This window comes from Nicotiana tabacum, chromosome 1, assembly GCF_000715075.1.
Source record: "Nicotiana tabacum cultivar K326 chromosome 1, ASM71507v2, whole genome shotgun sequence".
In the NCBI taxonomy this organism is placed as follows: Eukaryota; Viridiplantae; Streptophyta; class Magnoliopsida; order Solanales; family Solanaceae; genus Nicotiana; species Nicotiana tabacum.
The window spans coordinates 49,496,908-49,568,996 of NC_134080.1; positions in this window are offsets into that span (position 1 = coordinate 49,496,908).

Consider the following 72,089-nt stretch of genomic DNA (forward strand, 5'->3'; position numbering starts at 1 on the left):
AAACTAATTTTTTAAAGCTCAGCAACGTATTGTTCCTCATCCGAGAATTCTTCGTCCTCACTTGTTTGAGCTTCATCAGTTGATTCTTCGTCCTCATTTTCTATAATTCTTACTTCATTTATATCAACTTCTTCCAATATGTGTTCAGGATGTTCCAAATCATTTTCTAGCTGATCGTCTAATATTTGGTGAACACTGGAGATATCATTTTGATATACAACATCTAACACATTCTCGACTTCCACCTTACCTACAGGCTTAGTTTTTATTACAACCCACCAATCGGACCTATTCCGCCGCAATGGATAAGGAGCATAATACACTTGCCTAACATTATGTGCAATTATGGAAGGATCATAGAGTTCATACTCCCTCGTATGATTAACTTCAATTATGTTGTATTGGTTATGTACTCTTGTACCTCTTGTTGGATTTGGGTCAAACCACTTGCATCTAAAGAATATCAATTTCTTATATGGCCAACCTGTATATTCTAGTTCTATTATTTCTTTGAGCACACCATAATAATCAATATCTCCAACTTGGTTGCCATCACCACCTTGAATCCACACCCCGCTGTTGTTGCTATTTTTATTTTTAGAGCAATCCTCTATATGGAACTTATAACCATTCACTACGTACTTAGACATTGTTGTGACCTGAAGCTCAGGTCCCCAAGATATATCTATCAAAAATTAATTTACACCATTATTTGGATCAATTACCTACATAGTGTTAAAAAATTCATAAGTTGCCATAACTTACAAACATTATTTACCTACATAGTGTGAGAAAATTATCAGGATAAACTTACAAATTGTTTGAACCACGTATCAAATCTCGTGTATACATCATCATGGCCAAATTGAACCACGAAGTGACTGTGACACATCAAATATTTTTAGTAATTGCATTGACATGTAATCACAGTAAATTTTATATTTTGATAACTAATAAATCAATACTTACTCGAGAAATGATACAACTTCGGGACAATTTAGCAACACATGAAGTGTAGCTGACTTGTACTCCATATCACTCAAGCTTCTCTTACTAACATCCTTAGAACATCGGCCTGGTTAATTGAATATGGATATTAGCAGATATAATGGTTCATTCACACATTTGACCGTGTGTTACTCTCAAATAATAAGAACAAAAATGAGCAGTTTTCTTTGCAACATAAGCTTCGCATATAGATCCTTCAATCCTATTCCTCTGCTTAACAAATTGTTTGCATTTGTAAATTGTCCTACACAATGTCATGTTAGCCAAGAACATTCAAATAAAATAGAAAATTACATCAAACTTATAATATTACCTCTCAAAGGGATACATCCATCTGCATAGAACATGCCCTCTAAGTCATGCCTCGTGTACAAGGTGGATTGGAAGGTGTTCCATCACATCAAAAAAACCACATGGAAATATCTTTTCCATCTTACTAGAAGTTACAAGAATGTTCTGATCCATCCGGAGTAGGTTTTTTTCCCTTAAATTGGTAGAACACGAGTTTTTGAAAAACAAGCTAATCTCTATGATGGGTTTCCAGATTCTTTCAGGCAAACCACAAAATGCAATAAGCACTAAGGTCTGCATGAAAACATGACAGTCATGACTTTTCAAATAGCTCAACTTCCCTACGTCCATATCTACTTGTTTTCCAAGATTCGACACATAACCCTCAGGCATCTTCAATTTCGTAACCTAATCACAAATTTGTCGTCTTTCCTCCAAAGTGAATGTGTAACTTGCTTTGGGCTTGAACACCTTACCATTGTTTGTTGTCTGCAAATATAATTCTGGCCGCCTACAATATTCTTATAAGTCCATTCTAGCCTTCGGGTTATCCTTTGTCTTGCCTTTAACATCCATCATTGTGTTGAATAAATTGTCAAAATAATTCATCTAAATATGCATGACATCAAGGTTGTGACAGAGAAGATTATCCTTCCAATAAGACAACTCCCAAAATATACTCTGTTTTGTCCAATTATGAGTAGCACCGTATCCGGGGAATCTATTAGGTGGAGCTTCAATAACTTTACTGAAGTTCTAGACCCTCTCCCAAATTTCCTCACCTGAAAGTATCGAAGGTGGAGAATCATATTTCATTTTATTCTTTTTGAATGCATTTTTCATCCTTCTAAACTCATGATCATGAGGTAAGAATTGACGATGACAATCAAACCATGATTTTTTCGGCCATGTTTCAAAGTAAACACTTTACTATTTTCCATGCAGTAAGGACAAGCTAGCTTCCCAGCAGTCATCCACCCAGACAACATTTCATACGTAGGAAAATCGTTAATAGTACATATTAAATTAGCACGCAAATTGAAATTCTACTTGGTTGATATGTCATATGTTTCAACACCATCACACCACAATTGTTTTAACTCATCAATCAAAAGTTGCAAATATACATCAATGAAACTTTTTGGATTACGTGGACCGGGGATAGTACAATTTAAGAATATATATGGACTAGTCATGCATAACTCGGATGGTAGATTATAAGGTGTAAAAAAGACAAGCCAAGATGAATATGGTGTAGCAGATACAGAAAAAGGCGTGAAGCCATCCACACACAGACCTAACCAAATGTTCCTTAGTTCACTAGCAAAACTTGGATATGTCCTATCAAAGTGCTTCCAAGCTTCTCCATCTGAAGGATGACACATAACACCGGGAGGTCTTCTATTTTCAAAGTACCATCTCATATAAGGAGCATAACTCATCGACGCATAATGCCTCTTTAACCTAGGTATAAGAGGTAAATAATGCATCGCCTTGATAGCGACCATATTCCTTTGGAAAGCCTCTTGATACGAGGATTTTCGCAAAATTTACAACTGTCTAAAGTTGTATCATTTTTATAATATAACATGCAACCATCTTTAGAACAATCAATTCTCATTGACGAAAGTCCTAACTTAGAAACCAATCTCTTTGCCTTATAGAAATCACCAGGTAACTGTGACGACCCGGTCAGTCGTCACATGTGTTATCACTCCGTTTTCCACATTTCAACTTCTTTATGCTTCGTTATCCGTGTTTTATGTGATCGGGTTGATTAGTTCGAGTTCGGAGAGGATTTGGTAAGAAATGAGACACTTAGTCTCTTTTAAGAAGGCTTAAGTTGGAAAAGTCAACCAGATGTTGACTTATGTTTTAGAAGGCTTGGAAGTGAGTTCCGATGGTTCGGTTAGCTTCAGGAGGTGATTTGTGACTTAGGAGCACGATCAGAATGGGTTTTGGAGTTGTAGAGAAGATTTAGGCTTGAATTGGCGAAATTGATATTTTGGCAAATTCCGGATGATAGGCGAGATTTTGATATAGGGGTCGGAATGGAATTTTGAGAGTTGCAGTAGCTTTGTTGTGTCATTTGGGATGTGTGTGTAAAATTTCAGGTCATTCAGACGAGATTTGATAGACCTTTTGATCGAAAGCATAATTTAAGAGTTCTTGGAGTTCTTAGGCTTGAATCCTATGTTAAATTGGTGATTTGATGTTATTGTAAGCGTTCCGAAGTGTTGAACAAGTTTGAACAATGTCATGGGATGTGTTGGTACAATTAGTTTGAAGTTTCAGGGGTCCCGGGTAGATTCCGGGATGTTTTTGGCCAAAAATCATAGTTGTAGCAGGTCCAGGAGGGTTGCAGGCCCCGGAACTCACCCACGCGGTCCGTACAAAAATGAATACGCCCGCGGTGAGTGCTGTGCGGACCGCACAAAAGCGGGTGCGGCCGCGGTGAAGAACCTTCCCGCTGGTCCAATTTCGGAAGCTCATATCTTTTGATCTACAAAGAATTGTAAGGTGATTCAAAAACAAAAGTTGTAGCCCTTCGTGTCTAGTTTCCAGAAGAGTAAAGATATTGTAATTTGGACATCTATAGAAAAGGTTATGGCCAAAATACTAAAGCTTGTCACTGTAGAGGAAGGTTGTGCGGCCGCGGTTGTTTTTGCGCGGACCGCACTGGATTGTGTGGACCGCGTTCGATTTGGTGCGGCCCGCGGTAGCTGAAATCTGAGGGGTACCCTATAAATACGAGGTTTTGTGTTTTATTTAATATTTTGACCTAGAGAGCTCGGATTTTGGTGATATTTTGAAGGTTATTCAAGAAATTCATCGGGGTAATTGAATTTAACTCAGATTTGGCTAGAATACATGAATCTATTACTAAATTCACCATTTAATTCATGATTTGGGAAGAAAATTGTGAAACCTTTCAAAAATGTAAAATGATGATTTGATGGACCAAATGGTATCAGAATTGGATAATTTTGGTATGGTTAGACTCGTGAGGGTATGAGGATTCTGAAAATGTAAATTTTACCCGATTCTGAGACATGGGCCTAGGGCTCGAGATTTGCTAATTTCGGGATTTTTTATATTTTCGAATGTTTTCACTTGGGCTTTGTTCCTTTAGCATATTGTGACGTATTCGTTTTGATTTTGGATAGATTCGACGCACGTGGAGGCCAATGTGAGGGGAAAAGGCGTTGCGAGATTGAGAATTAGCCAGTTCGAGGTGAGTAATGGTTGTAAATGATGTACTGAGGGTTTGAAACCCCGGATTGCACATTGTAGTGCTATACTGAGGCAAGATATGCGTTGGATGATGAGCGTGTGGTCTTTCACTACTGGGAATTGTGACTTGGTCCATCCTGATTGATGATTTTACCGAATATTTGACTAAAATTCATTTGTTATCATCATGATTTTGGCGGATTGCCATATTTGGGCTTCGTGCCAACTATTTGAATCCTTCGGGGATTTTTATCACAGTTCCCTCACTGCTTGACTTATTATTTGAACTCAGTCCGGTTGATATCTACTGTTTTACAAACTCAGCCACTTTTACTCAGATTTGAAACTTAAATGATATTTCTACATCATGTTTTGGGCTGAGAACTACTGTTTTACTAATGCCCAAGGGGCTTATGATGATTTTCGGACTGAGTGAGGCCGACGACCATATGTGAGGATATGCTGAGTGATATGAGGCCGAGGGATTGAGTTACTATTTATGCCACGCGGTGTCTTGAGTGATGTGAGGCCGAGTGATATGAGGCTGAGGGCTTGAGATACTTTATATGCCACGCGGTGGCTTGAGTCATATGAGGATATGTTGAGTGATGATGCCACGAAGTGGCTTGATATAGTGCTTGGGCCGTAAGGGGCCCCTCCGGAGTCTACACACCCACAGTGAGCGTGGGTACCCATTGTTCTGAGTGATTGATGCTATGCCCGAGGGGCTGATATGAGTGATTGAGAGGTAGCCCGAGGGACTAATACTATTCTGAGATTTAGCCCGAGGGGCTGATACTATTCTGGGATTTAGCCCGAGGGGCTGATACTGTTCTGAGTGATTGATACTGAGCCCGAGAGGCTGATACTATGTTGAGAATGAGCCTGAGGGGCTGATACTATGTTGAGAATGAGCCCGAGGGGCTGATACTATACTGAGCGATTGATATTGTGCCCGAGGGGCGGATTTCTACTTGTTATTTACTTGTTAAATTACCGGTTTTACTTGTTTTAAAAGGAATATCATTTGATTTCTTCACTGATTTACTGCTTTAAGTGATTTTACTGCTTGATATGGAATTTCTTTGTGCCTTTACGTGTTTTCATACTTTCAGCCATTATTTATAATTATTACTCACTGAGTCGGAGTACTCACATTACTCCCTACACCGTGTGTACAGATTCAGGCATAGTAGAGTCCTCACCTGAGCGTTGATTCCTTCCAGGCTAGGCAGTGATTTGGAGTTACGAGGTAGCTGTTGACGTCCGCAGCCCCTTGTCTCTCTTATCCTCTATCATTTATGTTTTCTTCAAACTGTTGTATCGGATTCCGTACTTTGTAGACCTATAGCAGATTATGTAGTAGCTCATGACTTGTGACACCCCAGTTTGGGCTGTGTCGGGATGGTTCTTGCGGTTATTATCGTTAAATTCCGCAATTTATGAGTATTATATTATATGTTATTACTGCTTATGATGATTAACTATTTAAAAGAGGTGTTCCGTTTTGGTCTGGCTGGCATTGTCTTTACAAAAGGCGCCATCACGACCGGGTTCGGGTATTGGGTCGTGGCAAGTTGGTATCAGAGCCTAGGTTACTTAGGTCTCACGAGTCATGAGCAGGTTTAGTAGAGTCTCGCGGATCGATATAGAGACGTCTGTATTTATCCTCTTGAGGCTGCAGAAGCTTTAGGAAAAACTTCATATTATTGAAACTCCTGTCGTGCGAACTTGTTGATCCGAGTGCTAAACTTCTGTTATTCGATTCTCTCACAGATGGCGAGGACTCACGCTACTAGACGAGGTGGATGACCACTAGTGCCACCCACTGAGGCCACCAGAGGCCGTGGACGCGGTCGTGGATATGGCAGAGGCAGAGCAGCGGGCAGCACCTATTGATCCACTAGCTGCCCCGGCTCCGGATCAAGCTCCAGCTATGGATACTCCAGCAGCACCAGTTCAAGCACCAACTATGCCCATCGTGATTCCGGGTCTTCAGGAGTCCTTGGCACAGATCTTATCAGTTTGCGCTGGCCTGGCTTAGGTAGTTTCAGCCACTACAGTAGCAACTACTTCACAGGCCATGGGAGGCAATCCGACCCCCACTGCTCGCACACCTGAGCAGGTAGTGCAGGGACTACAGACACCGGGGGCACCTCCAGCTCAGCCGGTTGCACCAACTCAGGAGTTGTTGTGCCAGTTATGCCTGATGATGAGCAGCGTCATCTTAAGAGGCTTGGTAGACTCCAGCCTCCATCATTCAGTAGTGCTGAGGGCGAGGATGCCTAGGGTTTTCTTAATAAGTGTTAGCGGATGCTCCGTACAACAGGGATTCTTGAGACTAGTGGTGTGGCATTTACCACCTTTCAGTTTACTGGGGCTGCCTTCACATGGTGGGAGGCGTATGAGAGGCGTAGGCCGGTTGGAGTAGCGCCCTTTACTTGGCAGCAGTTCTCCACTCTCTTCTTGGAGAAGTATGTGCTGCAGTCCTGCAGAGAGGAGCTGCATAGACAATTTGAGTGGTTGCGATAGGGGGATATGACTGTGTCACAGTATGAGTCGAGGTTTTCTGAGTTGTCTCGTCATGCCATTTGGATGGTTCCGATAGATTGTGAGAGGATCAGGAGATTTGTTGATGGCCTTAACTATCACCTCCATATCCTTATGATCCGAGAGAGGGTGTTGGGTGCTACGTTCGAGGAGGTGGTCGATATCACTCGCGAGATTGAGACGGTTTGTCGTCAGGATCGAGAGGAGAGGGAGGCCAAGAAGCCTTGAGGATCTGGCAATTATAGTGGTGCTTCTTCGAGGGGCCAGTTTCAGCATAGTAGAGGCCATTCTTTCAGGCCTGCTTAGTCAGCCCGCCCAGAGTATCATGGGGCATCTTCGGGTCATGGTCATCATGGATCTCAGTGGGGCCAGTCATTACTTAGTGCCCTTCTAGCACAGAGTTTATCTCGTGCCCCGTCATCTCAAGTTTCTTCTATGCTGAGTGCATCAGCTGGTCACTCCGGTGTGAGGGGTTCCCTTCAGTCCCCTTCTCCAGCACCTAGGAGTTGTTTTGAGTGCGGAGAGTTTGGGCATATGTGGAGGCAGTGTCCTCATCGTGTTTCTAGTTCTTTCTAGTAGAGGGGTCAACCCTCGACTTCTGCTCCAGTTACTTCACCACCCGCCCAGCCAGCTAGGGGTGGAGGTCAGGCAGCCAGGGGTTGCCCCAAAGGGGGAGGTCAATCAGGGGGCGGTCAGGCCCGTTTCTATGCACTCCCAGGCACACCCGACGCCATTGCTTCGGATGCTGTCATTGCAGGTATTGTTTCAGTCTGCCACAGAGATGCCTCTATATTATTTGATCCCGGTTCCACCTTTTTTATGTGTCATCATACTTTACTTGTTATTTGGGTACGCCCCGTGAGTTTCTTGCTTTACCTGTTCATGTATCTATCCCGGTGGGCGATACTGTTGTTGTAGACCGTATGTACCGGTCATGTGTGGTGACTATTGGGGGTCTGGAGACCCGAGTAGACCTATTTCTATTGAGCATGGTGGATTTTGATGTTATTTTGGGCATGGATTGGCTATCTCCATATCGTGCTATTCTAGACTGTCATGCTAAGATAGTCACTTTGGCTATGCTGGGTGTACCGCAGATCGAGTGGCGTGGTGTGACTGATTATATCCCTAGTAGAGTGATCTCTTTCTTGAAGGCCCAGCGTATGGATGGGAAGGGTTGCCTTTCATATCTAGCATTTGTGAGGGATGTTGGAGCTGAGACTCCTAGTATTGATTCTGTCCCAATTGTGAGGGATTTTCCCGATGTTTTTCCTGCAGACCTGCCGGGCATGCCACCAGATAAGGATATTGATTTTGGTATTGACCTGGTGCCGGGCACTCAGCCATTTCTATTCTGCCATATCGTATGGCACCAGCGAAGTTGAAGGAATTGAAAGAACAACTTTAGGAACTCCTAGATAAGGGGTTCATTCGGCATAGTGTGTCACCTTGGGGTGCGCCCGTTCTGTTTGTGAAGAAGAAGGATGGCACAATGAGAATGTGCATCGATTATAGGCAATTGAACAAGGTAACAATCAAGAACAAATATCCTTTGCCTCGCATTGATGATTTATTTGACCAGCTTCAGGGAGCGAGAGTGTTCTCCAAGATTGATCTCCGTTCGGGCTATCACCAGTTGAAGATCAGGGATTCAGATATTCTTAAGACTACTTTCAGGACCATATATGGTCATTTTGAGTTTCTTGTTATGTCTTTCGGGCTAACCAATGCCCTAGCAGCATTTATGCATTTGATGAACAGCGTGTTTTGGCCTTATCTTGATTCGTTCATTATAGTATTCATTGATGATATCCTGGTGTACTCGCATAGTCAGGAGGAGCACGCAGAGTATTTGAGAGTTGTGTTGCAGAGATTGAGGGAGGAGAAACTTTATGCAAAGTTCTCCAAGTATGAGTTTTGGCTCAGTACAATGGCTTTCTTGGGACATATGGTGTCCAGCGAGGGTATTCATGTTACCCAAAGAAGATAGAGGCGGTTCAGAGTTGGCCTAGACCGTCCTCAACCATAGAGATTCGTAGCTTTCTTGGATTAACAGGCTATTATCGCCGGTTTGTTCAGGGATTTTCATCCATTGCATCGCCTTTGATCAAGTTGACTCAGAAGGGTGCTCTATTTGTATGGTCAGACGAGTGTGAGGAGAGCTTTCAGAAGCTCAAGACTGCCTTAATCACAGCTCCAGTGATGGTTTTGCCATCAGCTTCGGGTTCATATACTGTGTATTGTGATGCTTCAAGAGTTGGGATTGGTTGTGTCTTGATGGAGGAGGGTAGAGTTATTGCTTATGCTTCTCGTCAGTTGAAGCCCCATGAGAAGAACTACCTCATTCATGATTTGGAGTTGGCTACCATAGTTCATGCATTGAAGATTTGGAGGCATTACTTATATGGCGTATCTTGTGAGGTGTTCACTGATCATCGCAGTCTTCAGCATTTTTTCAAGCAAAAGGATCTTAATTTGAGGCAGCGGAGATGGTTGGAGTTGCTTAAGGATTATGATATCACTATATTGTACCATCCGGGAAAGGCCAATGTGGTGGTTGATGCGTTGAGCCGAAAGGAAGTGAGCATGGGGAGTTTGGCATATATTCCAGTTGGGGAGAGACCCCTTGCAGTTGATGTTCAGGCCTTAGCCAATCGTTTCATGAGATTGGATATTTTGGAGCCCAGTCGGGTGTTGCCATGTGTGGTGTCACACCTCCTTTTTCATTACACCTTTCATGTTTGCAGCCCCATCAAAGAAAAGTTTCCATCCTGGCTTCTCAACTTGCTCCAACTCTTCAACATACATCACCTCTTCATCAGGGAAATAAGTCCTCAAAGGTTCATAATCTTCATCAACTGGATTCTCGGCCAGATGGTCCGCCAAGGCCTGTGCTTTCATCGCAGTCCGAGTCACGTAGACAATGTCAAACTCTGTGAGCAGGATCTGCCACTTTGCAAGCCTCCCTATGGGCATAGGCTTCTGAAAGATATACTTTAATGGATCCAAGAGAGTTATGAGGTAAGTAGTATAAGATGACAAATAGTGTTTCAGCTTCTGTGCCACCCAAGTTAGGGCGCAACATGTCCTTTCAAGATGAGTATACTTAACCTCGTAGGGCGTGAACTTCTTGCTGAGGTAATAGATGGTCTGCTCCTTCCTGCCAGTGATATCATGTTGACCCAATACACAGCCGAATGAATTGTCCAATACCGTTAAATATAGAATCAAAGGTCGCCCTGGTTCTGGCGGGACCAACACGGGTGGGTTTGACAAATACCCCTTTATCTTATCAAACGCCTCCTGACATTCATATGTCCACTTGACCGCATCGTCTTTCTTTAACAGCTTGAAGATAGGCTCACAAGTTGTCGTGAGCTGAGCGATGAACCTGCTGATATAATTCAATCTCCCCAACAAACTCATCACCTCAGTCTTGTTCCTCGGAGGTGGCAATTCCTGTATGGCCTTGACTTTCGATGGATCCAGTTCAATACCCCGGCGGCTGACTACGAACCCCAACAATTTTCTAGACGGCACCCCGAACGCGCATTTTGCAGGATCAAGCTTGAGATTGTACCTGCGAAGCCTTTGGAGGAACTTTCTTAGATCCCTGACATGGTCAGATTGCCTTCTAGATTTCACTATCACATCATCCACGTACACCTCGATTTCCCGGTGTATCATATCATGGAATATTGTTGTCATCGCCCTCATGTAGGTTGCCCCAGCATTCTTCAACCCAAATGGCATGACCCGATAGCAGTACGTTCCTCACGGAGTGATGAATGACGTCTTTTCTACGTCTTCCTCGTCCATTAAAATCTGATGATAACCCGCATAACAATCCACAAAAGAACCAATCGCATGCTTGGCACAATTATTAATCAAGTTTTGGATGTTTGGCAATGGGAAATTGTCTTTTGGGCTTGCCTTGTTGAGATCCCGATAGTCAACACACACCCTGGTCTTGCCATCCTTCTTCGGCACAGGCACAACATTGGCTAACCAGGTGGGATACCGGGTGACCCGAATGACTTTTGCATCGAACTACTTGGTAACCTCCTCTTTGATTTTTACACTCATATTTGTTTTGAACTTTCTCAGCTTTTGTTTGACAGGAGGGAATGTCGGGTCAGTGGGAAATTTGTGAACCACTAAGTCAGTGCTTAGACCTGGCATGTCGTCATAGGACCATGCAAAAACATCTTTGTATTCAAACAGTGCCTTAATTATCTCCTCCCTAAGTTAAGGTTCCAGATGGACACTTATTTTAGTTTCACGGACATTATCTTGGTCTCCTAGATTAACCGCTTCTGTATCGTTCAAATTAGGTTTGGGCTTTTCCTCAAAATGACTTAGTTCCTTACTAATTTCTTCATAGGCCTCATCATCATCAAATTCCAACTCGTCATCACACTCAACTTCTTGTATTATTATTTCAGAGTTAGATTGGCTTTTAAAACCGGGCCGAAGATTCCTCATGCATGTCATGTCATTGATATCAGCATAAAAAGGACTGTACAAAAGAAGAAAACAAAATAAAATTAGAAGAAATGAAGGAAAATGGACAATTGCATTTCATAGAATTTAAAGATAACAAGGTTTTAACACATCTAACTGGACAGAACATAGTATCTAAATTACAGACCCTGAAATAATCCAGACAACTAAAAGAAAATCAAAACCCACTACCAAGACTCCCTCCGGATAGGAAGAGGAGTGGCTTCCCAGTTGTTGACTTTTGCACGTGGTCCCACAAATTGCATATCTGCCTTGCTTGACCCTTCCCCAGCCTAAACCATGTTAACCTCAGCGAACAACCTTTCGAATCCCTTCTCCAAGTCTCCATCAGCACCAATCAACGATCCAGGAACTTTTTTAACAATTGCTTTCCGACACCCGGCCTGATGAACGATCTGGACAGACGCGGGATTGGCTTTGGCAGTGCCCATACTTTCTATTTCATTTTGCGAGCTCGTCTCATATCTGCAACTGTGGGCTTGAACCCCAGACCAAACGTATCCATATTCTTTGGAAGAGAAACTGGATGCACAATACCTTGCAGTGATGCACCCAAACCCTTTCCTGGTACAAAACCATTTTTCAACATTTCAATGGCTACCATGACTGATGCCGTAGCCATTTTTTGAGTTGGAACGCACTTTCCTTCCGGAATTTTCTCTACCGATACTGTGTCGAAAACCTAATAAACCCACGGTCCCTTGGCGTCGTCAACCTATATGAACGGAACAATGACATCATTGGGCATACATAAATTATCTTCACCATGTACAACAATTTCCTGTCGATCCCATTCAAACTTGATGACTTGATGTAGAGTAGACGGGACTGCCTTGGCAGCATGAATCCAAGGTTGTCCCAACAACAGGTTGTAAGAAACGGCCACATCGAGTCCCTGGAATTCCTTAGTAAAATCAACTAGCCCTATGGTGAGCTCAAGCACTATGTCCCCAACTGAATCTTTCCCTCCGTCGTAGAATCCCCGAACACAAATACTATTCTTGTGAATTCTTTCATCTTCCACTTTCAGCTTGTTCAACGTGGAGAGAGGACAAATGTTTTCACTAGACCCATTATCGACCAGTACCCGAGTAACCACAGAATCTTCGCATTTCATCGTCAGGTAGAGGGCTCTATTGTGCTCAGTACCCTCCACGGGCAACTCATCATCAGAAAAAGTGACTCTATTTACCTCAAATATCTTGTTAGCTATCTTTTCTAGGTGGTTCACCGAGATTTTATCAGGGACTTGGGCCTCATTCAAAATCTTCATCAAAGCCCTACGATGTTCGTCGAAATGGATCAATAATGACAATAAGGAAATCTGAGCCGGTGTTTTCCTCAACTGCTCCACAATGGAATAGTCCTGCACTTTCATTTTTTTTCAAAAATTCCTCTGCTTCCTCCTCAGTCACAACTTTCTTTATCAACACCGGGTTGTCTTTGGAAGTTTTAGCTTTTCTCAACTCTTCGGGAGCAAAGCATCTCCCCGATTGAGTCAAGCCATGGGTCTCACACACTTCTTCTCTAACCTCTTTCCCCTGGTAAGTTACTGTCACTCGTTCATAATTCAACGGGACTGCCTTGTTGTTGATCACTGGAAGCTGAGTTACTGGTTTTATAATAACAGGCTCTGTGAGAGCACCCTTCACGACCACAACAGGTTTACTTGTAACCCCCGGTACCACCACTTTAGCTTTCTCTGGTTCCACTGCAACAATGCTTGACGACCCTTTCTCTGCTACCACAGCTGGCTTATTGTCTACCCCTTTCAACTGGACCACTGATTTCCCACTGGTTACCTTTTCTTTTGAACTGGTTTCACTTGAACGGATCATCATCACCGTCTGCGAGGGCTTCTTAGGCTCCCCTCCCTTGTGTATCAACTCAATCATATGGGTCTCATGGTGAGCTAGTAGCGGATTCTGGTTGATATTTGGTGCTTCTGGGGCCTGAACCTTGATCCGATGAGTATCAATAAGCTCTTGCACAACTATTTTCAGTTTCCAACAATTCTCTGTGTCATGTCCCGGGGCCCCTGAATAATACTCACAACATACCGAGTGGTCAAGATTTCTAGGAAGGGGATTCGGCATTTTCGCCTCGATTGGACTCAACATACCCAACTGTCTCAGCCTGTGGAATAGACTAGTATAGGATTCTCCCAATGGAGTAAAAGTCTTCTGCTTCTGTAACCTCTCATTCTTAAAGGCTTGATTGGGTCGAAAACCTATTCTAGGAGGGTTTCTGTAGGCTTTTGGAGGTGGATAGTTATTTTGTGGAGCTTGGTATGGGTTTTTGAGAGTCAGTGCACGCCATTGTGCATGAGCGGGAGGTTGGGTATAGGTTTGTGCATGATAGACAGAAAAATGGGGATCTGGCGGTGGATAGTAATGTTGTGGTGGGCTATATGGAGTGTGGGGTAATTTTGGGGATAGGGTTGAGGCTGGGTGTAGTAATGTGGAAGGTTACTGGATCTACCCCAAGCTGCTGACTCAATCGTTGCAACGTCCTCTTTCTTCTTCTTTCCAAGTACACCTCGAGTACTGTTTTGAGTGGCCTGGGTGGTTGCTTTGATTGCTGAATAACTCATGATTTTATTGGACTTGAGTCCCTCCTCAACCATGCCTCCCATTTTCACAACTTCATTAAAGGACTTGCCCACGACCGACACCAAATGACCAAAATAAGTGGGCTCCAAAGCCTGCAATAAATAATCAACCATTTCACTTTCTTTCATCGAGGGGTCAACCCTCACTGCTTGTTCCCTCCAACGGAACCCATATTCTCGGAAGCTCTCTCCGGGCTTCTTCTCGATCTTTGTCAATGACAGTCGATCTGGGATGATTTCAAGATTATATTGAAAATGACAGGCGAAGGCTTGGGCCAAATCGTCCCATGTGTACCACCTGCCGTGGTCTTGTCTAGTGTACCATTCTAACACCGATCCGCTCAAACTTTGGCTGAAATATGCCATCAGCAATTCATATCTTCCTCCTGCTCCTCTCATCTTGCTACAGAATCCCCTTTAATGTGCTACTGGGTCGCCATGCCCGTCGTACATATCAAACTTAGGCATCTTGAACCTGGCCGGTAACTGAACATCTGGGAACAGACATAAATCTTTATAGGCCACACATACATGGCCTCCTAACCCCCTCATGTCTCGGAATGATTGCTCCAGGCTTTTGACCTTCTTGATCATCTCCTCCTACTCAGGGTTTTTGGGCGGTTTCTCGGTGTCTGCCGTGAGATCAAGATGAGGGGTGTAAGAGTAGGGTTCTGGAACTTTGAAGGTAGGTTCAGGGGGATAATACTGGTTGTCTTGAGTCTAGAACAGAGGTTCACTAGAAGATCGATGTAGGGTAGCAGCCGGAGGTGCCCCAAAAACGGGAGTGATTGGTGGAGGAGGGTATGAAACTTGTTTGGGTGAAGGAGCCTGTGATGTATGAGAAGTGGTGCCTTGGCATTGTTGGTAGAGGGGAAAGGCTGGAGATGAGTTCACAGTGGGTGTCTCCTGAGGCTGAGCCAATTGTGGGATATAAGCCCCTTCGCCCAGGCTTGGTACATTTCAGCCATCTGTTGCTTCAGCTTATACATTTCCTCCCTCATTGCATGAACGTCCATTTCTTCTACTTCTTTCGATGGGTAAACAATACTCGTTTCTGGTTCCTGATTGGCCATATTCAATTTGTCTTTCTATCGGGTGTTGTATGAATGAGTTGCCAGAATGCCGACCAGCTAACCACCTATCTGGACTCAATTCATCAACAACAACATTGTTAGTGGTTAGGTTTTCAACAAGTTGGTAGTCGCACATTTGAGGGATGAATACACCTAAGCATTTAACCGTTTCTATCATGCATTTGTTCGGCCGCTTGCATCATCCCGGCTTGGTCATTTGCAACTTTCTTTCTTTTTCTTTTTCTTTGTTTTTCTTTGTTTCTTTTTCTTTCTTTATCCTCTCATCGCCATCGTTTCTTTCCTCTCATTTCTCTTATTTTTTTTCCTATTCATTTTCTTTTCTTTCTTGTTTTTCCCCTCTTTCTTTTTTCTTCTTTTGGTTATGGTCGAATCCTATGGAGATTGCCTACGTATCATGACCCCGCATGAATCAGACCGAGCGTAGTTCTGTAAAATAAGTGCGAAACGTAAAGAGACAATTTTTGGAAATTTTCGATTTTTCATTAATAAACATTCTATTACAAACTAGACGCTTTCGGAAAGGAAAATAACAGACTCGAAACCAAACCAAATACAAACTCAAGAACTTCTGACAGACTCTGATGCGAAAGGAAAAACAAACTCTAGCAAACAACAGACTCTAAGGAAGAAGAAAATGCAGACTCGAACTACGAATACATTAAAGTTTTAAATTTGGGTGCCTGCGGGGCGTCATTCGGCCTCGCCGCGGGCTTAGGTGTAAGGCCCCTTTCCAGCTATTCCAATTCATACATGATTTGATTCACAAATATCATTACTGCCGAGAAGAAAGTAGTGCGGGTCATATTTTCACACACCCGACATTTCCTGGTAATAGCATGAGCAATAGTCAAAATCTTGTCCCTGGTTCGGTCTTTCTCTAGGAGTAGGCATTCTATCTGATCCCCTCTAGCCTTCAAAACCCGAGAATCATGCAGATGTTGTTTCTGTAACTGTTGTATTTCATCTTCCATCAAGGCCATTAGATCATAGCAGTGTTCACTTTCGGTTTCAAAAGCCTTGGCTTGTTTAGCGGTCTCGCTCTCTAGGGTGGTCACCTTCCTTTTTAGACTGGCAATGGTCTTTTCATAATCCTTCCTCGCCTGCTGTAAGTACTGTGTGCGCTCTTTTGTTCGTTTTGCCCATTGTGCCTGGAGTTGTGCTATGGTATCCTCAGATTTCTTCAAATCATCCCGGCACTCACTGATTTCCTTTTTCAACCCTTTTATTAACCGCTCATCCGACCGACTCCTTTATTGGTTGTCAGCATCTATCCTCATTTGTCAGATTTGGGCTTTCAGCGCCTCATTTTCTTGGGCCAATTTTTTCTTTTCTCCCTGATCGGCATCAACTTGCAGAATATTTTCAAATTCCAGGTCTCTAATATGTTGCTTCAGCTTGCCTATTTCTGCCTTGTAACTCTCTTCTTTTGCTAACCAACTCCATTGCTCTTGTGAATCATTAGTAAACTATTGGACATGGGCTCTTTTGGCGGGCCTTTGGAGAATCTGGAACCTTTTCCCAAACCACGCATTATACTTCGGGTCCACCTCACCTTTAGCCAGATCTCAGACCATAGTCTTAGGCTCGAGGAACAGGAGACTTGAAACCTTCCTAGTTGGCGTAGTACCCGATGGGGAGCATACGGTTGGATACTCCGAACACCCATTAAAAGAATATGACACTCTCCCGCTGACATATATAGCACCTCGGTAACGGGCAACCACCCAAATGCCCATTCAATTTGATCGGCAGTCAATGACCTCAATCGTATGAGCCAAGCTTAGTACCCTCAGGAAATGCAATACCCCTTACCCGCTTTTCAAATTCTTCGATACAGCTTAACCCAGTTAGCCCATAGTTCATGTACCCCGCCCAGTGGCACAGATGTTCTTGCATCCACAATTGAAGTAATAAATTGCAACCTTGGAAAAAATTTCCTCCCTCCCTGCACACAGTCAATGCTCGGTAAATTTCTAACAAAATCAGGGAAACTATAGTGCTATTTGCCTTTTTAATTGCAACATCAACCATCCCCACGAGAGCTGTCTCTATTTTCTTATCTTCTCATGGACAAATCATGATTCCCAAGAATGCCGTTATGAACGCCAAGGTTCATCTTGCTTCCCATTAACTTCTGTTTCCAGCATGGGTTAGTCCCAGATTTGGTTCTTCGAAACCCCGAGGATTACCATAACGCTGATACAAGAACTGAAGAGTGCAACATCCTCCCGACAAATCATCATTCTGAACATTCCGGCTGATGTTTAGCAAATCCAAAAATTTGTGCGGAGATATCGGTCTTGGTGACAGCAAATATTGACCCCTTAGATTTCCATTCAGACCCGCATAACCCGCGACTTCCTCTAGCGTGGGCGTAAGCTCAAAACCCCTAAAGCGAAACACATTGCGGGTCGGGTCCCAAAATGGTATTAAGGCCTCGATGACATCCGACTTTTGCTTGACATTTAGTAGACCGACAAGACCTCCCAGGATTCTAGCCACTATTTCTTTGTTGTCTTCTCCCATATCATTCCACCACATGTGGAGCTGGAGGGGGACCTCATTAAGTATGGTGAAAGATTCATTTGCATTTGTGCTCATCCTACACATTTATTAAGGTGATTAAGAAAAAGGTAAATTTATTTGATTCAAAACAAAACTGCTATTTTTGTTTTTTTTTCCAAACTAAAACGAAAGACCCGGTTTTTCAAATGCGGCCTTTTAGCACTTCGGAGACGAAGATTTTAAGGCTGTGTGGATTAACAGATCGAAATCTTAAAAATGACCAAAGGTGGCTATTTATGCAAAATTGGCCTTCCGACGTCCCTTTTGGGGACATTCGGCTATTTTTGACAAAAACGGCATCACCCGACTTATTTATGACGAAAATTAAAATTTGACATTTTTGGCTATTTTTGCAAAAGGGGAGGTTGGACCCGATGAGGGTTGCCTACATATCTCACATCCGGTGAGAATCAAACCTGCGTAGTTCGGGCAGAGAAACTATCTATTTTTTAAAACAAGATTCTTTTTCCTTTTTCCCTTTTATGACAAACAAACAAACTATTTTTCTTCTCCGTTTTTGAAAACAAGACAAACTAAAATAAAAGACTCTTTTTCACGCATTTTTGCTTTTTGAGTAAAACAAACAATTTTAAAAACATAAAATATTTTCTTTTTATTTTCTCAAAATTTTGGCAGAGTTTCGACAGTACTTGGGCATTGGTTTTATTCTAAAAATAGGTAATTAACTCTCTATACTGCTATTTCCTCTCTCTCTTTTTTTTTTCTCAAATTTCTGATATTCCCGAGATTCAGAAGCCGGTCAGCATGCAAGTCCGAACAAATAAATGCACAGAAAACAAGTAGAATGCATCAGGATGGTCTTTTTCATTTCAGGTTGCTTGTCCTAGACGGACCCAACCCCTGTGTTGAGTCCCCTAAGTCAAATGCACATGATGAAAATAAGCGTTCCTACTAGGGATCCGGCATGAAGTTGAGTTATTCTAGGTTCAGAACCTGGGTGTTTGTTCTAGACCTTGCTTACCCGAGCGGACAGCTCGAGCCAAGGGGGGCAGCGTACCGGGAATACAGAAGCTTCGCTGGCTTTGCAACTTGCCTGAACCTCGTTCTAAATTTGGGATATGACTCTAACAGAAAAGAAGTCACACGAAGTGCACACTTCTTCATGATTTAGAAGACTCATAGAGAAGAGGGATTTCGCAACAGTTTATATACAGTTCACGGAATATCAAAGCGGTAAAAGCAATCAATTAGCACATTAGGCCCAAATCATGTAACAAAATCAGATAATGGATAAAGCCAACTATAACAATTATTCTAAGCTCGAATTCTTGAACCCTGAACCAGAGATTCTGGGTTCTGTCCCCAGCAGAGTCGCCAGAGCTGTCACACCTCCTTTTTCACTACACCCGCAAGGACATAAAGGAGTTTTTCCACTTAAAGGACAATGGGAACGTGATTTGTTATTAAGATTCAGAGTCGCCACTTGGGAGATTAATGGTGTCCCAAGTCACCGGTTGAATCCTGAACTGAGGAAAATATGACTCTATTAACAGTCCGCGAACCAGAAAAACGAGTAAGGAATTCGGTTAACTCGGGAGAAGGTGTTAGGCATTCCCGGATTCCGTGGTTCTAGCACGGTCGCTCAACGGTCGTATTTGGCTTATTTATCTGATTTTAATACATTTTGAACCTATCTGCCAATTTTAACTTTCAACCGCTTTTACTCAATTTTTAAAAGAAAGTTGAACGTCGTCTAAAACATGTCTTTAGATTGTGTCACATGAAATGCACCCGCAATCCCGAACACATTTTATTCAAAATTTTGGGATTTGATTTGGATCACATGAAATGCACACCCGAGTTTAAGAAAGTAACTTTATTAAAATACGCACCTGAAGCGACTAACGCGTTATTATCTTTGGGGGGCGTGAAATTCGCTAAATGGCCCATCCCGAATTCTAAGTAATTTAATACAGACATTTATTGAGGGCCCCGCGATTTAGGCATTTTATTTAGCGAGGCTCATCTCAGTTTATTATTTAAACGGCAAACCTAAAAGCAACTATGATTTTCTATTTTTATTTGTCTCTAATAATAAAAAAAAAGTCCTAATTAATTTGTTATTGGACCAAATGATAATTCTGCACCACAGTCTAGCCATTGGGCTCCAGGATAAGCCCAACAAAGAGAAATTACATCCAGGTCTGTACCCCAAAATTGGCCAGTCGCAGACCTTGGCCCAGGCCCAAACGTGAAGGGAATTAAAACTGGATCTGGGCCCGCGTTAGAGGAGTTGAAGCTCAAACTGCTGGAAATAGGCCGCTGGGCCTTGATCTTTGTACCAAGCAAACTTAATTCAATTAAAACGAATACTACTGAATTTGCTTCAAGCTATTCCATGTGCACTCTATATTTTGTAACAAGTAAGAACAAGGTACACCTACTCAAATTAGCAAGCACTGATCATTTTGATTCAATTTCAAGCTTGGGTTATGCCTAACTAATGTATTACCACAATATTCCGAAGGCAGTGGAGTGATTAACGACTAAGTTGAGCTATCAAACACACTTCACCAATTTAAGTGCCTATTCCCCGATCTTAGGCTCAAATCACTGGTGTCAAAACTAGAGTGTTGTACTTACTAAATCAATTATTAGGCCCGATTTTAACATTATCATGATCTACATTCTGATTTCAAAGCCAATTTTAAGCTGTAATGAATAATTATCACATGAATTCAAGATACACTACACTAAAACTACTATTCAGAACGAACAAATTCTAATTCAAATTTAACAGTCCAATATCGTTTAAAGTCCAGATTATTACACATTAAATCTGATTTGCATCAAACAATGTACGCACTAACTAACATTTATCTAGCCATTAGTGTACAACACATAGAGAACATGAACATGCTGATCTCATTTCTATTTCAACATCTACATCAAGGTAGTTTTGAGTCGTGTACCTGGAGTATGAAATAACAAGAAGAAAGAGAGAGAGGTCAGCAACAACAAGTGTAACAGCAGTTTGGATTTCAAACAACAGCAAACACAGCCAGTTCAGCCCAGAAACAATTCAGCAGTCCAGAAACATTTTAAAACCCAATAGGACCAGTAGATCTACCCATAACAATACCAGATAACCAGAAAATGAACCCAGCACATCAATATCTTTAGCATATAACCCACAGTCAACTCGATTGAATCAAATTTAATACCCAGATGATTCGAATCACCTTCAGACCTCAAACATCAACTAGAAACAAAAGAATTCAAACAGTTTTGGATCCTAGCTAAGTTAGAAAATTGCGCTAGATGCTGAGGTTCAAAATAGCCTAAGGAAAAGCAATGTAACAGTTGTTGTTGTTTTTTGAGTTTTCTATTATTATTTTTTTTTGGATTTTCTACTGGATTTTTTTTCAAAACTAAAATCTAGAAGAAGATTTTTGAACTTCCATTGATCTGAAATTCAAATTTTAGGCTCAGATCTGCAGAGAGGGTTTTGGGGGAAATTTTTGGGGTTCCAACTTGTGTGTTAAGGCAAAGAGGCATGCCATTTATAGACAAAGATGAGGGCAACCCCTTAATTTCTGTTTACAATTCAGTCCCTTATTTATTTTCAGATTAGTCCTTTAGTTATTGACTTGTTCCTCAAGTAAGTGCAATTATTTTCTGAATTCTCACCCTAAAACCCCTTCTAGAATGCTCTAGGAATTTCAAGTAACAACTACAACATTCTTTACCCTATCATTCCTAAACTACCCTGCAATGCCCGGTTATTTACCCCAAACTGACCAACCCTTCACCTCAGTTAAAACTATGGTTTAATTAAACAAACTCTAAATCAAATGTTCATGAGCAGGTAATCACCTAAAATCAAACTAGCTAGACATATTAAGCTAAATACGAAGTTAAACCTATTAATGAAGAAATTAACTAACTAAAACGAGAATTAAACCTATCATCACAGACTCCAATTGTACATGAAATTTAAAGCAACATCAATCAACTTGAAAAAAAACGAAACATCAAAATTTAAACTAAACTAAACACTGAACAAGAACTAATCCTTATACTAATGACAAAATTAACATTTAACAGAACTCGAACAACAATCAAATAAGAAAAAGTTCAATTACTAACCCTAGATGGATAACACGAAATCCAGATCAATTAATGAAGCAAAATCGTCAAGAAGAGAGGACAATTCGAAAATACAACGAAGAGAGAAACTCACTGATTTCAAACCTTCGACTCGACTGACTTCTCACTTGGTTTCCAAACAATATTATGTGCTTGTTCTTTCCAAGAACACTCACATAATACAACTTGAAACCATATGGGCCCTTGGCTAACCCGAGAAATTCCAGAAACATCGACAGAAACTCTAGATCCAAAATTCGCGGCGGTCCAGTGGGATTCGAAGGAAATTAGTCAAAGGTTTAGGAAAAGGGTGGTGAGAGGAGTATGTGGTGTGAATTTGGGGAGGTTTAGACGAATTTGAATTTTGGCCGGAAAACTTCGCTTCAAGATTCGAACCGTTCGGCTATGATTCGAGGAATGCTATGGTGAGATTTGAGATGAGGGAGAAGAGGAGATTCTAGGGTGTTATTTTGGTCTGGATTGGAGTGGTTACCGTCGCCGCCGCCGGCGAGCTTGACGGAGCATATAGAGGCGGCGTCTCTAGGGTTTGTGTAGGGGTGAGTTCTGAGAGACGAGATAGGGGGTAACGTTTGGACATTAATATACTAAACGACCAAAGCTTCTCGTCTGTTGGATTGATTAACCTCGACGACCCATATTGATTGACGCCAAACGATGTCGTTTCGCTAAGGGAAGGGCAGGCCGGGTTGAGACGGGGTGTGGGCCTGGTCTTGGGTGTGTTTGGTCCTAATATATTTCAAAGTTAAATTAATTAACTACTAAAATTGTTTAAAATCTATTTCATGACAAATTCAACAATTAACATTTAAAAATGCAAAAGCAGACTATTTTTGTTATTTTCTTTATATTTTGTTCCAAAAACAAACTATCCCTTAATTAATCCTAAAATATGAAGTTAAATCCTAAATGCAAATGCCAAATGTATTTTTTTTGTATTTTTATATGAATTAAAATGCACAAAAAATGCAAACAATTAACAGGAAATGACACAAAATTCACAAAATTGTGAAATAATGAAAAAGATCATTTTGTTTGAATTTTGGGAATAATTCATATATAGGGCAAAAATCACGTGCTCACATGTGGTTTCTCGGTCTTCCTTATATGATCACATCAAAGAGCGCCAGTATAATGATCCGCATTTGCTTATCCTTAAGGACAGAGTTCAGCATGGTGATGCCAGAGATGTGACCATCGGTGATGATGGTGTGTTGAGGATGCAGGGCCGGATTTGTGTGCCCAATGTGGATGGGCTTAGAGTGTTGATTCTGGAAGAGGCCCATAGCTTACGGTATTCTATCCATGCGGGTGCCACGAAGATGTATCAGGATTTGAGGCAGCACTACTGGAGGAGAAGAATGAAGAAAGATATCGTGGAATTTGTAGCTCGGTGTCTCAACTGTCAGCAAGTGAAATATGAGCATCAGAGACCGGGTGGCTTGCTCCAGCAACTGGTTATTCCCGAGTGGAAGTGAGAGAATCACTATGGATTTTGTGAGTGGTCTTTCTCGGACTTTGATGAAGTTCGATGCTATTTGGGTGATTGTGGATCAGGTGACCAAGTCCGCGCACTTCATTCCTATGTGTACCATCTATTCGTCAGAGCAGTTGGCAGGGATTTATATCCGGGAGATTGTTCAGTTGCATGGTGTTCCGGTTTCCATCATCTCAGATAGAGGTACTCAGTTTTTGGAGAGCCGTGCAGAGAAAGTTGGGTACTCAAGTAGAGTTGAGCACATCGTTTCATCCTCAGATGGACGGACAGTCCGAGCGTACTATTCAGATATTAGAGGACATATTGCGTGCTTGTGTCATTGATTTTGGAGGTTCATGTGATGAGTTTTTGCCGCTTGCAGAGTTTGCCTACAATAACAACTACTAGTCGAGTAGGCTCCGTATGAGGCTTTGTACGGGAGGCGGTGTATATCTCCAGTGGGTTGGTTCGAGCCCGGCGAGGCTAGGCTATTGGGGACAGATTTGGTTCAGGATGCCTTAGAGAATGTGAAGGTGATTCAGAAGAGGTTTCGTATAGCGCAGTCGCGTCAGAAGAGTTATGCAGACCGAAAGGTTATGGATGTGTCCTATATGGTAGGTGAGAAGGTCTTGTTGAAGGTTTCGCCCATGATGGGTGTTATGAGATTTGTGAAGAAATGAAAATTGAGTCCTCGGTTCATTGGGCCTTTTGAGGTGCTTCGGAGGATTGGGGAGGTGGCTTATGAGCTTGCTTTGCCACCCCCTATCGAGTGTGCATCCGGTATTTCATGTTTCTATGCTTCGGAAGTATATTGGGGATCCGTCTCATGTTTTGGACTTCAGCACAATTCAGTTGGATGATGATTTGACCTTTGATGTGGAGCCAGTAGCTATTTTGGGTTGCAAGGTTCGGAAGTTGAGGTCAAAGGATATAACTTCAGTGAAAGTGCAGTGGAGAGGTTAGCCCGTGGAGGAGGCTACTTGGGAGACCGAGCGAGAGATATAGAGCAGATATCCTCATCTGTTTGAGGCTTCAAGTATGTTTCTTGACTCGTTCGAGGACGAACATTTGTTTAAGTTGGGGAGGATATGACGACCCGGTCAGTCGTCTCATGAGTTACAGCTCTGTGTCCCCTATTTCAGCTTCTTTACGCTTTGTTATCCGTGTTTAATATGATCAGGTTGATTAGTTCGAGTTCGGAGAGGATTTGGGAAGAAATGAGACACTTAGTCTCTTTTAAGAAGGCTTAAGTTGGAAAAGTCAATTGGATGTTGACTTATGTGTTAGAAGGCTCGGAAGTGAGTTCCAATGGTTCGATTAGCTTCGGGAGGTGATTTGTGACTTAGGAGCGCGATCAGAATGGGTTTTGGAGTTGTAGAGAATATTTAGGCTTGAATTGGCGAAATTGATATTTTGGCAAATTCCGGTTGATAGGCGAGATTTTGATATAGGGGTCGGAATGGAATTTCGAGAGTTGCAGTAGCTTCGTTGTGTCATTTGGGATGTGTGTGCAAAATTTCAGGTCATTCGGACGAGATTTGATAGACCTTTTTGATCGAAAGCATAATTTAAGAGTTCTTGGAGTTCTTAGGCTTGAATCCTATGTTAAATTGGTGATTTAATGTTGTTGTAAGCATTTCGAAGTGTTGAACAAGTTTAAACGATGTCATGAGATGTGTTGGTACAATTAGTTTGAAGGTTCAGGGGTCCCGGGTAGATTCCGGGATGTTTTAGGCCAAAAATCATAGCTGTAGCAGGTCCAGGAGGGTTGCAGGCCCCGGAACTCACCCACGCGGTCCGCACAAAAATGAGTACGCCCGCGGTGAGTGCTGTGCGGACCGCACAAAAGCGGGCGCGGGCGCGGTAGGCATCGCGCGGACCGCACAAAAGCGGGCGCGACCGCGGTAGGCGTCGCGCGGACCGTACAAAAGTGGGCACGGCCGCGGTGAAGAACCTTCCCGCAGGTCCAACTTCGGAAGCTCATATCTTTTGATCTACAAGGAATTTTGAGGTGATTCAAAAACAAAAGTTGTATCCCTTCGTGTCTAGTTTCTATAAAGGTAAAGATATTGCAATTTGGACATCTGTAGTAAAGGTTATGGCCAAAATACTAAAGTCTATCACTGCAGAGGAAGGCCTGTGCGGCCGCGGTTGTTTTTGCGCGGACCACACTGGCTTGTGCGGACCGCGGTCGATTTTGCACGGCCTCCAGTAGCTGAAATCTGAGGGGTACCCTATAAATACGAGGTTTTGGATTTTATTTAATATTTTAACCTAGAGAGCTCGGATTTTGGCGATATTTTGAAGGGTTTTCAAGAAATTCATCGGGGTAATTGATTTTAACTCAGATTTGGCTAGAATACATGAATCTATCACTGAATTCATCATTTAATTCGTGATTTGGGATGGAATTCGGGAAGAAAATTGTGAAACCTTTCAAAAATGTAAAATGATGATTTGATGGACCAAATGGTATCAGAATTGGATAATTTTGGTGTGGTTAGACTCGTGAGGGTATGCGTATTCTGAAAATATAAATTTTTCCCGATTCCGAGATGTGGGCCCGGGGCTCGGGATTTGCTAATTTCGAGATTTTTGATATTTTCGAATGTTTTCGCTTGGGCTTTGTTCACTTAGCATATTGTGACGTATTCGTTCTGATTTTGGATAGATTCGACGCGCGTGAAGGCCAATTCGAGGGGCAAAGGCGTTGCGAGCTAGAGAATTAGCAACTTCGAGGTGAGTAATGGTTGTAAATGATGTCCTGAGGGTTTGAAACCTCGGATTGCACATCGTAGTGCTATACTGAGGCAAGATACGCGCTGGATGATGAGTGTGGAGTCTTTCACTACTGGGGATTGTGACTTGGTCCATCCCGATTGATGATTTTACCGAATATTTGACATAAATTCATTTGTTATCATCATGATTTTGGTTGATTGCCATATTTGGGCTTCGTGCCAACTATTTGAACCCTTCGGGAATTTTTATCACTGTTTCCTCATAGCTTGACTTACTATTTGAACTCAGTCCTGTTGATATCTACTGTTTTACAAACTCAGCCACTTTTACTCAGATTTGAAAGTTAAATAATATTTCTAAATGATATTTTAGGCTGAGAACTACTGTTTTACAAATGCCCAAGGGGCTTGTGATGATTTTCGGACTGAGTGAGGCTGAGGGCCATATGTGAGGATATGCTGAGTGATATGAGGCCGAGGGCCTGAGTTACTATTTATGCCACGCGGTGGCTTGAGTGATGTGAGGCCGAGTGATATGAGGCCGAGGGCCTGAGATACTTTATATGCCACGCGATGGCTTGAGTGATGTGAGGATATGCTGAGTGATGATGCCACGAGGTGGCTTGATATAGCGCTTGGGCCGTAAGGAGCCCCTCTGGAGTCTGCATATCCACAGTGAGCGCGGGTACCCATTGTTGTGAGTGATTGATGCTATGCCCGAGGGGCTGATATGAGTGATTTAGAGGTAGCCCGAGGGGCTGATACTATTTTGAGAGTTAGCCCGAGGGGCTGATACTGTTCTGAGTGATTGATACTGAGCCCGAGGGGCTGATACTGTACTGAGAGTGAGCCCGAGGGGCTGATACTATGCTGAGCGATTGATACTGTGCTCTAGGGGCGGATTTCTACTTGTTATTTACCTGTTAAATTACCGGGTTTACTTGCTTTAAAAGGAATATCATTTGATTTCTTCACTGATTTACTGCTTTAAGTGATTTTACTGCTTGATATGGAATTTCTTTGTGCCTTCACGTGTTTTTATACTTTCAGCCATTATTTATAATTATTACTCACTGAGTCAGAGTACTCACATTACTCCCTGCACCGTGTGTGCAGATTCAGGCATAGTAGAGTCCGCACCTGAGCGCTGATTCCTTCTAGGCTAGGCAGTGATTTGGAGTTACGAGGTAGCTGTTGACGTCCGCAGACCCTTGTCTCTCTTATCCTCTATCATTTTTGTTTTTTTCAGATTGTTGTATCGGATTCCGTACATTGTAGACCTATAGCAGATTCTGTAATAGCTCATGAGTTGTGACACCCCAATTTGGGCTGTGTCAGGATGGTTCTTGCGGTTATTATCGTTAAATTCCGCAATTTATGAGTATTATATTATATGTTATTACTGGTTATGATGATTAACTGTTTAAAAGAGGTGTTCCGTTTTGGTCTGGCTGGCTTTGTCTTCACGAAAGGCGCCATCACGACTGGGTTCGGGGATTGGGTCGTGACAGTAACTTGATATTAGGGTCAATTAGTTCACTCATAAGGTCAATGAAAGAGTCCATGGCTGCTTGAGAAATATTCCAATCAGATTTTATACTTAGTAATCTAACTGCAACAGACAGCTCAGAGTGCAGACTTCCTTTACGTAGTGGACGACTAGCTTCCTCTAACTGTTCATAAAAACGTTTTGCGTCATCATTAGGAGTTTGTTCAACATTTTCATTGGGCTCACCCCCGAAGTGCATCCCAAAAACATCCGTAACCATATCATGAATTCTAGAATCACGATTTGTATTCTCCACCGACCTACTACTTTCACCAACAACCATGTTATGAAATATCCCACGGCAACCATTGATCTCTCTATGATTAGTCCACACAAAGTAATTCTCTATAAACCTCTTCCTATAAAGATGAAGCTTAACTACATCCGGTCTTTCAAACTTCATACAGTCACCCGTGACACAAGGGCACCTAATTACTCTTTCACTTTGGTATGGTGGAAGTGACATTGCATGTCTAATTAAGTCATCAACCCCTTCTACAAAATCCTCCCGCAATCCCCTGCGATTAGGATAATTCCTATTGTACATCCAAGTACGATGTTCCATCTATACAAATAAAACAAGAGCTAATTAATTTAGTTAATTCATATCATAATCTTTTTTTAGTAAATTCATATCCTAAAAGTTCCAATTACAACTTATTTTCTACGAGTGTTTTCGAATAATATATGCCAGATCCTATGGGTTTCTGCCCTAAGATACGCATATGTGTATTCGTTTGCCATCTATGTTAGATTCTTATATAATTCATGTATATCTACCCCATTTTATACATACATTTTAATTAAAGGCCACTTAGCTCAACAAAATATATGTTGATAACTGATAAGTCCTTGGAACTAGCTATATTTCTGTCAGGCTGATTTATAATTTATTTTTGTATTTTTTAAAACTTGAATGTTAATGTAAATTAAAAGGGAAATATAGCTATCGCAAGAAGAAATTAACCTACCAAAGCATAGAAAAAGAAAAAGTTGAAAAGGAGAAAAAGATTGAGTAAATCCGTAGTGGGTATTCCTTTCATTTTATTTAGGTAATAGTATTAACTAAAATTATAGATACCACACACTATATTGTAGCAACTAAAAAATCACTCATTTACTTAAAATTACCAAGAATTCAATTAAATTTTGAAAAACTGTATCAAATCAACTCACGTAAAAAAAATCCACCAGAGACAGAGAGCATGAACAAAAGAAAAAGAGCTTACGATTCTCCCCTGGAAGAACCAACTACATTGACTCTCAATGACACATGCTTAAACTTTTGATCTTTTCTCAGATTTTCAGTGGAAAAAACACAAAAGTAAAAAACTATATAATTATTTTCTTAAAAATACACTTCTGTCATTAAATTAGTGTATTCCCTTTATAACTTTTAACCCATTTTTGACCATCTAAAAATTATGCGTACTATGAAAATTCTAAAAGATCAATTTTCGTAAAATATTAACTCAATATTAGTTGATTTTATAGCTTATATTGTCACTTATAATGTTTTGTAGGAGCTATAGGCCAACTTCTCCATTTTTGTGTCTATAAAAGGCCAAAATATGGTTTTTTTTTTCAAGTTTTATTATTTGACAAATCACTGTGATAAACGTATTCTATTTTTATTTAGTTATTGTATTAGAGTACAAAATAACAATATTTTTCACAGGATATTCCTATAAAAGTCTGAGAACTTCAATTGCCTGAATTTTATCTTTTATTAAGCTAGCTAAATAAAATTTATAAACATATTTCAAAGGTTATAATTTTATTTTTATTTATAACTCAAATACATCTTTTAATACCACTAACTTGTTTATCCAAAAATTATTAACTCATTAGTAGGAAACACGCGCAAAACGCGTATCCTAAGACTGATTTTATAATAACAATGAAGTTTCAATTACTAAGGAGATATTCGATAATGGCTATAATTATTCTTCTTTTGTTAATAAGTTGAATTATATTTTCTTTGGTTACATTAACTTTTTGTTGCTATATATGATCAATTGTTCCTCCTAAAATGCCTCTAACCTACAATGACAGTTCAACCATGCAATTGCAAAAACTTAATTATGACCATTATTTACCTTGTATTCTACTATAATAAAATATCTTGTTTCCAAATTAATGTGCATAAAAAGGCTACGAAGGACACATTTTCAACTGGCCTTCCCTATTTTTTTTTCTTCTAACTTGTCACTCGGCAAATAATTTTGAACTTTTTATAATCTAGAAGTACTAAAATGACATAAAATAATTTTTTCCACGTATATATTAAAACATTTTCGCGGTGAGGTGTCGAATAATAACCTAATACTTTGTTTAGATATCTTGATCCCAACATTATTTTCAAAAGCTCCTTTATCTCTTCTTCCCCATTATTACAGTTTAATTAATGTAAAGTATATATACTTTAAGCTGCTTTTGTGCAGTAGAATCTATGGATGGCTGCACGTTAGCGAACCTCTTTGTGTCTATATCTCTTTGGTCAAATATTTATAAACTATTTCTAACTTTATCTTTATCAAAGAATCGGAGAAGGGGCCTCCCATTATATATTGATCCTTTATTTTGTATAGTCCTAGCTTTCACCACAACATTTCATGTGTCATGGCATATTTCCTAGTTCCCTTCTTCTTTGTTTTGTTTTTCTTTTACTTTTTTCCTTTCTCTCTTGGAGTTGGAGGTATGACAAATTTTTATTTTTCTTTAATTGGAAGGAGAAGAGAAGGAGCGATACATATACGTGTCTCGCTAGCTACTTTAGAAACTTGAAACAAGTATCTTTTATTAATTTAATGCTGCATTTTGGAAGGTTAGACATTGAATCCAACCCGTAAACTAATAACCATCTCAAAAATAAATGGGTATATTAGAAGCCATTACGCCACACATAAATTCAAAATTATTGGGTTCTACCAACCCATAAATATTCTTAACATGATATGATACTTTACACTTTACGCCAAGTTCATATGATTTTTTCAAAAGATCTCGTACCATTAGAATTATCACTACACCTATATATAACTTCTTTTGTCTTATTAATTTCGTCTGGGTCTTTATTACTACACGCTGCACGAACATAGCGATCAAGAAATAGGCGTTGTGATTATTTTTTTTAATTACAAGAGGAGTCATTTGTCAAATTAAAATTTCATCTTTGACTTGCACCGCACTTGGAGGGTATTTGAATTGACTTATTTTAATTTTTTTTTTGACTTTTAAACACTTTTCTAATTTTTGTGTTGTTTGACAATGATAAAAAGTGTTTAAAACACATACTTTTAAGCATGAAAAGTACAAAAATAAACCAAAAGGCGAAAGTTGGATATTACCAACTGATGGCTTTTGGCTTTTGGCTTTTAGCTTATAAGCTACTTTTTAAAAGCCAATCTAAACACCCTATAAATTGCGCGTCCCTATTTTTTACTCAGAAAAATAGGTTGATCAAGCATATTAAATACATTATTTTTATGTTGAGTGTTCGAACAAAATCTCACATTGTTAGTTGAATTTATTGGAAGCCTACATATAAACTGTAAGTATCTCTTATTGGTGTCTGGCCTTTTGGGAAAAAATGTGTAGACTTGGCTCAAAGCGAACAATCACACCATGCAAATAGTATCTTACGACTGTTTTAGACGATCAACTAGTATCAGAGCCTAGGTTTGGCAAGACGAATATGGAAATGACTGAGTGATGGTGCAGGGCTCAATTTTTTTTTATCCTTACGAGTTTGGAGACGCTAGTCGCGTGCTTCGGTTGCCATAAGTACTCTGACGATATGGATGAAACACGGTGAATCTCGAAAATTAGTCCATGGATCATGATAGTGGGCCACGTAAAACTTGTTTCATGTGGGTAACCCGTGGATTCTGGCAGTGGGTTACGTCAAACGTAGTTCGAGGAAGATATTGTTGGGTGTGCGGACAAAGTCCCATATTTGTAGTTCAAATGATCGCTAGCCTACGTATAAGGTGTAGAGATCTCATAAAGGTGTAATTTCTTTTGAAAATTAAAACTATGTGAATTTGACCTAAAGCGAATAATATTAGTATAAATGAGCTGGTTGAGCCCTAATATTTTACAAAGACAGTAATGTATGTACTAACTTGTGTCCAACGACTAAGGGCTCTGTTCACTTTACAATTGTATTTATTCCATCTGTCCATCTAATATATATTTAGGTAAACTATAACAGTTTTTTTTAAAAAATAAACTACCCAGATGGAGGTTCTGGGTTATGTTGTATTTCACAAAAACAAACATGAGGGGGGCATAAACTGTACCTCGGAAAAATACAACAAGGGTGATGCCATAACCCAATAAAATGGAGGAGTACTGAGAAAACAAAAACCCACAGATCCTCACTCCAAACACTATATACAATTCTAGCTAACAAAGAAATTAGATTTTTCATGCTTTGTTCTTATTGTAGGCAACTGCCATTTATCAAGAAGGAATACATTTTTAGCCTTGTTTGGGAGTTGTTGGAAGTTCTGGAAAATCGTGGCTTGATTGGAATTAGCAGCGAGTTTAGCCAGACAATCAGCTACCTGGTTACCCTGCCTAAGGCAGTGTTGCACGCAGACATTTGCATCATTTATGATGTTGATGGTATTGTCCACAATCTGCTTAATCTTGACGTTGTTGGCCTCTTTCTTTGTAAACATATTTGCAATGATCAAAGAGTCAAGTTCAAGAACAAAATTAGTGAACCCATGATGGCTACACCATTTCACTTCAAACTCAGCTGCAAGAGCTTCAGTCATATTGTTGCTATTACTTTGTACATTGACTGAGAAAGCCATGATTAAGTCACCATTACTGTTTTTCACAATACCCCCAATACCTGCTACGCCAGTTTCTTTGATGAAGCTCCCATCGGTATTGACCTTGATAGTATCCGCCGAGGATGTTTTCCATCTAACTTGCTTCCAGGTTTGAACCGACTTGAGTTTTTCTATCTTATCACAATAAGAAAGCCACTAGACCTTGCTATCAATACTAGGAATCACCTTCGCAATTGCCTGCTTTATGATCCAGACTCCTTGGTACTTCATAGAGTTGTGGTTGAACTTGTTCTTGTTGTCATATCTACATGAGGTCCATTGCTTCCAAATTTCCCAGCATATGATAGTAGGCACAATCTGCATAATCTGTTTGTATATTATGTTGGTAGTTTTTGCATCCTACCATCTCTTGATGGTTCCAATAATAGGTTCGAGTTGATGCTTCATTCCTAGAGGTTTGCCTATTTCATTCCACATGAACTGTGCTGCATCACTTCCATTGAATACATGTTGCATGGCCTTAATTTGTGCATGATTACAACAAAAATATTTATAAACAATGTTAGTACCAAATTTGCTAATAATATCATCAAACGAGAGTCTTTTCTTGAAAATCCTCCAAGTTAAAAAAGATCATTTAAAAGGGATAGACTGATGCCAAACCTTACTGATGAACTCATTTTTTGCCTACACGGTCTACTAGAGTGCCAGACATAGTTGTTGGAGAACAAACTTGTTTACCGTGAAAATGGTAATAAAAATTAAATTTGATTATGGGATTCTAAAAATATATGATCTATTTTTATGCTAGTTGTTAAGCAGTTGATGCTATGTGTGAGACTTAGAAACGAAATTAAAGTTAAGGATAGGGTGATAACCAAACCGATAAGTTAACAATCGGGGCCTCGAGCTTGCCATCGGGGTCCTCGAGGTCGATTTCGGAATTCGGTTGTGAGCTATTGAAGTTGGGCTAACAGTTATAGTGAAATCAGTAAAGGCTCTTTATGGCCAATGATAAGCAAAAAATGAAGAACAATAATGAAGATAATAAATGTGTTAGAGAGCAAAGAGAATGTTCTTGTATATTTCGTGTGGAGCAACTGAAGCAACAGAGGTTTACAAAATGACAAGGATACCCTTTATATAAGAGGGGAATTCCAACATAGTACAAAATATATTAATGACAAAGAAGCGGAAATGGGACAGCTAGATGACACCTTAATTCAGGTTTAGAGTAGCCCACTAGGCTCTGTCAGTCCTTGCCGTGTACCTTGGGAACTCCCCATTGCCATAATCATCACTACCTCTAGGTCGAGTGTCGACGACCCTCGAGAAAGGATACTCGGCCGTGACCTTGAGCCATCTAGGTGATCTTCTGAAGTGCCTTAATAGCAAGAAATTGGACCCTCCGATTTCATCGTATATAGACAGTTGTTGATACCCAATTTTTCTCTATGTATTTTTTATATACAAAATACTTTCAAAATAACATATATATGCATACATAAGCATACCCAAGTGTTTTAGTATTTTTTCGATCTTTTGAAGAGTTTTCAAAATCAATTTACTATCCATTTTAGCAGTACTAAATCCATAATTATTCCCAAAATCATCAATTTTGGTGAATAATATATTTTATTCCCATATTTATACAAAAATATAGTTAAGTATATTTTTACAAATTTATTTGGTATATAAAAGACTAAATTGCATGCAATTGCAATTATAGCCTATTTTAAGAGTAATAGCATTTTATAATTGTAAAATTGGTTCCAGTATTTTTAAATTGATATTTATATAATTTTAATTGGCCCAGTACTTTTAATTTGCTTTTAAAATCATTTTTAATATTTTTTATAAAATAAAAGGAAACTGGCTATTTAACATTTAACCCCATTTCATTTCAATTACAACCTCATTTCGTTTCAATTTTAGCCCATAAATTGACCCAATCCTAACCCCCAGCTGGACTGGCCCAATTTCGTCTTTTATCTGACCCATGACCCAATTAAAAAAAACCCGCCAGGTTCCCTTTTGATCCAGGCCGTTGATCATTTTGATCAACGACTATAATTCCCCATTTCCTTTTTAATTTCCCAAACACCCCTAACCTTAATCACTTTCACCTAACTAGCCGCCTTTGAATCCATTCGTCTATCAAACTCTCTCAAAGGTTCTTCGGAACCCTAGTCGACCTCCACTCTTTTCAACCGGTACTTCACCGGAATCCATGGCTTCTCAGGCCATGGATGGCCTGTACCCACCCTCTCTCACCATTAAACCTAAGTTGTTCGATGATTTGAAGCCCGACTCTGATGGTTCTCTTTGATCCTGCTCAAATCTGTAGATCTATGGCTTCTCCGGCCGTGCTCCGACATATTCAAGTACTAGAAGCCTTTTCTAACCTCTCCGATTTGAGATCGGACCTTCTTCCAAGCCTTTCTCATTTCTAGGGTTTCTCTGAAACCCTAGCTATTCGAGGTTTTTCTCTGGTTGTTTTCTTAGATCCATGCTATATCTGTGTTCTACTGGAGTTTTAAAATGTTTTCCCTAATTTTCTGTTTCAAAATTTGTTTCTCTTCGATTTAGGGTTTCTGAAAAGTTTTAAAATGTTTTCTGACTCCTCTTCTTCTTTTCTTTGTGTGAATCTTCCTATGCTATGTTGTTATGTTCTCTTTTCTACCTCGCATGACCTTCTTCTATGTTCTTATGTTTGCTTTATTATGCATAATCTTCTACTGTGCTTCGTTCTTTCTTCTATTGGTCCCTATATCATACTTTCACACGTTTATCTTATGTGTTTGAGTTAAGGTTCATGGCCTGACAACATCTAAATTGCTGCCTAGGTCTGAACCTGATCCTCAATGGATCCCAACTCTCAAAATGTGGCTAATAGGCTAGTCAGGGGTGTGCCAGCACTCCTGATTGCTGGGCATGACCACCAGCCTGCCATGGCTTTCCCTGATTTTCCCCCTTTGTGCACTTACACTCTCTCTTAGATTCTAAGTTCTGTCCCCCTCTTATGAGCCTTGCTTTGGGACCTTGAGTTCCCTCTGAACTTGGACATCTGAGGGATGCCATTTCCACACTGCACTGCCTTAATTCTGCAATATATTTGGATTGTAAGAACTGCCCGGAGTCCACTCGAGGCTCTTAGGGAACTTTGGCACATCCCAAATAAGAGAAGGCTTTGGAAATCTGTTCATGGAAATTGATTCTCCTCGTATTGTTGGACTTTGAGTCTGAATTAGGCTCCTTGTTTGTAGCTTAATTTCTGATGTAATTTACCTTTTTCTTAATTCATTCTGGTCTGTAATATGTTGTAACAACTTATGGGGTTCTAGTAAAAAAGAGAGGGTCACTAATATATGCATACGGGTAGACATCATGATCTTAGGTATTTATTCCTGCAATCACAACCTGTTTTTTTTACTTCTGCATTTCATATAGAGATCCTGACTATAGGATTCTGCACTTCTATATTTCATATAGAAATCCTAAGTATAGGATTCTCCACTTATGCATTTCATATATAAATTATGCCTGTAGGCTTTCTGCACTTCTGCATATATAGAGGTCATGTCTATAGGTTTTCTTCACTTCCGCGTATCATATATTTAACTTGTTTATAGGATTCTGCATTTTACATCTATCATTAGGCAAACCGTCATAAGTTAAATAATAATCAATTACATTCTAGATACCATGTCTATAGGACGCCTGCACTTTCATAATCGTTTTAAAACCAACAACACCTAGAAATCATGCCTATAGGAGTAACCTTGAATCTGATTCGCTTATGTCATCTGCAAGTTTAAAATATGTTGCAATATTGTCTAAAATCTACGGAACTTTCATTTTTTCTATAATCAATAAGTTTTCTTTAAAATTAGATCAAGCACTATTAGATATCATGCCTATAGGTCTCACTTAGGCAAAACATTAGGTAATTAATTAATTGCATCAGTCTTTGATAAATTACTACCAGGGAAGGTTAATTCGTACTCATCTAAGAAATATGTGATGAATCAGCCTATCCTACGCTTTAATTTGATTTCAGACCATAACCAGTACTTGTAAGTCATGCTAGCCAATTTGTCTCTTTAAATGAGGAGGTTTGTTTGAGCCCTTTAAACTGTTATGTGTTCTTCCCATACTTGCCCTATTTGTTTTGATTGTCGCCCTAGAATTTTATCTTTTTAAAACTCTGAAAAAGCCAAATTTCCCTTCCCTTTATGACTATTAGTCTCAAATGCCTCCGGGACTGATAGGATTGGGGCGGGTACTAGCATGCAATAAGTAATGACACCATTCTGTGCTTTACTACCTTAACGGGGTGGGAAGGGTAGATATGGATATGATGACCGGTGTGTTAATACCACGTGCAACCACTCTTCTGAGGAGCGATTGCTGGGTATTACGTTGATGTGATCCATATTAATCATAAACCTAGGACCCTCCCCTCCCTTTACCTGTCTTTATCTGCTTTCTTTAGAATTGCTTAAATCTTTCATAAATTTCTGCCCTCTTTGTTGTTCCTCAAAAGTTTTCAATTTATTTGCCATATTATATTCAAGACCTTCTATTTGAGGCCCTTAATTGCTTACTTGATTATGTTAAGTCACAATTGTAACATGGCCGGGAACCACACTAGTGGATCTTGAGGGGTGCCTAAAACCTTCCCTTCGAGATAATTTCTAGCCCTTACCCGAACTCTGGTCCTTCAAACTTAAACCCTTCTTAGTATCCTAATGCACTTAATAATTAGGTGGCGACTCTCCAAGTTCCAAAACTCAATCCCCAAAAGGGAACGAGTTGTCCTCCTAAATGTCACAAGCCCGATTTCGCGAGAAAAAGGTGGCGCGACAGCGTGACGACTCTGCTGGGGAATTTCTTTTAGGCTTTTACCATTTCATGTTATTTTTGACTTTACTGCTTCTTTATTGTCTTTATTTAATGTCTTTATTTCTCTTCTATTACGAAACTGACTTGGCTCCTTGTTTCTTTTCTTTAATGCTTTGCTTTACTGTTTTCCTTTAATACTGTTGTAATTATGAGCACTTATTGTAATCATTACTTTATGAACGTGCAAATACATGACAACTTGTTTCATTCTTGTAACTGCATATTCAACATCATATTCCACTCGTGCCAAACAAAATACCATAGCAACGCTTATAATGAGTGGTTGCGCCCTTCCGATGTCATTACCCCCTAAATTTGGCAAAGGCGTATTTGCGGTAAAACCAGTCGATCAACAGTGTAGTCGATGGTTCCATGCCTTTTCCTCTTGAGTTGTTCGCTCAAGGGTACCAGTCTAATACCTTATAGAAACCCTACTCTGTTCAATTATGCATGCGTCACTGTCTAAACCTAGCCAAGTCAATTATGTTGTCTACATAATGACTCTTTAAGATAGCCTTGTCTAAAGTCCACTGGGTTCTCTGGGAACCCAAACGGATGTTATCATATTTTGTGCATTTATTTGGAGAACTAAATGCTGCTTATGCTAATTATTGGTTTAAATGGTCGAGTCCGGCGGGGTAAGGGTCTAACACTTTGTTTTGTAGAAGTGAGGCACGAAGTCCCCAGATTTGTCATGGTCACCAACATTCACCCAAGGTTGCTAAGCTGGTGGGAGGATCTTCACTCCAGTGATCAAGCCCTTATCCGGAAATACCTAGAAAATTTGCCTTCTCTCCTGGAGGTCCAACCCAACAACAAAATCATAGAAGCTGCTACTCTGTTTTGGGATTGTGATAGGTCTGTGTTTCGCTTCGGGGAAATTGAGATGACACCTCTGCTCGAGAAGTAGGAGGATTAGCTGGTATTCCGTGGGAGACTCCGGGTTTACTTATGCCGGAAAATCATAGGGATAGGGGTTTTCTCAAAATGATTGGACTAAAGAAAAACATAGACTTGACCTGTTTGAAGGATTCCTACTTTCCTTTCGACTATCTGTACGAAAGGTACGGCCATAGTAAGTCCTACCGCACTTACCCAGATGAATTCTTCCTCACCTCATTGGGGCATATCCACAGAAGGGTCTTTGTCTTTATGTTCTGCTTCTTGGGGATGATAGTGTTTCTTATGAAGAAAGCAAGGATTCACACCAGGCTAGCTATGGTCACTAAAACATTAATGGAGGGAATTGGAGGGCAACCCTTTAGCATAATGCCCATGATCGTTGCAAAAATGTACCGAGCCTTGGAAAAGTGTCAACAAGGAGCCCCACACTTCGAAGGCTACAACTTGCTACTCCATCTCTGGCTTATGGAGCATCTCCAAAGGGGTGAATATCGGCAAGAGATTCAGAGGAGAGACTGGGACGATCATATAGCCTTCCATCAACCAAGGCGAATGAACTACATGCCTGACATGTTTGATCAGCCAGAAGATGCCAAAGAGTGGGTGGAACTATTTGAAAATCTGACTGAGGATCAAATACAATGGATGTTTGAATGGTTCCCCACTGACGAGTTCATCGCCCAATTTAGGGACGTACCGTTTCTGATATTGATCGGTTTAAGAGGAACCTACCCTAATGTCCCCCTCCGAGTCATGAGACAGGCTGGTAGGAAGCAGGTTATACCAAGGGTCGACAAGATGAGTCACTTCCGGGCTGATTTCCAAGCTGATGACAGTCCTTATAAGTGCCAAGCTCAGCATATGTGGCATTGCAAGATCATCATGGGAAGAGATACTATCGAGCCAGACAGATACCATGTTGGCTGCACCCCATACTATTCGGGATGGCTGGAGGATAACCACAATGGTCTAGGCCAACCTGGGTGTGTTCGAGGTCACAGGATCATCGATGAAAAGGCTGAAGCATAGGTCAAGTACAACCAATTGTGCAAGAAGATACGGGAATGCGAAAGTGAGCACCAGGAGATTCAAGAAGCCCATCAAAAGTTGATTGAAGAATGTAGAGATATGGTTGTCAGCACCAACAAGCGACTAGGGTATTTGGAGCGGGGTTTAGTGGAATTGGAAAGAAAGTTCATCCAGAGGATTGAAAACTGCCAGAATGCTGAGGGAAGCGAAGGAGGACACTTGGCTAGAGCCTATTTGCTGCTGGGACTGCGTGAGCTGGTAAAGCTGTTCGATGGAGCTAAAAATGCCGAGTTTGGGGAAGGTCCTTCTGGGACCAAGTAGTTAGGAGTCTTCTCTTTTGATTTAAAAATGTAATAAGGCCAACGACCATTAGTAACATTTTATTTTTCTGCTATTTTAGTGTTATTTTGGGATTCGCCTTATTTTTTTATCAATAAAATGAGGCATTTAGCATTATAGGTTCTCCAAATCAACTTGTCGCTAGGCCTACCTCGGGCACAATGAGGCTCCCAAATTAGGACGCGATTTATATTCTTACACTATATGTTTAAATATTGCAACGTTTTCTTCCCAATATCCGCACTAACTTGCTTCCTTTTTGTTTTTACCTTTGTTTATTCCCCTCCCCAAAGGTTAGTTCGTGAAATCTGGCATCGTCATCATACTCCACAAGATCTAAGGGCCCTCCACCTCCTCCTCCTTCGAGTCCTATCAGAAACAAGAACAAGGGAAAAATGGAAGATTTGAGCAACATCAGGAAGGAGAACTCAGTTGAAAGGGTAGAGGTTCCTCAGGGTATTCAGGTTTCCAAGGAAAGTGCCTGCCAGCTCGAACAGAAGTTATGGAAGTTTCAGGAAGAACTGGACCAAGTTCGTAACTTGGCAAATTTGTTATTTTCTCTCACTACCCTTAATGTCAACTTTTCCAACACTCAAAACCCCACACCTCTACAAAGCATCCCGAAACCACAAAACCAACCCGCTCCCCATCACCACTGCAACACATGCCACACTTCAGACAACACCCCACTGCTCATCCCTGAACTACTAAACTCCACAAATGATCATCTCGACAATACCCCCATCTATGTGGAAACCATACCACACTATACTCAACCTATTTCAAGCACACCTGAGTCTGATGACAAAGACTCTATTATCAAGAATCTGGTTGCGGAACTCAAGAAGCTGACTACCAGAGTTTAGGGTGTTGAAGGAAGCAAGGGGATTGAGGGACTGAATTACGAGGACCTTTGCATTCGGCCAGATGTCGAACTTCCTGAGGGGTACAAACCTCCCAAGTTCGAGATGTTTGATGGCACAGGGGATCCTAGAGTCTATTTGAGGACGTACTGCGACAAACTGGTCGGAGTAGGAAGGGATGAAAAGATTCGCATAAAACTCTTTATGAGAAGTCTGCAAGGAGATGCTTTGTCTTGGTACATCAACCAAGACCCTAATAAGTGGTCAAATTTGTTAAGTATGGCGTCCGATTTAATGGACAGGTTCAGGTTCAACGGGGAAAATGCACCAGACATGTTCTACATCCAGAACTTAAAGAAGAAACCCTCGTAGACATTCTGCGAGTATGCTACTCGTTTGAGATCAGAAGCTGCTAAGGTCAAACCGACTTTAGAAGAAGAACAAATGAACAGGTTTTTCATCCGAGCTCAAGACCTACAGTACTATGAAAGGTTAATGCTGATTGAAAGCCAAAAATTTTCCGACATCATCAAGCTAGGGGAAAGGATCGAGGAAGGTATCAAAAGTGGTATGATCACTAACTTTGAAGCTTTGCAGGCCACCAACAAGGCTCTACAGTCTGGTGGCACGTCCAAGAAAAAGGACGTGAGTGCCATGATAGTTGCACAAAGAACGAAATCCCCGATTGAATACCAAACCTACCCAATACCTCCACCCACATATCAACCTACCCCAAATTACCAAGAACCCTCACCCTTTTACCAAACTTCACCACCTGCTTACCAATTACCTCCACCTCCCACATATCAGCCCACTTCACCCAGATATTCCCAGCCCGCACATGTCTATCAAGCTTACAATACTCAACCCTCACTATCAACCACCTCCCATCCACCAAAACTTTCCTAGACCCCGACCAAACTTCGATCGCAGACCCCCCAAACAGTATGCCGCCATTGCCGAACCTATCGGACAGCTGTATGAAAGGCTCAAAGCTACTGGTTACATCACCCTTATCCCTGCCATAAACCCCGAAAACCCCTCCCAATGGGTCAACCCAAACAAAACTGTGCATACCATTTCGGCATGAAGGGGCACACCATTGATCAGTGCCACTCTATGAAGGATAAGATCCAAGCTTTGATTGACAACAAGATCATCATAGCAAAAGAGCCATCTCCGAATGTCCGCAACAACCCTCCGCCTTACCACAAGGGTGGGGCCGTTCACATAATTGAGATAGAGGATGATTGGGACCCCAAAGGGTCGATCGGATTGATCACTGAAGGTGACGAGCCAAAGGAACCAACGGTCACACTTAATCCTATTATGGTCCAGATCCAGCCTTCTGAAAACGCTGAAGTAGACATGTCCATACCACTTGAGTTCAAAGCACCTTCTTCTACAAAGACGCCAGGACCTATTGGGGTCGAGTTTGGGTCTCCAAAGATACCTGTACCATTCGAAGTGGCTGTGTTAACATCCAAGGCAATGGCCATGAAAGCCGTAACACCTTTCCATACAAAGGCCATACCATGGGATTACACCGCCGAGGCAAGAAGGAAAGGGAAAACCAAATCTAGAGAAGCAATTGCAGCATAGGGTATGACAAGAACTGGCATGGTTTATACCCCAAAACACCTAGCCGAGTCCAGTAAGAAGGCCTTTGGACGACCAACCATCACTGAAACTGGGCCTGGTCATCTCTGGAGGAAGATACAAGCCAAAGAGTATTTGATCATTGATCAGTTGAACAAAATGCCAGTCCACATCTTTCCTGGGCTCTGCTACGAAGCTCTGATGCACATAGAATGCCTTATTAAAGGTGCTGAGCGAGGCATATGTACCCAGCAACATAACTGGACAAGAAATGGCAAACATGATGGGGCAAGTATTGGAGAGTCACAAAATCACTTTCCACGAAGATGAGCTGCCACCTGAAGGGCTAAGCCACAACAAGGCCTTGCACATCACTCTGCAGTGCGAAGATCATTTCATCACCAGAGTCCTGATTGACGGAGGGTCCAGCCTCAATATTTGTCCATTGGTGACTCTCAGAACACTAGGAAAGAGCATGCATGAGATCAAGGATGGAGCCATCAATGTCAAATCTTTCGATGGATCCCAAAGTTCCACTATTGGGGAAATCAGTTTGTGTCTGCAAATGGGACCGACTTGGTTCGACGTTGATTTTCAAGTGATAGACATCCCAGCATCTTACAACTTGCTATTAGGACGGCCCTAGATCCATGCTACTAGGGCTGTGGCATCAACCCTACATCAAGCAGTGAAATTCGAGTGGAATCACCAAGAGGTAATTATTTACGGCAACGGTAGCAATCCCATATACAGTCGCCAGACCGTCCCAACAATCAGAGGAAGAAGGAAGATAGGCGGAGAAACCTACCATCACATTGAGAGAGTCAACGCCGTGGCCAAGGACAAATGGTGGGATAGCAAAATTGAAAGTATATTGAATTGGTGCGGATACAAACCTGGCATGGGACTTGGCAAGAATCTCCAAGGAATTGCTAAGCCTATCATGTTGAAGAAACACGGTACCACTTTCGGTTTGGGATATGAATACACTTGGGAGGAATTCAACCACTGGTCGCCATCATGGCTCAGTCCCTACTACCCATTGGAGCATCCAATACCCCACTTGGAACAGACTTTCCAGCCCGCCAATGTCATATATGGGTCGGGAGAAGAGGAAGCATTGACGGTGATGAGGAATTTGTTTTTGGAAGATTATAATATGGACTGTTGTGTCATTTTTGAGAAGGAGAGGGAGGAAAGCCCTTCTATACAAGCTGTGAGCCGAGGAGCACGCCTCAACAATTGGTCCATCAGAACCACCAGGGCCGGGAAAGCTTCAGGGTAGCAATGCTGAACAAAGCACCATGCATTATCTTTATTTCTTCGCTAATTGACTTTCTTTCCGCATTTTTAATATTGAAATAAGAGCTCCAATGTTCAAAACAATTATGAAAGTTATCAAAGCATTTCAGTTTCTTATAAATCTTGCTCTTATTACTTTTTATCATTTACTTTATTTACACAGCATTACTATTACTTTTCTTGATGAACCGACGATTGTGACATACGACGAGGCAACGCAACAAACAGATATGGACCCAGAAGAAGATGATATACCATAAGAGGTTGTTAAGGAGGTTGAGGATTTTGAGAACAGACCTAAGTCTAACCTGGACGAAACTGAGATTGTCAACCTGGGAGATGTAGAAAATGTCAAAGAAACACGAATCATCGTTCATCTGTCGCCATCAGAAAAAAGAGTACACGGAGTTTCTAAGGGAATATGAGGACATATTCGCTTGGTCTTATGATGACATGACTGGTCTCAGTACATCTATTGTAGCTCACAAACTGCCAACCGATCCGACACGTCCACCCAGTAAAATAGAAGCTCAGGAAGTTCAACCCAGACATGAGTTTGAAAATCAAGGAAGAAGTCACCAAGCAAGTCAAAGCCAAGGTTCTCAAGGTGGTAGAGTATCCAACATGGTTAGCCAATATTGTGCTAGTGCCGAAGAAGGACGGGAAGGTTAGAGTCTATGTCGACTACAGGGATCTCAACCGGGCCAGTCCGAAAGACGACTTCCCCTTGCCAAACATACACATTCTAATTGACAACTACGCCAATCATGAACTGCAGTCGTTCATTGATTGTTTTGCTAGGTATCATCAGATATGGATGGATGAGGAAGACGCAGAGAAAATGACTTTCATTACACTGTGGGGGATGTATTGTTACAAGATGATGCCGTTCGAGTTAAAGAATGTTGGGGCCACCTACATGAGGGCCATGACTACTATTTTCTATGACATGATACACAAAGAGATCGAGGTGTATGTAGACGATGTCATCGTCAAATCCAAGAGAGCCACTGACCATATGGAAGATCTAAGGAAGTTCTTCAACAGACTAAAAAGGTACAACTTGAAGCTGAATCCCGCCAAATGTGCATTCGAGGTTCCTGCCGGAAAACTACTCGGGTTCATTGTGAGTCATCGAGGAATAGAACTGGATCCGTCAAAGGTCAAAGCCATCCAAGAATTTCCACCACCGAAGAACAAGAAAGAAGTTATGAGTTTCTTGGGGAGGCTTAACTACATCAGTCGATTCATAGCTCAATCCACTGTCATTTGTGAGCCAATCTTTAAGATGTTGAAGAAGGACGCCGCTACCAAATTGACTGATGATTGTCAGAAAGCCTTCGATAGAATCAAGGAATACCTATCAACGCCGCCAGTTTTGGTCTCGCCCGAGCCGGGTAGACCTCTATTACTCAACCTTGCAGTATTGGATGGAGATTTCAATTGTATTCTAGGGCAGCATGATGAAACGGGAAGAAAGGAGCAGTCCATCTATTATCTCAGCATGATGTTCACCCCGCACGAGGCCCGATATTCTCTATTGGAACGCACCTGTTGTGCCCTGACTTGGGTAGCTCAGAAGTTGAAACACTATTTCTGTGCCTACACCACTTACCTCATATCAAGAATGGATCCTTTGAAGTATATCTTTCACAAGCCCATGCCCACTAGCAAGCTTGCCAAGTGGAAAATCCTGTTGAGCGAATTCGACATTGTTTACATGACTCATAAGGCAATCAAAGGACAAGCACTAGCAGATCATCTTGCTGAAAATCCCGTTGATGGAGAATACGAGCCTCTAAAGACGTATTTTTCTGATGAAGAGGTATCTTTCATAGGGGAAAATATTGCAGAACCCTATGACGGTTGGAGAATGTTTTTTGACGGAGCAGAAAACTTCAAAAGAATTGGCATAGAAGTGCTCCTAGTATCAGAAATCGGCCAGTATTATTCTGTATCTGCCAAGCTCAGGTTCCCATGCACCAACAACGTGGCTGAATATGAAGCCTGCATCTTAGGGCTCAAGATGGCCATTGACATGAACATTTAGGAATTGCTAGTGATCGGAGATTCAGACCTACTTATAAATCAGGTCCGAAAATAATGGGCAACCAAGAACTCCAAGATACTCCCTTATCTGCATCATGTATAGGAAATGAGGAAAAGGTTCACAAAGACAGAGTTCCAATGTGTTCCCAGAGTTCAGAATGAGTTTGTCGATGCACTGGTTACCCTATCGTCCATGATACAACACCCCGACAAGAACTTCATTGATCCTATTTCGGTAAAGATCTATGATCAGCCAGCTTTCTGCACTCACGTAGAAGAAGAAGCAGACAAAAAACCTTGGTTTCATGATATCAAGGAATATTTGACGAAAGGAGAATATCCAAAACTCGCAAATCCTACTCAGAAACACACACTTAAGAAACTATCTAACAACTTATTTTATAGCAGAGGAATCCTGTATAGGAGGACTCCTAATTTGGGGTTACTAAAGTGTGTCGACGCAATGGAAGCATCCACCCTATTGGAAGAAATTCATGCAGAGACGTGCAGTCCGCATATGAACGGCTTTGTCTTAGCCAAGAAAATACTCTGAGCTAGTTATTTTTGGATGACTATGGAAACGGACTGCATCCAGTATGTCTGAAAATGCCATCGATGTCAGATACATGCAAACATGATAAAGGTGCTTCCAAACGAGCTTACTTCAACAAGCTCGCCATGGCCGTTTTCCGCTTAGGTAATGGATGTTATCGGACCTATCGAGCCTGCCGCATCAAATGGGAATAGGTTCATTCTACTGACAATTGATTATTTCACCAAATGGGTTGAAGCAACATCGTACAAAGCAATGACTAAGAAAGTGGTAGTAGATTTTGTCCGTGACCGTATTGTTTGTCGGTTCGGGATCCCGGAGTCAATCATCACTGATAATGGTTCCAATCTCAACAACGACCTGATGAAAGCCATGTGTGAAACCTTCAAAATCAAACACAAGAATTCTACAGCTTACAGGCCTCAGATGAACGGAGCTGTAGAAACCGCCAATAAGAATATCAAGAAGATACTAAGGAAGATAATAAAGAAGCATAAGAAGTGGCATGAGAAGTTAGCATTTACATTATTGGGATACCGCACCACAGTTCGCACATCAACCGGGGCAACTCCCTATATGTTGGTTTATGGTACAAAAGCAGTCATTCCCGCCGAGGTAGAAATTCCTTCATTGAGAATCATACAGGAAGCAAAACTTGACAATGCAGAATGGGTAAGGAGTCACTACGAGCAGTTAGATCTTATAGATGGGAAAAGAATGAATGCAGTTTCCCACGGTCAGCTCTATCAGAACAGAATGTCCAGAGCCTTCAACAAAAGAGTCAAGCCGAGACAGTTTACACCGGGGCAACTGGTGTTAAGAAGATTTTCCCACATCAAGAGGAGGCCAAATGTAAGTTCTCTCCCAATTGGCAGGGTCCATACGTGGTTCACTGGGTCCTCACCGGAGGAGCCCTCATACTTGCAGAAATGGACGGTGAAGTTTGGCCGAAGCCGATCAATTTAGATGCAGTGAAACGATAATATGCGTGACTTTTATTCTTTCCTCATATGATGTAATTTGAACTACGCCTGACCTGATTCCCATTTAAGAGGGGATACATAGGCAGCCCTATGGGTTCGGTCATAATTCAATAAATTTTTCATTGCCCCGCTATTGGAAACTGGGGCAGAATTTTGAGGAGGACCCTCAAAATTCCGAAGTGATTTAAGCCATTCGACACAAGTAGCCGTCGGAAGCAGCCGCCTGGTAAACTGGGGTAGAATTTTGAGGAGGACCCTCAAAATTCCGGAGCAAGAGAAGTTGCAGTATCTTGGACCACATCACAGTCGTTAGTTCATCTAAAGAAAATTATTCTTAATTATGTATTTATTGTTACATTTCATTACTAAATCATGCATGTTTGTTACCAAAGTTGCTACGTTTAGCAACGCTACCCCAATGATACGCCCAAATATCATCGGAACGGAGTCGAGCAGGTCAAGCAGAGCCAGTGGGGATACAAACTAACTTCCCCTATTTACAAATTCACGATTTTTCTTTAGATGTAGGCACTTGAGTTGCAAAATCATCAAATGTACTATACACTCACTCACAAAGTTCAGGAATACAACTCTCCGAACCGTTGCACTTGCTCACAACGGCTATCCGCACAACAGTGTCCAGAGCAGGCACAATATCCCCAGCAATCACGATACCACAATTCGCTATCAGCTAAGAAAACTCTATTGCCTTTGCCATTTTTACTTCCTGCATATGGCTACCATTCTGCCTTCTGAGGTTAAGCATTGTCTCCATCTGAATTTCTCTGCATTGCATAAGGCTACCTTTCTGCCTTCCGAGGTTAAGCTCTACATCCATATGCATTTCTCTGCATTGCATAAGGCTACCTTTCTGCCTTCCGAGACTAAGCATTGTCTCCATCTGCATTTCTCTGCATTGCATAAGGCTACCTTTCTGCCTTCCGAGGTTAAGCTCTACCTCCATCTGTATTTCTCTACATTGTATAAGGCTGCCTTTCTGCCTTCCAAGGTTAAGCTCTACCTCTATCTGCATTTCCCTCCATTGCATAAGGCTACCTTTTTTCCTTCCGAGGTTAAGCTCTAACTCCATCTGCATTTCTCTACATTGCTTAAGGCTACCTTTCTGCCTTCCGAGACTAAGCATTGTCTCCATCTGCATTTCTCTGCATTGCATAAGGCTACCTTTCTACCTTCCGAGACTAAGCATTGTCTCCATCTACATTTCCCTGCATTGCATAAGGCTACCTTTCTGCCTTCCGAGACTAAGCACTGTCTCCATCCTGCATTGCTTTGTATTTCATAAGGCTACTGTTCTGCCTTCCAAGACTAAGCACTGTCTCCATCCTGCATGGTTGAAATATCGCCACTTTATCGCTCTTGCATCGGCTGAAATATCGCCACCTTTTATTTAAGTCTTGCATCGGCTGAAATATTGCTACCTTCTGCATTTCATGGGCTGAAACATCGCCAAATTTTCCAAAGGCATCAGTGTTCGGAGGAACCATTCGCATAGCCCGAGGACGCCATGCCATGGCCTGAGAACCGCATTTTATCTCTTGCATATCTTTATTCAAAGGCATCATAGTTTGGAGGCATCATTATCATAGCCCGAGAACATAATTTCATAGCCTGCGAATCCTTTATCATACGCTTCATGGCCCAGGACGTCATGGTCCGAGGACGTCATCCTAACTGTCCGAGGACAGCATTCATGGTCCAATGGGAACTTACATCACGTTTAAATCTATGCACAATATATGCTCATTTGCAGGTAAACCGGCTAGCAACGACCGTCTTAGCAAGGGCGATCTCGTTCTAGTTCCCGCAACTTATCAGACTCTGACCATCCTTCTCAACCCAAACATTGCGTTCGCTTTTCGAAATCTCCATCGGTATATTCCGCCAATGGATCCTGAACTACATATGGCCTGATTCCTGTAAGACCAGGGATATGTAGGTAGCTCAGGAACCAGAGCTCAGTCAAAATTCTTCAAATCGTTTCATTCGATCAAAATTAGCCATCATATCTTTACCCGATAACTCTTTCCTCCTTCCCGAGTAAAGAGGGTTAGCCGTTGATACCCAATTTTCCCCTATGCATTTTTTGTATACAAAATACTTTCAAAATAGCATATATATGCATACATAAGCATACCCAAGTGTTTTAGTATTTTTCCGATCTTTTGAAGAGTTTTTAAAATCAATTTACTATCCATTTTAGCAGTACTAAATCCATAATTATTCCCAAAATTATCAATTTTGGTGAATAATTTATTTTATTCCCATATTTATACCAAAATATAGTTAAGTATATTTTTACTAATTTATTTGGTATTTAAAAGACTGAATTGCATGCAATTGCAATTATAGCTTATTTTAAGAGTAATAGCATTTTATAATTGTAAAATTGGTTTCAGTATTTTTAAATTGATATTTATATATTATTAATTGGCTCATTACTTTTAATTTGATTATAAAATCATTTTTAGTATTTTTTATAAAATAAAAGGAAAAACTGGCTATTTAACATTTAGCCCCATTTTATTTCAATTACAACCCTATTTCATTTCAATTTTAGCCCTTAAATTGACCCAATCCTAACCCCCAGCTAGACCGTCCCAATTTCATCTTTTACCTGGCCCATGACCCAATTAAAAAAAAACCGCCCGGTTCCCTTTTCATCCAAGTCGTTGATCATTTTGATCAACGACCATAATTCCCCCTTTCCTTTTTAATTTCCCAAACACCCCTACCCCTAATCACTTTCACCTAACTAGCTGCCTTTGAATCCCTTCGTCTCTCAAACTCTCTCAAAGGTTCTTCGGAACCCTAGTTGACCTCCACCCTTTTCAACCGGTACTTCACCGGAATCCATGGCTTCTCAGGTTATGGATGGTCTGTACCCACCCTCTCTCACCATTAAACCTATGATTTTCGATGATTTGAAGCCCGACTTTGATGGTTCTCTTTGATCCTGCTCAGATCTGTAGATCTATGGCTTCTCCGGCCATGCTCCGGCATATTCAAGCACTAGAAGCCTTTTCTGACCTCTCCGACTCGAGATCGGACCTTTTTCCAAGCCTTTCTCATTTTTAGGGTTTCTCTGAAACCCAAGCTATTCGATGTGTTTCTCTGGTTGTTTTCTTAGATCCATGCTATATCTATGTTCTACTGGAGTTTTAAAACGTTTTCCCCAATCTTCTCTTTCAAAATTTGTTTCTCTTTGATTTAGGGTTTCTGAAAACTTTTAAAATGTTTTCTGACTCCTCTTCTTCTTTTCTTTGTGTGAATCTTCCTATGCTATGTTGTTATGTTCTCTTTTCTACCTCGCATGGCCTTTTCCTGTGTTCTTATGTTTGCTTTATTATGCATATTCTTCTACTGTGCTCCGTTCTTTCTTCTATTGGTCCCTATATCATGCTTTCACATGTTTATCTTTTGTGTTCATTTAACCCTGTGTCCCTTTACTGTATTTGCTACTAAGCTCTTAGTTCTTATTTTCCTTCTTCTGAACTTTTTTTGAGATCTTTCTAAACATATTTCATCTGCTGTTCTCTTAAGTGTTATGCTGCCTCTTTTCTCTTTTGAACCTGTTTAAGTTCCAAGTTTTTTCTTAAAACATGTTCTTTATGTTTCAAATCAGTTTCTTCACTATGTTTGCCTCGAACTTGTTATTGTATCTGCTTGCTTTTCTCATAAGTATCTGAAAGAGATTCCTGAGCATGTTTCAATTACTTGCCTCTTCCTCTTTGTATCTTACTCGAGTTGGAAACCCTAGGATTTGGGATTTTTGGGCGAGTTTTGATCTGGTGTTCGGACTAGGGTTCTACTTTGGAACTCTGGGCTTTTTCAGACTCGTTTTGAGTCTATGTACTGAACTTGAATTTCTTTGTTTATGAATCTGAACTTTTCTATACTAGATCGTTCTAATTAGCATGGCAGTTCTTTCTTGTTTGACAGGTCTGTATGCTTTATATAGGAAGAATTCTTCCTTAAAAAAAGGATTTGCCAATTTGTGATTGATTCAGAATTCCTTTTAATAAGGTTCGATTGATTGTTACTGATTTTCTTTAATTAAACCTTTCTTTACCTTTTCCGGTTGGATTCATTTATACCAAAACTCAATTTATAATTTTTACTGGCTGTTGATTTATTGCCTTTCCTTATTTGCTCAAACCGTGTTGCTATCAAAACCTTTCTTTAAATGGTTTGTATGTATCTTCCGTTCTTGTACTACTTTGGAAAAGATTTTTATCCAATTCTTTCCTTAACTGTCTTCTACCCGTTTGAAATCAGAATCCCTTGACCGAAGGGAGATTCTGTGTGATTGATTGCAAACTATTCCCTTACCTTTTCTTACTTGTTTTCTGCACTATAGGAGGGGCACGACCCTTCTACACTTAGATACCTCGAACCTTTAGTTCAACACTTCAAATTCAATACTTTGCACACACACCTTTCAGTTTCAATACTCTTTCAATACTCCACTCTCTTCTAAGAACTTTTGTACTGATTGCTTGCTATTTGGTTTACAAGACTTCAGCTTTCACTTATTTGTTTCCCTGAAACTGGCATGCCTTAATTTCGATTTCAGCACCATCCTTATGTGTTTGTTTTACAGTTACTACACTCCTGCCTACTTTGCTGTTCATGTCCTATATTGAGAATGCTACTCTCTTTTTGCATCTGCTGTTTGTTATGAACTCCCTATACCCCCACCCAATTCTATGTGTTTGAGTTAATGTTCATGGCCTGACAGCATCTAAATTGCTGCCTAGGTCTGAACCTGATCCTCAATGGATCCCAACTCTCAAAATGTGGCTAATAGGCTAGTCAGAGTTGTGCCAACACTCCTGATTGCTGGGCATGACCACCATCCTGCCATGTTTTTCCCTGATTTTCCCCCTTTGTGCACTTACACTCTCTCTTAGATTCTATGTTCTGCCCCCTCTTATGAGCCTTGCTTTGGGACCTTGAGTTCCCTCTGAACTTGGACATCTAAGGGCTGGCATTTCCACACTGCACTGTCTTATTTCTGCAATATATTTGGGTTGTAAACACTGCCCGGAGTCCACTTGAGGTTCTTAGGGAACTTTGACACATCCCAAATAAGAGAAGGCTTTGGAAATCTGTTCTTGGAAGTTGGTTCACCTCGTATTGTTAGACTTTGAGTTTGAAGTAGGCTCCTTGTTTGTAGCTTAATTTCTGATGTAATTTTACCTTTTTCTTGATTCATTCTGGTCTGTAATATGTTGTAATAACTTATGGGGTTCTATTGAAAAGGGGAGTGTCACTTATGTATGCATATGGGTAGACATCATGATCTTAGGTATTTATTCCTGCAATCACAACTTGTTTTTTTTTACTTCTGCATTTCATATAGAGATCCTGACTATAGGATTCTGCACTTCTATATTTCATATAGAAATCCTGAGTATAGGATTCTGCACTTATGCATTTCATATATAAATTATGCTTGTACGCTTTCTGCACTTCTGCATATATAGAGATCATGTCTATAGGTTTTCTTCACTTTCGCGTATCATATAGATAACTTGTTTATAGGATTCTGCATTTTACATCTATCTTTAGGCAAACATTCATAGGTTAAATAATAATCAATTACATTCTAGATACCATGTCTATAGGACGCCTGCACTTTCATAGTCGTTTTAAAACCAACAACACCTAGAAATCATGCTTATAGGAGTAACCCTGAATCTGATTCACTTATGTCATCTGCAAGTTTAAAATCAGTTGCAATGTTGTCTAAAATCTGCGGAACTTTCATTTTTTCTATAATCAGTAAGTTTTCTTTAAAATCAGATCAAGCACTATTAGATATCATGCCTATAGGTCTCACTTAGGCAAAACATTAGGTAATTAATTAATTGCATCAGTCTTTGATAAATTACAACCAGAGAGGCTAATTCGTACTCTTCATCTGAGAAATATGTGATGAATCAACCTATCCTACACTTTAATTTGATTTCAGACCATAACTAATACTTGTAAGTCATGTTAGCCAATTTGTCTCTTTAAATGAGGAGGCATGTTTGAGCCCTTTAAACTGTTATGTGTTCTTCCCATACTTGCCCTATATGTTTTGATTGTCGCCCTAGAATTTTATCTTTGTAAAACTCTGAAAAAGCCAAATTTCCCTTAGTCCCAAATGCATCCGGGACTGATAGGATTGGGGCGGGTACTAGCATGAAATAAGTAATGATACCATTCTGTGCTTTACTACCTTAACGGGGTGGGAAGGGTAGATATGGATATGATGATCGGTGCGCTAATACCACGTGCAACCTCTCTTCTGAGGAGCGATTGCCGGGTATTGCGTTGATGTAATCCATATTAATCATACACCTAGGACCCTCCCCTCCCTTTACCTTTCCTTATCTGCTTTCTTTACAGTTGCTTAAATCTTTCATAAATTTCTTCCCTCTTTGCTGTTCCTCAAAAGTTTTCAATTTATTTGCCATATTATATGCAATCCCTTCTGTTTGAGGCCCTTAATTGCTTACTTGATTATGTGAAGTCACAATTGTAACAAGGCCGGGAACCACACTAGTGGATCTTGAGGGGTGCCTAACACCTTCCCCTCGAGATAATTTCTAGCCCTTACCCGAACTCTGGTCTTTCAAACTTAAACCCTTCTTAGTGTCCTAATGCACTTAATCATTAGGTGGCGACTCTTCAAGTTCCAAAACCCAATTCCCAAAATGGAACGAGTTATCCTCCTAAATGTCACAAGCCCGATTTCGCAAGAAAAAGGTGGCGCGACAGCGTGGCGACTCTGCTGAGGAATTTCTTTTAGGATTTTACCATTTCATGTTATTTTTGACTTTACTGCTTCTTTATTGCTTTTATTTAATGTCTTTATTTCTCTTCTATTACGAAACTGACTTGACTCCTTATTTCTTTTCTTTAATGTTTTCCTTTAATACTATTGTAATTATGAGCACTTATTGTAATCATTACTTTATGAACGTGCAAATACATGACAACTTGTTTCATTCTTGTAACTGCATATTCAACATCATATTCCACCCGTGCCAAACAATATACCATAGCAACGCTTATAATGAGTGGTTGCGCCCTTCCGATGTCATTACCCCCTAAATTTGGCAAAGGCGTATTTGCGGTAAAACCAGTTGATCAATAGTGTAGTCGACGGTTCCTTGCCTTTCCCTCTTGAGTTGTCCGCTCAAGGGTACCAGTCTAATACCTTATAGAAACCCTACTATGTTCAATTGTGCATGCATCACTGTCAAAACCTAGCCGAGTTAGTTATGTTGTCCATATAATGACTCTTTAAGATAGCCTTGTTCAAAGTCCACTGGGTTCTCTGGGAACCCAAACGGACATTATCATATTCTGTGCATTTATTTGGAGAACTAAATGATGCTTATGCTAATTATTGGTTTAAATGGTCGAGTCCGGCGGGATAAGGGTCTAACACTTTGTTTTGCAGAAGTGAGGTACGAAGTCCCCAGATTTTGCATGGTCACCAACATTCACCCAAGGTTGCTAAGCTGGTGGGAGGATCTGCACTCCAGTGATCAGGCCCTTGTCCGGAAATACCTAGGAAATTTGCCTTCTCTCCTGGAGGTCCAACCCAACAACAAAATCATAAAAGCTGCTACTCTATTTTGGGATTGTGATAGGTATGTGTTTCGCTTCGGGGAAATTGAAATGACACCTCTGCTCGAGGAAATAGGAGGATTAGTTGGTATTCCGTGGGAGACTCCGGGTTTACTTATGCCGGAAAATCGCAGGGGTAGGGATTTTCTCAAAATGATCGGACTAAAGAAAAATATAGACTTGACCTATTTGAAGGATTCCTACATTCCTTTCGACTATCTGTACGAAAGGTACGACCATAGTAAGTCCTACCGCACTTACCTAGATGAATTCGCACTCACCTCATTGGGGCATATCCATAGAAGGGTCTTTGTCTTTATGTTCTGCTTCTTGGGGATGATAGTGTTTCGTATGAAGAAAGAAAGGATTCACTCCAGGCTAGCTATGGTCACTAAAACCTTAATGGAGGGAATTGGAGGGCAACCCTTTAGCATAGTGCCCATGATCGTTGCAAAAATGTACCGAGCCTTGGAAAAGTGTCAACAAGGAGCCCCACACTTCGAAGGCTGCAACTTGCTACTCCAGCTCTGGCTCGTGGAGCATCTCCAAAGGGGTGAATGTTGGCAAGAGATTCAGCGGAGAGACTGGGATGATCATATAGCCTTCCATCAACCAAGGTGAATGAAATACATGCCCGACATGTTTGATCAGGCAGAAGATGCCGAAGAGTGGGTGGAGCTGTTTGAAAATCTGACTGATGATCAAATACAATGGATGTTCGAATGGTTCCCCACTGACGAGTTCATCACCCGATCCAAGGACGTACCGTTTCTGATACTGATCGGTTTAAGAGGAACCTACCCTTATGTCCCCCTCCGGGTCATAAGACAGGCTGGTAGGAAACAGGTCATACTAAGGGTCGACAAGATGAGTCACTTCCCGGCTGATTTCCAAGCTGATGACAGTCCTTATAAGTGCCTAGCTCAACATATGTGGCATTGCAAGATCATCATGGGAAGAGATACTATTGAGCCAGACAAATAGCATGTTGGCTGCACCCCATACTATTTGGGATGGCTGGAGGATAACCAAAATGGTCTGGGCCAACCTAGGTTTGTACGAGGTCACAGGATCATCGATGTAAAGGCTGAAGCATAGGTCAAGTACAACCAATTGCGCAAGAGGATACGGGAATGCGAAAGTGAGCACCGGGAGATTCAAGAAGCCCATCAAAAGTTGATTGAAGAAACTCAGGAGGATAGATGGGGCGATTCAGGTGAGATCCAATGTAGATCCAACTTTCGATTCACTTGTGGGATTCGGGCGGGGCGGTCCGGGGGGGACCACCACGGCTCCTCTCTTCTCGAGAATCCATACATCCCTTATCAGTGTATGGACAACTATCTCTCGAGCACAGGTTTAGGTTTGGCCTCAATGGGAAAATAAAATGGAGCACCTAACAACGCATCTTCACAGACCAAGAACTACGAGATCGCCCCTTTTATTCTGGGGTGACGGAGGGATCGTACCATGTGGAAAGATATGGCTGTCAGTGCCAACAAGCGACTAGGGTATTTGGAGCGGGGTTTAGTGAAATTGGAAAGAAAATTCATCTAGAGGATTGAAAACTGCCAGAATGTTGAGGGAAGCGAAGGAGGACACTTGGCTAGAGCCTATTTGCTGCTGCGACTGCGTGAGCTGGTAAAGCTGTTCGAGGGAGCTAAAGATGCCGAGTCTGGGGAAGGTCCTTATTCTCTTTTGCTTTAAAAATGTAATAAGGCCAACGGCCATTAGTAACATTTTATTTTTCTGCTATTTTAGTGTCATTTTTGGATTCGCCTTATTTTTTTATCAATAAAATGAGCCATTTAGCATTATAGGTTCTCCAAATCAACATGTCGCTAGGCCTACCTCGGGAACAATGAGGCTCCCAAATTAGGATGCGATTTATATTCTTGCACTATGTGTTTAAATATTGCAATGTTTTCTTCCCAATATCCGCACTAACTTGCTACCTTTTTGTTTTTTACCTTTGTTTATTACCCTCCCCAAAGGTTAGTTCATGAACTCTGGTATCGTTATCATACTCCACAAGATCTAAGGGCCCTCCACCTCCTCCTCCTTCGAGTCCTATCAGAAACAAGAACAAGGGAAAGATGGAAGATTTGAGCAACATTAGGAAGGAGAACTTAGTTGAAAGGGTAAAGGTTCCTCAGGGTATTCAGGTTTCCAAGGAAAGTGCCTCCCAGCTCGAACAGAAGTTATGGAAGTTTCAGGAAGAACTGGACTAAGTTCGTAACTTGGCGAATTTGTTATTTTCCCTCACTACCCTTAATGTCAGCTTCGCCAACACTCAAAACCCCACACCTCCACAAAGCATCCCGAAACCACAAAACCAACCAGCTCCTCATCACCACTGCAACACATGCCACACTTCAGACAACACGCCACTGCTCATCCTTGAACCACAAAACTCCACAAATGATCATTTCCACAACACCCCCATCTATGTGGAAACCATACCACACTATACTCAACCTATTTCAAGCGCACCTGAGTCTGATAACAAAGACTCTATTATCAAGAATCTAGCTGCGGAACTCAAGAAGCTGACTAACAGAGTTCAAGGTGTTGAAGGAAGCAAGGGGATTGAGGGACTGAATTACGAGGACCTTTGCATTCAGCCAGATGTCGAACTTCCTGAGGGATACAAACCTGCCAAGTTCGAGATGTTTGATGGCACAGGGGATCCCAGAGTCCATTTGAGGACGTACTGCGACAAGCTAGTCGGAGTAGGAATGGATGAAAAGATTCGCATGAAACTCTTTATGAGAAGTCTGAAAGGAGATTTTTTTGTCTTGGTACATCAACCAAGACTCTAAGATGTGGTCAAATTGGGTAAGTATGGCGTCCGATTTCATAGACACGTTCAGGTTCAACACGGAAAATGCACCAGACATGTTCTTAATCCAGAACTTAAAGAAGAAACCCTCGAAGACATTCCGCGAGTATGCTACTCATTGGAGATCAGAAGCTGCTAAGGTCAGACCGACTTTAGAAGAAGAACAAATGAACAAGTTTTTCGTCCGAGCTCAAGACCCACAGTATTATGAAAGGTTAATGCTGATTGAAAGCCAGAAATTTTCCGACATCATCAAGCTAGGGGAAAGGATCGAGGAAGGTATCAAAAGTGGTATGGTCACTAACTTTGAAGCTTTGCAGGCCACCAACACCTCCACCCACATATCAACCTACCCCAAATTACCAAGCACCCTCGCCCTCTTACCAAACTCCACCACCTGCTTACCAATCACCTCCATCTCCCACATATCAGCCCACTTCACCCAGATATTCCGAACTCGCACATGTCTATTAAGCCTACAATACTGAACCCTCACTATCAACCACCTCCCACCCGCCAAAATTTTCCTAGACCCCGACCAAACTTTGATCGCATACCCCCTAAACAGTATATCGATCGTAGACCCCAATAAACTCCGAAACCCCCCCTCCCAATGGGTCAACCCAAACAAAACTGTGCATACCATTTCAGCATGAAGGGGCACACCATTGATGAGTGCCACTCTCTGAAGGATAAGATCCAAGCTTTGATTGACAACAAGATCATCATAGTAAAGGAGCCATCTCCGAATGTCCGCAACAACCCTCTACCTGACCACAAGGGTGGGGACGTTTACATGATTGAGATAGATGATGATTGGGACCCCAAAGGGTCGATCGGATTGATCGCTGAAGGTGACAAGCCAAAGGAACCAACAGTCACACTTAATCCGATTGTGGTCCAGATCCAGCCTTCTGAAAATGCTGAAGTAGACATGTCCATACCACTTGAGTTCAAAACACCTTCTTCTACAAAGATGCCAGGACCTATTGAGGTCGAGTTTGGGTCTCCAAAGACACCTGTACTATTCGAATTGGTTGTGTTACCATCCAAGGCAATGGCCATGGCAGCCGTAACACCGTTCTATACGAAGGCCATACCATGAGATTACACTGCCGAGGCAAGAAGGAAAGGGAAAACCAAATCTGGAGAAGCAATTGCAGCACAGGGTATGACAAGAACTGGCAGGTTTATACCCCAAAACACCTAGCCGAGTCCAGTAAGCAGGCCTTTGGATGACCAACTATCACTGAAACTGGGCCTTGTGATCTCTGGAGGAAGATACAAGCCAAAGAGTATTCGATCATTGATCAGTTGAACAAAACCCCAGACCAGATCTCTATCTTGGGCTCTTCTACGAAACTCTGACGCACATAAAAATGCCTTATTAAAGATGCTAAGCGAGGCATATGTACCCAGCAACATAACTAGATGAGAAATGGCAAACATGGTGAGGGAAGTATTAGAGAGTCACAAAATCACTTTCCACGAAGATGAGCTGCCACCTGAAGGGCTAATCCACAACAAAGCCTTGCACATCACTATGCAGTGTGAAGATCATTTCATCAACAGAGTCCTGATTGACGGAGGGTCCAGCCTCAATATTCGATCTCAGTGTGAAGATCATTTCATTACCTTTCCCTTCACAGATCGGTCAAAGGGATTCGCTGATCGGGCAAAAGAATGTAGAGATCCTCGGGCTGAGGGAACAAAACAAGGTGGCGGCCTTGGAGTTGGCATCGACCCATGGTCTTCTCCAAAATGCTCAAAAAGAGGTTGTTGCGCTGACTGCGGCCAAGTCCAAGATCAAAGGAAAAGTTGCTACTTATTTGTAGGATGCAGCCACGGTGAATCAAAGAGCCCATAATATTTAGATAGAGGCCGAGCTAAACCTGGCTCGGGTTGCCACCCATGCTAGAGCGGAGGAGAGGAGGGAAGCGTTGGAGGGGGTTAGAGCCAAAGGTGTCAATCTTTCAGCCAAAATTGAGGAGGCCCTAGAGTTGGAGAGAAAATCGGCGCTCTTGGTCGCTTTAGACGAAGATCCTGGAGATAGCTCAGAGGATAGTGGCAATGAAGAGTAGGCCTTGTGTCGCTTTTGCTTTTTTCTTTTTTCTTTCTGTGCATGTACTCTTGGGGGAATGAGTCTTCTAAAGACGTCCCTTGTAAATATATTTTTGGCAATGCAAAAGGGTTTTTCTGCCCTAAGTCTTTCCATTCTTTATATCTCGCTGCTCTTGCGGAGTTAATCTTTGAATTTTAACACTAAATGTTTGGAGCCCCTACTTGGAGCGATCGGGATCCCAAAATCGGGTCCTATCTTGAAATTAGGTAGACAACTTCTTTGGGGCCAGTGCCTGTGATAGCGAGAAACCCTCAAGGTCTCGATGCTTGTCGACTTTTGTGGGATAGCAGCATTCGCATGATCAAATAAAGGGACCCCAGGGGTGGTCCTATCAGTACATTTCCCAAGGAAAAATAACGTTATCATGGCCAGAATTAATTGTCCCTCTGGGTAGGCGAGCAGCCGCTGCTTTGCCCCTATATATTCATTCACTTGCTTCTCTAGTGGAGATTCTGCTACTCTGAGTAACTATCCCTTCCATAGAACTTGGTACTTTGTGCTAGTTCTCCCGTCGTTTCAACTCAAAATCTTTGCCCAAATCCTCCTCCTCTTATTTTATTGTAGCCATGACTGCTACGTCAACTTCCGCCCACCAAGGAGAGGGGAGTTCTACCTCTATTCTGTATCCGGTCGGTAGTACACCGCCGATGCCCGGTGAGCGGGCCTCGAGGAGCTTTGTCTCGAGGAGAGACTTTGTGTTGGAGAGACCTCCCAACATTCAAGGACATCAGGAGCACGCGTCAAGGTTCATCTCATCAATAGGGGAGGAACACCTCGAAATGATCAGAAAAGATTGTGGATGGGGAGAAGGAGTGGTGCTGCAAGTACCTTCCTCTGAGGAGAGCATCATGACCTACGTCGAGGGGGTTTTGAGCGTATATACGCACACTTTTTCATCGGGTCCCCTCGATAGGGTCGTGCTTGAGTTCTATCGGAGAAATCAAGTTACCTTGGCGAGGATCACCCATACCTTTGGAAGATAGTGGAGACAATAAGATACTTTGCAGATAAGGCCGGGCTCAAATTTACCCTCAGTCATCTCGTGTGGTTATATCAACCGTTACGTTATCGGGGTTTGATTACCCTGCAGCGTCGATCCCCCCGGTTTCCTGCAGTTGACGATGAAGAGGACGAGGACCGAGGATAGATGAGCCGATTCGTTCGAGAACGGATGATTGATATCATTCTTGGAGAGTTTCTGCCCTTTCCTAAAAAAATGGAATTTCACACGTAAGTGTCATACTTGTACTTTTATCACCCTGTCTGGAGGCAGGCTCCATAACGACATTTTTCTATTTCATTTTTTGTAGTGACTCCTTAGCTACCGACCAAGGTCCCTAATTTGGCCGAGTGGTCTCGTAAGCTGGCGGCTTGTTCGACCTATGATAAGCGTATGTGGCGAGACCTGTCCAAGGGGAGATGGGAGGCAAAGCATTATGGTAGGCGCCTGGTGGCTTGTTTCCCCAAAATGGTGTTTTTCTTTTCAGCGTACTAACTTAGCCACTGCAGGTATTGGAGATTTTTCCAAGATGAGGTTGTGCCCCCTAGGGTAGGACGAGATACTACTGACCTTGGGGTCGAGGGTCGATGATAAACAAGAACAGCCCCCCCGGAAGTGAGGAGGCTCGTAGTGGGACGAGTCCTTCTCAGAGGTTCAAAAGAGGCAATTCAGCCAATCATCCATCTTTGGAGGCCTTCGTTCTCGAAAGAACATTCCCTGTTTCTACTGAGGATACTTTGAAGAGCGAGGAGCATGTGGTGTATTCTTCTTTTCCTACCAAAGGCGCTTAGGGGGACACTAAGACATCGGACATTGGCTCGACCTTTAGTGAGGCTCAGCGGCTCGGCTTTATGGTAAGCTTCGGTAGCTGGTATAGGATTATTCCGGTTTCACACCCCCCTTTCTTATTGGATTTTCTTTCGCATGCCTTTGACAAGCTTAAATCCGAGTTGCTTCGCTATGAGGCTAGATTGCAGAAAGCTTCGGATAGGGAGAAATCCCTTAAGCTTCTTTGTGTGAGAAAGGAAAGCGAGCTGGTATCCCTGTGGTGTGAGGCAGATCGAAGCCGGAGTTGTGAGAGCTACCTCGAGAGACATGTATCTTGTATTTTATGTTGATGTATGCTCCTCCTTTCATTTTCGGCGATTAATGTTTCGATATTTCAGTTGGAAAGCAAAACAGAGGAGCTGGAACGACTTTAGGGCGAAGTTGGCCTGGCCAAACGTTAGTTTAATGAGCTGCAGGCTCATCTAACTGCCGAAGTTGCGGCCAAGGAAAATGCTTTGGCTAAAGCTTCCACCCTTGAGATGTAAAGCCGAACCGCTCGTGCGAATAATTCTGCACGAGCGAACATGATCGCAAGGTTCAAGTTTGAGCCTTCGAAGGCGAAGGCCGAGGCTATGATGAGCAGTGCTAGGCCAGACCAGAAAGCATCAGCCTATTTGAAGAGCGCTGCCACTGATAGAGCTGAGCTGAGGAGAACTCTTAGTCGTGCGAGCAGTAGTAAAGAGTACACAAAGTGTAAATCTCGGAGGGAAACTCTCGAGGAAATTGACGCTAGAGGTTTCAATCTTTCGGAAGAGATTGAGCAAGCAAAGGCATAGGAATATTACTCCAAGTTCCTTTTGTCCGATGCCAAATATGGCGAGAATGGGGCCGTCGGGCCATGGTCCCAAAGGGGGACATTTAATTTCTTTCTCTGTCTTTGTATATAGTATTTTCACAGTATGTTATAAATGGAGTTTGTATTTTATTACATGTGTGTATGAGGGGGAAACCTTATGATTTTGTATATTCTAGGCTTCTGTTTTTGTAGATTTTAGCTAGATCAATTATTCTTTGAGTTGGTAGGAATCCTTTGATTCGTGGTATGGCCTTGGGGCTCACTAGGATGGCCCGTAGGCTCTTACGTGCTTGGTCGATACAACCTTTTAGATAGTTGGCGACAACGGCTCTTATGCCTTGGGTCGGAGCGACCATTTAGTGTAATCTTGCATTTGAGCACTTACGCTTTTACCCTTAGGCAGTTTAGTTAACTGTTTTGGGTTCAGTCTCTGAATCGGGTTTCGACTCGAGCTCATTCGACCCTCAAGTTTTGTATTTGTGCGGGCTGGAAAAAATGGCTCTTACGCCTTGGGCCGATATGGCCTTTTAGTGTGGGCTGATGATAATAGATCTTATGCCTTGGGCCAGTCCGACCTTTCATATGGGCTGGCGACAATGGCTCTTACACCTTAGGTCGATGCAGCCTTTTAGTGAGGGCTGGCGACAATGGCTCTTATGCCTTGGGTCAAAACGACCTTTAATTGGCTTTATTTTTCCCTCGTTAAGGACTTTTTTGAAATAATTTTTGCCTGACTCTTCGATGGTTCGATAAAAACCATGATTACGAGTCGTTATGGGGCGATAATCGAGAACCTTAGGAGGTTTGGCTCGGAGGATGAGTATCTTGAAGCCCATGATTTGTAGCTGACATGGTCGAAGCTCTTTTGCCTATATCGAGGGTAGCCTGTTTAACCGGTTCTTTTTTATATAGATTCGAAGTAATTGAAGGTCTGTGATTTTGTAGTGATGGTCGGACGTCCCCGAGTTGCATTAGTTCGGCTGGTACAGCCTTATGACCGGAGTCATTTGTGTTCAGCCGGAGCCTTTAAGTCCCGAGTGAAGCAGTTTTCGGCATCTATATCTAGGGTATGCCTTTTTAGGGGCCTTAGAAGTTCGATATATAACTGAAACTTTGAGATCAGGTTTATGCCTTTAGTGAGGTATTACAAATTTTAATTTGAGGTCTTACAGTTTTGGATACTTGGTAAAAGTATTGTTCAAACCATTCATGAGGTCTTACAGATATTGTTGTTGCCTTATATAGGTCTTACAAGACGGAGGCTGCCCGCATGTGGCCTTACAACCTCGGGTTTTGATAAGTCGATGGAGGTGGCGCTTGACGGCAGTCCCCGAGTCATCGAGGGTTTCTTGACTCGGGGGTCATTACTTGTAAACTTGGTATTGCCTCATTGAGGGCTTACGATTTCGGAGATTCCGACCCTGAGATCGTGCGATTTTTGAGATTTTGACGCCAGTCCCCGAGTGTTCGGGATACTTTTGACCTTGGAGACATTTCGTGATTTTCATGTTGCCTCATTGAGGGCTTATGAGTTTGGGATCCCAACGCAGAGGTCGTTCAGTTGTTGAATTGTTGACGCTAGTCCCCGAGTGTTTGGGTCGTTTTCGACGGAGGAGTCGCTGTTGCGAAAATGTTGAGTTTCTCTTGGAGTGTGAGATGCTTTGGTAAAAGGTATTCTTTGATTACTTCATACAAGTATTCATGTTTTTGCCATTGGGGGCCCGACTATATGGACACGGTTCGTTAGACCGTTTGGCCCAGTACATCATTTTCCTATTGGGATCCCATTTGGCGTTTCTTGGCTTTTCCGAGTGGATGACCTTCTGGTGGGGATGCCCCCCAGTGTTCGAGGTTGATTGCAAAAGAAGCCTTGAGTACTTGTCGAGTCTTCCTTAGGTAGCATGTGGATGTTGCCTCATTAAAACCTTGCCGGTAAAACCCTTTTAGGGACAAAAACTCGGTCAAAGGAAAAGAGTGCAACAAATGCTTTAAAACCTTAAGGTCTTCGGGCTTGGTTAGTGCTTTGACTGTTTCGGTTAGGCGCCTGCACAAAGGTTAGAATTTAAACATAAAATGAAAAGGGAGATGGTTATAGCTCAGTGGTGATGGCGCTTTTGAACCTTGGCATTTGTTTGGAGAACGTGGTACGGTCCATTATTCAGATACAGCCGAGGGCGTGTATCGTAGTTGCTATCTTATCGTTGGCTTATTTCTTAGTCCCCCTTTGCTGGTGGAGTCTTTGGTGGAGCCTAGTGGCAGCTGCCTCAAAAGATCTTGTGGATGACATGTTGCGGCTCGTCTGCTTTGTTATTTTTGGTTGTTTCCATTTCTCAAAACTGATTTTTGGCTCGGTCGCTATGGAATTCCTGAAGGTGACCATTGTCGAGTAACCAAGTCACTTTCTCTTGGAGTTGCCGGTAATCCCCGGTCCTGTGTTCGTGCATGTTATGAAATTCACACACTAAGTTATGGTTCCTTTATGAAAGATCCGATTGTACAAGCCTGGCCATCTAGCGTCTCTGATTTTACTGATGGCGAACACGATGTCCGATACATCGACATTGAAGTTGTATTCTGATAAGCGAGGTGCCTCTGTCGGTCTTTTGTTCCTATCGAACCTGGCTCTGTTGATGAGTCCCCGAGGATTCTATCCTCGGTCTAACCTTCGATCATTGAGAGGTAGGTTGCGCCTTGGGGCATTCCTTCTGTCTTCGGTGTATGGCTGATATCTTTCTTTGTTTGGCTTTGGCTCCTTCGCCAGAAGCCTGCTTGGGTATACTGAGCCCGAGGGGGCTCCTAGCTGGTCATCTTCGACCTTGATCTTCGACTGCTATTGGTTGTGGACGTCCGACCAGGTTATAGCGGGGTACTCAACCAAATTCTGTTTCAACTGCTTTGAATCCACCGAGCTTCGTTCATTCAGACCTTGAGTGAAGGCCTGCACTACCCAGTCATCGGAGATTGGTGATAGTTCCATCCGTTCCATTTAAAAATGAGATACGAACTGTCACAACATTTCGTTCTCCCTCTGATTGATCTTGATCACGTTAGATTTCCTTGTTGTTACTTTGATGGCACCAGCATGTGCCATTATAAATGAGTTTGTCAGCATGGCAAATGAGTCTATGGAGTTAGGATCTAGGTTGTGATACCACAACATGGCCCCCTTCAAGAGTGTTTCCCCAAACTTCTTTAGTAAGACGGACTCGATCTCGTTGTCCTTTATGTCGTTGCCCTTTACTGCGCAAGTGTAAGCAGTAACGTGCTCATTGGGGTCTGAGGTCCCGTTGTATTTTGGGAGGTCTGGAATTCTGAACTTCTTCGGAATGGGTTTCAGAGCCGCTTCCTCGAACGGACTTTGTATGAACTTCTTCGAATCTACACCTTTTATGGTCGGGGGTGCACCCGGAATTTGGTCAACCCTGGAGTTATAGGTCTTGACCTTTTTGTCATTGGCTTCTATCATTTTCTCACCCGATTTGATCCTTCTAGTGAGATCCTCGAGCATTTTTACGATGACGGGATCTATCATCGACCCGTTATTGCTCGATCTCTCTGGTACCTGTTCGGTTGGGGGAGCTATCCCTTCTGCTACTGTGCTAGGAGTTTTCTGGTAACTTTGCAATTGAGCAATAGCCAGTTCTTGTGCCTGCAACATTTCAAAAATAACATGAAGACTAACCTCCCGTTCTTCCCTGGTTCAACTTTTCTGAACTTCTTGTGGATCCCCTTCGTGCATGCTCCTATCAGTGTGGGAGCTTATTTCGATGTGTTGGGCATCGCGTGACACTGCGTCCACAGGGATTGGTTCCGGTGCATTCCCAGGGTTTTGTGGTGGCACACCAACACCTAGAACACCTACACCGTTTTCTCCATGGTCCTCAAGATTGTTGTTTTCACCTCCATTCACTGAGTTAGACATTTCGACCTGAAATCAAATATCTTGGACAAGAAAAAGCGTGAAAGATAACTTGCATAATGTAGTAAAACTAGAAAGAAAATAATCACTATTATTTTTAGCCCCACTATGGGTGCCAAACTGTTTGCCGTAAAAATGGTAATAACAATTAAATTTGATTATAGGACTCTAAAAATACGTGTTCTATTTTTATGCTAGTTGTTAAGTAGTTGATGCTATGTGTGACACTTAGAAACGAAATGAAAGTTAAGGATAGGGTGATAACCAACCGATAAGTTAACAATCAGGGCCTCGAGGTCGATTCCAGAGCTCGGCTGAAGGTAATCGAAGTAGGGCTAACAGTTATAGTGAAATTAGCAAAGGCTCTTTATGGCCAATGATAAGAAGTAATTGAAGAAAAATAATGAAGATAATAAATGGAAGCAATAGTATCAAAAGAATGTGTTAGAGAGTAAAGAGAATGTTCTTGTATATTTCGTGTGGAGCAACTGAAGCAACAGAGGTTTACAAAATGGCAAGGATCCCCTTTATATAAGAGGGGAATCCCACCATAGTACAAAATACATTAATGACAAAGAAGCGGAGATGGGACAACTAGATGACACCCTGATTCGGTTTTATAGTAGCCCACTAGGCTCTGTCAGTCCTTGCCATGTACCTTGGGAACTCCCCATTTCTACCATTACCGTAATCATCACTGCCTCGAGGTCGAGTGTCGACAACCCTCGAGGGAGGATACTCGACCGTGACCTCGAGCCTTCGAGGTGATCTTACGAAGTGCCTAAATGGCGAGAAATTAGACCCTCCGATTTTACCATATACAAAACCATTTTCCGAGATATTCCAAATTGGGAAATCATCAGTGTTACTATTACCCAGTGTGATCTTAGAGATAATGTCAACAATATGGGTAGGAAGAGTATCATTCAGCTTTATAGTATCCCATGTCCCATTGCAAATATAATGTTTGACTTGAACTTCAGCAGATTTTCTTTGATCCTGAACAACAATGGCCAAAGCCCTATAACCTGTCTAGTTGTCCCACCAAAATCTCGAGTTTCCTGCTTGAATTTTCCAGATGATGTTAGGCTCAACCTTCTTCTTAATCATTATCATACTTTTCCAAGCATAAGAGTCAGAGGAGATAGGAATTTTGTCCACAACATGGGCTCTCTTACAGTATTTATTCCTAAGAAAGGTGGCCCAAAGAGAGGGTTGGGTTCCAAACCTCCACCAACTTTTAATGTTAAGAGACTGCGTAATATCTTCCATCCTTCTAATACCCACACCACTTTCCTCTTTAGGCAAACAAAGGTTCTTCCAAGAACCCCAATTTTTTCCTTCGAAAGTTCACTAGAAGAAATTAGAAAAATGTTTCTCCATGAGTTTAGGCACACTTTTAGGTGGATTCAAGGTAGATAGAATATAAATGGGGAGATATTGTAAAACATGTTTCATAAAGATCATCTTGCCCCTATAGGAGTGAATTTTACCCTGCCACGCATTAAGACTCTTCACAATATTAGACAACAAACCATCGAACAGAGTTTAAACGATCCGGTCGGTCATTTTGAGAGTAATAGTCCTAAAACGGAAGCTTAAGTCTTAGGATTTTTACCGTAGTCGGAACTATGTAAAGAAGAATCCGTAATAGAGTTTTGACAGTTTTGTTAGCTCCGTTGGGTGATATTTTGGACTTAGGAGCATGTCCGGACTGTGAATTTGAGGTCTGTAGCTAATTTAGGCTTGAAATGGCAAAAGTTGAATTTTAGGAGATTTGGACCGAAAGTGGACTTTTTGATATCGAGGTTGAATTTTGGTTCTGAAAGTTGAAGTAGGTCCGTAATATTGAATATGACTTGTATGCAAAATTTGAGGTCAATCAGACGTGGTTTGATATGTTTCGGCATCGGTTGTAGAAAATTTGAAGTTTCAAGTTCATTAAGTTTGGATTGGAGAGTGAGTCGTGTTTTTGTTATTGTTGATGTGTTTTGAGGTCTCGACTAAGTTCATATGATATTTTTGGACTGGTAGGTATGTTTGGTTGAGGTACTGGGGGGCCTGGGGTTGATTTCGGGCGGTTAACGGATCATTTTTGGACTTGTTAGAATTGCAGAAAATTTGGTGTTTCTGTTGATGGTTTCCTTCATCGCATTTGCAAGAGAGGTCTCGCATTCGCGTAAGGCATTTGGGAGGCCATCTAAATTTGCTCTTTGTGTTCGCGATGTGGTTCCCGCATTCGCGAAAATGTAGAACATTGAGACTACGCGTTCACAATATAGACCTCGCGCTCGCGTAGAGAAACTGTCAGAGAGCTCGAATTTGGACTGAAATGCTTCGCGAATGCGAGGCACATTCCGATTCGGTAATGATTCTACACTTGATTTTGGTTATATCCCGCTAATCTACCATTAATTCAATCTTTTAATTTCGGATTTGGGTTGACAATTTAGGAAAAATAGGAAGAAGTTCTTCAACTAAGATTTTGGGTTTTGATTGAGATTTTGACGCCTTTGAATAATGATATGCAAGTTCGAGAGATCCTTAAGCCATGGCATGGTGTCTTCTGGCTGTGAGAATGATGCCTTTAGACTATGATGCCTTTGGAATGATTGGCGATGTTTCAGCCTATGATATGCAATAATATGATGTAACAAGACAAGGCTTAGTCCTGTGAAATGGAGGGCAGAGCTTAGCCCGATTGAAAAGCAAATAGATAGTAGCAGAAATAGAGCAATATTTGTGCAAAGAGGGACAGTGCTTAGTCCCGTGCAAGTGGGGAGACAAGGATTACCCTTATGCAAATGGGGAGGCAAGGAACTAGCCTCGTGCAAATATAGAGTCAAGGACTACACTCATGCAAAGAAGGAGTCAAGGACTAGACTCATGTAAATATAGAGGCAAGGATTAGCCTCGTGCGATTAAGGAGTCAGAGATTAGACTCATGCAAGTATGGAGTCAAGGATTAGACCTATGTGAATATGGAGGCAAGGGTTAGCCTTATGCAAATATGGAGTCAGGGATTAGACTCATGTAAGTATGGAGGCAAAGATTAGCCTCATGCAAATGTGGGGGACAAGGATTAGTCCCATCAAAGAGCGAATATCATATAAGGGTAGTGTATGTCTTAGCTGGAGATATATTCGGTGTCTGATGGCCGGATGTATGGTGAATTTTCCTTGTGTATACATGTTTCGCGAATGATACTGTTACGTCAAATGTGCCTGTATTCAAAGAAAAATCGCAAGTTTTATGAGGGGAGGTTGGTTCTTGCTTCGTCTGTCGGCCTAGCTCTGCTCCGCTCTAAAAGCCACCATTCGAGTTCCCCTAGGTAGCGCCTGACTGTTATGGAAATAGACTTTTTGAAAAATATGCAATCATTGATAAAAAAAATAGAATTATTTTGGAAGTGTATTGATATATCAAGTAATTTTGATGAACTAGCTACTGTGACACATTTCAAAGGCATTGCAGCTATCTTATGTTGAAATTTTGAGGGTCCTCCTCAAAATTTTGCCCCAGATTGGTAGATGATTTTTAACTGTTTGCGGATGGCGGACCCTGCTGAATCTTCTTCCGAATTTTGAGAATCCTTCTCAAAATTCTGCCTCAGTTCTTGACTGATTAATTACTTCCTGACGCGCGTCAGCGATGGCTGGACTTGCTCCAAAATTTTGAGGACCTTCCTCAAAATTCTACCCCAGTTTCTGATTTTGGGGGAAATGAAAATTTTATTATGACATGACCGAACCCATAAGGCTGCCTACGTATCCCCTCTTAAATGGGAATCAGGTCAAGCGTAGTTCAATTACATCAGAAAAGAAATGTGAAATAATCTAGGCATAGTATCTCTTGACTGTGTCTGAATTGATTGGTTTTGCCTAGATTTCTCCATCCATTTCTGCAAGTATGAGTTCTCCTCTTGTTAGGACCCTGTGAACCATGTATGGACCTTGCCAGTTGGGAGAGAATTACACTTTGGCTTCATCTTGATGCGGAAAGATTTTCTTCAATACTAGCTGCCCTGGTGCGAACTATCTTGGTTTTTACTCTTTTGTTGAAAGCTCTAGACGTTCTATTCTGGCAAAGTTGGCCGTGACATACTACGTTCATCCTCTTTCCATCGATAAGGGCCAATTGTTCATAGAAACTCCTTATCCACTCTGCATCGCTGAGTTAAGCTTCCCGTATGATTCTTAAAGAAGGAATTTCCACATCGGCTGGGATGACAGCCTCGGTAACATAAACCAACATGTAGGGGGTTGCCCCGGTGGACATGCGAACTGTGGTGTGGTACCCTAACAAAGAAAAGGGTAACTTTTCATGCCACTGCATGTGATTCTCTACCATTTTTCTTAGTATCTTTTTAATGTTTTTGTTGGCAGCTTCTACGGCTCCATTCATCTGAGGTCTGTAGGTGGTGGAATTCTTGTGCTTGATTTTGAAAGTTTCACATATAGCTTTCATCAAATCACTGTTGAGGTTGGCGGCATTGTCAGTAATAATAGACTCAGGAACTCCGAAGCGGCAGACAATACGATCCTTGACAAAATCTGCAATGACTTTCTTGGTTACAACTTTGTAAGATGCAACGTCTAACCATTTTGTGAAGTAATCAATTGCTACCAGAATAAACCTATGTCCGTTTGAAGCAGTGGGCTCAATCGGACCAATAACATCCATTCCCCAAGCGGTGAATGGCCAAGGTGATCTTGTTGCATTGAGCTCATTTGGCGGCACTTTTATCATGTCGGCATGCACTTGGCATTGAAAGCATTTGCGGACATACTAAATACAATCCGTCTCCTTGGTCATCCAAAAGTAACTTGCCCTTAGTATCTTTTTAGCCAAGACAAAACCATTCATGTGCGGACCACAGGTCCCAGCATGTACCTCTTCAAGTAATTTAGAAGCCTCTTTTGCGTCGACACATCTCAGTAAACCCAAATCAGGAGTTCTTCTGTACAAGTTCCCTCCGCTGTGGAATAAGTGATTTGACAATCTCCGGAGTGTGTGTTTATAAATGTGATTTGTATGCTTCAGGTATTCTCCTTTTGATAAGTACTACTTGATGTCATGGAACCAAGGATTTCCATCTGCTTCCTCCTCGACATGAGCACAATATGTCGGTTGATTATGGATCCTCATTGGAATGGGATCAATATAGTTCTTATCTGGATGTTGTATCATTGATGACAAAGTGGCTAATACGTTGGCAAACTCATTCTGAATTCTGGGCACATGTCGGAATTCTATCTTTGCAAATCTCTTCCTCAATTCCTGCACGTGGTGAAAATATGGCAATAACTTGGAATTCTCGGTGGCCTACTCTCCTTTTACCTGGTGCAAAAGCAAATCTGAATCACCAATCACCAACAACTCCTGAAGGTTCCTGTTGATTGCCATGTTGAGCACTAGTATACATGCTTCATACTCTGCCATGTTGTTGGTGCAGGGAAATCTAAGTTTTGCAGATACAGGATAATGTTGACCCGTTTCTGATACCAAAACGACTCCAATGCCCACTCCTCTAAAATTTGCTGTTGCATCAAATAACATCCTCCAACCATCGTATGCCTCGGTAATGTATTCTCCTACAAATGATACTTCATCATCAGGAAAGTATGTTTTCAAGGGTTCGTATTCTCCTCCCACCGGATTTTTAGCGAGGTGATTTGCTAATGCTTGTCCCTTGACTGCCTTTTGAGTTACATAGACGATATCGAACTCACTTAGTAGTATCTGCCATTTAGCCAACTTCCCAATGGGCATGGGTTTTTGAAATATATACTATAAAGGATCCATCCTAGATATGAGGTATGTAATGTAG